The sequence below is a fragment of the Theropithecus gelada genome, chromosome 14 (assembly GCF_003255815.1).
Source record: "Theropithecus gelada isolate Dixy chromosome 14, Tgel_1.0, whole genome shotgun sequence".
In the NCBI taxonomy this organism is placed as follows: Eukaryota; Metazoa; Chordata; class Mammalia; order Primates; family Cercopithecidae; genus Theropithecus; species Theropithecus gelada.
Window position 1 is genome coordinate 122,381,628 of NC_037682.1, and position 72,089 is coordinate 122,453,716.

The window sequence follows — 72,089 nt, forward strand, 5'->3', positions numbered from 1 at the left end:
GCTTCTAGAGTCCCTTCCCCGAAGGTTGTTTCTTTCATACAAACCATCCCATGTCATCGTCTCCATCTTGCTTGGAAGACAAAATTCTGTCTTCACCTCTCTCCCTGTTCCCACCATTTTGCAGGACCTCCTACTAACGGGTCAGGCCCCCAGAGCAAGGGCCGTGCAGGGCATGATCTGTATTCCATGGTGGCTGCAGTTCTGAGAATTCTTTCACATGGGTATTGTCTTTTCTCTTGCAGTGAGCAGAGGACAGTGGGGAAGCTTGGTAACATGCACCCACTGAACCCCACATGGGCATGATGGGGACAGTTATAAGCTTTTACATACTAATAAGTTGGTATCGTCCTGAAAGTTATTGGAAGTTGCGCGGAAAGGAAGGGAACTCAGGCACCCCAGAAGCCTAGGTAGTCTGACAATGATAGGTGCTCTGGGGATAGAGGACAGGACAAAATGTGGCTTCAGGGCAACTCCCAAAGACAGGGGAGAGGGGAGCCCCTGTTCTCCGAGATGAGTCAGTGACTATTTGGGAATAGTGGCATCTGGAATTGAATTGGATACTGTTTCTCTTAGAGTCATCCCTCGTTTCTCCAAAACAGCTATCCCTGAGAATGGATCTCTGGGGCATGAGGAGATGACTGAGGTGAAGAAATGCAGAGCTAGGATGGCGGAGGGAGGAAGGCAAAGAGAGAGGGAGACTGGGAGCCCAGGGGACTTGGAAATCTAGAGGACTGTGCTGGACTGTCTAACAGGAGAGGGCCACTCGGGAAGACTGGATCACTGGGACATACTTAGATGATGGAAGAAATGATGGTGATGATAACGCACAAGGAGACCATTCACCTCCAGTAACGTCAGAGATGTCTTTTAGGTCCTGAAGTTAGCACGGGCCCTCCTGAGTGGAGGGGCAGCTGTTCATTATCCTTATCTGCCCCGCTTCACCCCAAGGCAGTCCCCTGTCTCACTGGTGTCAATCAACAAGAAAGATCCTGTCCTCTACCTGCAAAAACACTGCTTAAGGTGTCGCCCCCTCTTCATGGGAGTAGACATATTCTTCTTCTCTCTCTTCCTCTCTCCCCACTCTCCATCTTATGATTGATTCATCTGACACCTCTGGGCTGATCTTTCACTCACAAATACAGATGTTCTTTAAACTTCTAATTTTTCCTCTTTGTTTGGATCCCTGCTTAGTTGCTTCAAGAAAATGGCTCTCCCCTTTTGTCTTCCTGGCCTCTCTACTTCTTTTCCTCCCTGCCTCACCCTGTTTCTCTTGCTCTCTTTCTCAATCAGTAAGGGAAAAGCAAAACCCGACTTTAATTATGGGGGATAAGTAGAAGTAGTGCCAGCTACACGCCTGTATCAAGCAAAAGGCGAGGCATAAGCTTTGAAGTGAAATGAGATGCATTCAGCAGCCTGAACCATCAGCCTCAACAGCTCTTGACATAACCCAAAGCCTCCTTCAGGAGCACCGCACCATCTCCATTACCTCCTCATTCCTGTCCAGTTAATCTTACTTTCCTCAAGAATGAACTTCCGTGTTTGCGTGTGTGTGTATGTGAGAGAGAGAGAGAGAGTGTGTGTGTATGTATGTGAAAGAGAGGAAGAGAGAGAGGGGGAGAGGGAGAGAAACATTTTATCTTATTGTTCTACTGTTTGGTTTAATTACGGGTATTGAACTGTTGTTTTCTACAAAGTTTCCTTGCAACTCTATAATACCAGTACCACATTTTGAGCTAGATGTGCATTTGTGGGCTAGGCTAGAGCACTATTTATAACATCGTTTCTATGGGAAAGTTTATTCCAGGTCCCAAGCAACTAACTTAAAAATGAACTTTTTGATTACAACTTGGAATAAAGCATATACATTGGAAAGTGCTTGCTCATGAATATGTAGGTTAAGTTTGTGGGGTAAGCTGGTATGTGGTTCAGTTAGCACAGCAGCATTTTCTCTATGTTCTCCTACCTGTGCCCAGCAAACAAATGGCAATTGATCATGCTCTGGGCAATTTACTGACTGAAATGCAGAACCACTTGTGACAAGGCCGATGGACCCCTACTTTACTTCAGGGGCTCACATTCAGGTGCATAGTCTAGGATCCTCCTCCTGCATGTGAAAGGTGAGTTCCACGGAAATGTTTATTCTTACAGAAATACAATCTACAGAAGGGTTCTGAAGTCAATTTCTTTCCTGGTAGGCCTTAGGAGGAAGTATTTTATAATAGCCAACACCCAAGTGCTGTTTTGCGAGCTTATATGGGTAACCTTGAACTAGTCAATTTAACTTTTCAGACTCTTCACAAGGAGGGTTATCATGAGATAAAAGAAAGCAGAATTTTACTGGGAAAATGTAATAAGCATGATATGCATACACACACACCCCTTTCATTTTACAGTCCCTTGTGATTTATTGGTTATACTAAAGATGGCCAATGGAGGATATTTTCCTGAGCTAACAGGAGTTTGTGCTACATGGATTGGAGACTTTAATCTTCCAAGCATTTACCTCCAGTGATGATCATCTGGGGAAAAAAGGAGTTGCCAGGGCAATGCTGTCCCAGCCCCTAGCTCCTAGAATGCGTCCCCTGTGGAGAGCCATTTACACTTAGGAAGAAATGTGATCACCTCATGCTTACTGTGGTGTTTGGGGTGATTTGAATTGCAATGTGGTGTATCCAATCCATAGAGTAAAGAAACTGAACCAGTATCATTAAAGGTTGGAGTGTTGAAATAAGTGGCCTGGGACTGGCTTCCAGGGCGATAAGAGATTCATCTGGTAGCACCAGAATAAAAGAAGTCTCACTCAACACTGGCCGGGCAGCTGCTGCTCGCTGTGGACATCCCGGGGATGCAGGGGTGGGAGAGGCGTGTATATATATTTTTTCTTTCTGGTCACTGCTTTTTCTGTCTTACATAAATGATTCATTGGAATGCCATTCTCTATTAGGAGAGGATCCAGCTTACTTCCTCTGAGGGTCAGAAATGTTTACAAATTCCTCTAAATTATTTCCCCACTCCCTTAAAAGATAAGGAGTTGATTTGCCTAGGGCTATTGCAAAAGGGTTCTGTCCACAGAGCATTAGCAGCTCTTGATATACGGGGCACATTTGAAGCGGCTGGCGGCACCACCCTTAATAATACTCTTCTTTTACAAAGTGCTCATTGTTAAATATTTATGAAGTCCTGCAGGATGGGCCCTATCACTGCTGGGGCAGATATGAGTTCCCTGCTCTCCCACAGTGCGTGGAGCTGCTCTGCAGAAGCTGGGCGCAGAGTCTTTCCACTCCACCCCTCTGTGGTGCTGCTAAAACTGCGTGTCTCTGAGCTGCTGAAATCACAGACCCAGAGGAGGGCGGCCTGCAGAGGTGCTGGCGACAGAGCCAAAGCGGGAGGGGTGGGGGGTGGAGGGATGCGATTTGTTCCCAAGTAAGAGCCAAGGCAGGCTCCCACCATCACAATCTTTTAAATATTAATAGGATCCAAAAATATATTCATAAAAAATGAACAAAACTAAAATAAAAGGAAGAGCAATAGACTGGGGAAACGTTTGCTGTAAAGAGGAAAAATGAAAGGTTAGTCTTTCTCCCTTGCCCCCCGCCTCGCAGCTCACTCAGGTCCACAGCTCTCCACAGCAACAGCAGATGCGCAGGACGCGTTGGGAAGAGAGGAGAGTCGCTGAGCCTGGATGTGCTGGCGCAGCACCTGGGGTCTTGTTGCCTGAAGTTTCCAGAGCAGGAAGCCTGGGAGAGGCCTGAGGTTCTGATCCCAGCACAGGCTCCCAGGCGAAGCAGGAGCTGCCGCTGCAGCCCGTGCTGGCCCACCTGGAGAAGCAAGGGCTGAAGCCCCGTTCCACAGCATGTCCTGAGACAGTGGCTTGTTCTGCATCTGCATCTGACACACTGGCCACGGCCGAGGCCTGGACAGCTAGCTAGTGTGACTGAGTGTCACTGAGGGACCAGGGTTTTAACTTTTGTTCATTCACTTAGTTTACATGTAAATAGCCTTTTCTTTCTTTCCTTTTTTTTTTTTTTTTTTTTTGTTTGAGACAGAGTCTCTGCCTGTTGCCCAGACTGGAGCATAGTGGCGCAATCTCAGCTCACTGCAACCTCCGCCTCCCAGGTTCAAGTGAGTCTCCTGCCTCAGCCTCCCAAGTAGCTGGGACTACAGGCGCCCACTACCAAGCCCAGCTGATTTTTGTATTTTTAGTAGAGACAAGGCTTCATCAGATTGGCCAGGCTGGTCTCGAACTCCTGACCTCAGGTGATTCGCCCCACTCGGCCTCCCAAAGTGCTGGGATTATAGGCGTGAGCCACCGCACTTGGCTGTAAATAGCCATAGACAGCCATATGTAACTAAGGGCTGCCTGTGGGATTGCTGAGGAAGAGGCCCTGACAGTCGGCCTGGGAGCCAGTTCTTGCCAATGGAAGGCAATGTCTGCAACTGGGTCCTGAGTCTAAGCCCCTTGGGAACTCTCAGTGCCCAGCAGGCTCCTCCCCGCCCTGCTCGTGTCCTTCTGTGCCAAGCCCGTGACTGAGCTGCCACCTTGCTCTCTGGTTTGTCCTCCTGCTCCCCAGTGAATGGTGCCAGCCCCAAAACGGCACCTGACAATAAAGGGCTATGACAACCTGCCCCTCTCATGCACGTGCCTGCCTTTGAGAACTCCACTCTGTCCAAAACCCCAGATGCTGCCAGGGCCCTGCCTCTGGTCAGATGTCCTTAGTATTTGAACAACATCTCCTTGAGTGCCTCTGCAGACGTCTTGCCCACAGAGTGGATGGGTCCACATCAGTCCCCACTGACCCAAGAGGGCGGTCCTCCCCACCCTGTGCTTCGGGTTGTCAGCCACGTGTTCTTGTGAGTGCTGGCAAGGCAGCTTGAAGCAGTGAGAAGGAACTCAGGCTCCAAGTGCGGAAAAACATAGATGCAAAACCTGACTTGCTTCTTCCTACCTGTGAGGTCTTGGGCAATTGTAACTTTTCTGAGCCTCAATACCTTCTCCCCATCATGGAGTTACCATTGTATCTACCTTTCAGTAATACAAGGACTAGATATAGTATTTACAAAATGTATTCAGTAAATGATAACTGTTGATGAGGAAGAGGAAGATGATAATAATATAATTCTATGCTTTACTTCTTCAGCTAGACCCGCCACCTCCACTTCCACCTATTCCTAGTTTGTTCTCTTTTCTCAATGACCCCACAACAGCCCCAAATATTTAAAAAACAAAATATATAGGGACAATTCCTAAGCGAAATTGTCAGATTTACTTTACTAAGTAGAGCACAAGTGAGAACACAAACACTAAAAGAGAAAAATTTTGGAAATATGCTTAAACCTGCTAATCATTAAATTAGTGAAGAGAAAACCACTGCTCAAACTATTAAAGAGCCTGTTAGAGCAATATAATTCTGTACTGACAGCATTGTAAATTAGTATAAGATTTCCAGAAAGCAATCTGCTAAGAGTCATTCATTCAATAGAAAAGTATTGAATGCCTACCAACCAGATATTTTGTTAGGTTCTGGGGATACAGAATGAATAAGGCCAGATCCTTACCCACAAAAGCTTATGAAATGGTTGGCATATGTAACGTGTCGTCACAAAACTCCATCTTACTTCTTGACTCAGTAAGCACAAATAAATACTATTTAAAAAGTATTTCCATATATTGATGTGCGTTGCTGAACCATCTATAATAGTGAAAGACTAGCTGCCTACTACCCAAATACCCAAGCAAGCAATGTTTAAAATTACAATAATTTATTAATAGAATAAAAGTTGACAGTGAAATCCAAATTACAAATATGAGAACTATAGAGACACGACAAATAATGTCAAATGGAAAGAATACAAAATCGCATGTATACAATAATTACATATGAAAAGTGCATGAACAACCTAAAGAATCAGATATCAGTGAATTTTATCAATGGGAATTTAGTTTCGAATGGAGGAAGAGGATTGTGGCAGTCACGAGAGCTCTTGATGTTGACTGTCTTCACATCCTACCCTTCCTACTTCCCAGATCACAGTATCATGGTAGGATGGCAGGTTCCTGACCTTTTTGAAGTCAGGCAAAGTCATGAGATTTGCTTAGGCCAAAACCATGTAAGTGTAAGAGCCACACGGTTTTTCTCAGGGGGGTCTTTCCCTTAAATTGAAGCCAGTTCTCTTCACATGGACAATTTACCATATTCCTTTCTCCCTACCATTGCAACTGACAGCACTTTGTATGTTAGATGTTCTGTCAACCTGAATTCTGGAGTGAAAGGATGTGAAACATAGGCCCAGATGACCTGAAATGTACACTTAGCAAGTGTGAAAAATAAAATTTTGTTACTTTGAGCCCTGAAATGGTTTTTCTAACCAATATCCCGATCAGTGCAGATATGTGTATTTTTTTTTAAAAACTTTGTAGACAGCTTATTATTTCTGAAGTGATCCTGACATGGCCTTGCAGATCCTAACAGATCACAGGATGCCATGGGCTTTGTGTCCTCAGACCCACCACCTAGGAGAACTCCTTGCACGTCTGCAAGCATGAAAGGGTCTGAACACCACCTGGTATGTTCTAAGCCAGTAGTTCTAAAACTTTTTGGTCTCTGGAACCCTTTATGTCATTCAAAAACATGAAGTTCTTGGTGTACAGCAGGGTTACCAATTTGTGTACGTTAATTTTGTATCCTGAAATTTTGCTGAATTCATTTATCAGTAGCAGTGCTATACACAAACAGTGACCAAGCTGAGAATCAAATCAACAACTCAACCCCTTTTACAATAGCTACAAATAAATAAAACACTTAGGAATATATCTAACAAGGAGGTGAAAGACCTCTACAAGGAAAACCACAAAACACTGCTGAAAGAAATCATAGATGACACACACAAATGGAAACACATCCCATGCTCATGGATGGGTAGAATCAATATTGTGAAAATGACCATCCTGCCAAAAGCAATCTATAAATTCAATGCAATTCCCATAAAAATACCACCATCATGGCCAGGCGCAGTGGCTCACACCTGTAATCCCAGCACTTTAGGAGACCAAGGCAGGTGGATTACGAGGTCAGGAGATCAAGACCATCTTGGCTAACATGGTAAAACCCCGTCTCTACTAAAAATACAAAAAAATTAGCTGGACGTAGTGGCAGCACCTGTAGTCCCAGCTACTTGGGAGGCTGAGGCAGGATAATAGCGAGAACCCAGGAGGTGGAGCTTGCAGTGAGCTGAGATGGCACCACTGCACTTCAGCCTGGGTGACAAAGCAAGACTCCATCTCAAAAAAAAAAAAAAAAAAAAAAAAAAAACCACCATCATTCTTCACAGAATAAGAAAAGAAAATCCTAAAATTCATGTGGAACCAAAAAAGAGCCCACATAGCCAAAGCAAGACTAAGCAAAAGGAACAAATCTGGAGGCATCATGTTACCTGACTTCAAACTATACTATAAGGCCATAGTCATCAAAACAGCATGGTACTGGTATAAAACTAGGCACATAGACCAATGGAACTGAACAGAGAACCCAGAAATAATGCCAAGTACTTACAGCCAACTGATCTTCAACAAAGCAAACAAAAACGTATTGTGGGGAAAGGACACCCTATTCAACAAATGGTGCTGGGATAATTGGCAAGCCACATGCAGATGAATGAAACTAGATCCTCATCTCTCACCTTATACAAAAATCAACTCAATATGGATCAAGGACTTAAATCTATCACCTGAAACCCTAAAAATTCTAGAAGACAACATTGGAAAAACCCTTCCAGACATTAACTTAGGCAAAGACTTTATAACCAAGAACCCAAAAGCAAATGCAACAAAAACGATGATAAATAGGTAGGACTTCATTAAACTAAAAAGTTTCTGCACAGCAAAAGAAACCATCAGCAGAATAAACAGACAACCCACAGACAATCTATGGAGATTTTGCAGACAATCTTCACAATTTATACATCTGATGAAGGACTAATACCCAGAATCTACAGTGAACTCAAACAAATTAGCAAGAAAAAACAAACAATCCCATCAAAAAGTGGGCTAATGACATGAATAGAAAATTCTCAAAAGAAGATATACAAATTAACAAACATTTGAAAAAATGCTCAACTTCACTGAAGATCAGGGTAATGCAAATCAAAACAATAGTGCAATACCACCTTACTCCTGCAAGAATGGACATAATTTTAAAAAATAATAGATGTTGGCAGGGATGCAGTGAAAAGGGAACACTTTGACACTGCTGGTGGGAATGTAAACTAGTACAACTACTATGGAAAACAGTGTGGAAATTCCTTAAAGAACTAAGAGTAGAACTACCATTTGATTTAGATAATCCTCTGGGTATTTACCCAGAGGAAAAGAAGTCATTATACAAAAAGATACTTGCACACACATGTTTATAGCAGTGCAGTTCCACAGTTGCAAAAATATGAAACCAGCCCAAATGCTCATCAATCAATGAGGAGATAAAGAAATTATTATGTATATACCATAGAACACTATTCAGCCATAAAAAGGAACAAAATAATGGCACTTGCAGCAACTTGGATGGAATTGAAGACCATTATTCTAAGTGAAGTAACTCAGGAATGGAAAATCAAACATCGTATATTCTCACTCATAAGTGGGAGCTAAGCTATGAGGCTGCAAAGGCATAAGAATGATACAATGGACCCTGGGGACTCATGGGGAAAGGGTGCAAGGTGGGTGAGGGATAAAAGACTACACACTGGGTACAGCATACACTGCTCAGGTGATGGGTGCACCAAAATCTCACAGATCACCACTAAAGAACCTACTCATGTAAGCAAACACAACCTGTTTCCCAAAAACCTAGAAATAAATTTTTTTATTGAATAAAATAAAACAACACAAACACAACCTGTTTCCCAAAAACCTATAAATTTTGTTATTGAATGAAATAAATGTATTTTATTGAATATTTATTGAATAATATTGAATATTGAAAATTTTTATCAAGATAGAGATTCTTAAAAGGAATTAATATTACATGTGGGTTATTGCGGTGAATATTGCCATATTAGCAATAAAAACTGAAAAAAACGAAGAGTATCAGTTAATGTAAAAGCACAATAATTCCTTTACATAGTAACAAAAACAAGAACAAGCATATTTTCAGAAATAAAAAAAGTAAAAGAATGTGTCATTATTTTACATTTTGCCAGTATCATTAATGTCTGATTTAATAGAATTTAGCTAGACACTCATATCTGCTTTTGTATTCAATCTGTTGGAATAAGTTGTTTTGATCAAAGTATCTAAAAATCTGGCCTCATACAGATATGTACTGGGAAAGGGAGAAATACTCTAATAGACTTTTCAGGTATCTGTGGCTATTCTTCTTTGACACTGATCCGTAAATTGACAGGTAGTAGTAGTTTTTTAAAGGCCAATCAGATATGGAGTCTGACACAATAACAGGAAACTTTTCATACTCTGTTATATAAACATTATTGGCTTATTTTATACTATTTAAATTATAGTTTAAGTTCTGGGATACATGTGCAGAACGTGCAGGTTTGTTACATAGCTATAAATGTGCCATGGTGGTTTGCTGCACCCGTCAACCAGTCATCTACATTAGATATTTATCCTAATGCTATCCCTCCCCTTGACCCCACACCATGACAGGCCCTGGTGTGCGATGTTCCCCTTCCTGTGTCCATGTGTTCTCATTGTTCAACTCCCACTTATGAGTAAGAACATGTAGTGTTTGGTTTTCTGTTCCATGTTAGTTTGCTGAGAATAATGGTTTCCAGCTTCATCCATGTCCCTGCAAAGGACATGAACTCATTCTTTTTTATGGCTGCATAGTATTCCATGGCATATATGTGCCACATTTTTTGATCCATTCTATCATTGATGGGCATTTGGGTTGGTTCCAAGGCTTTGCTATTGTGAGTAGTGCTGCATTAGACATACATGTGCATATATCTTTATAGTAGAATGATTTATAATCTTTTGGGTATATACCCAGTAATGGTATTGCTGGGTCAAATTCTAGATCCTTGAGGAATCACCACATTGCCTTCCACAGTGGCAGAATTAATTTACACTCCCACCAACAGTGTAAAAGTGTTCCCATTTCTCCATATCCTCTCCAGCATCTGTTGTTTCCTGACTTTTTAATGATCACCCTTCTTACTGGCATGAGACGGTATCTCATTGTTGTTTTGATTTGCATTTCTCTAATGACAAGTGAGGATGAGCTTTTTTTTTCATGATTATTGGCTGCATAAATGCCTTCTTTTGAGAAGTGTCTGTTCATATCCTTAGCCCACTTTTTGATTTTTTTTCTTGTAACTTTGTTTAAGTTCCTTGTAGATTCTGGATGTTAGCCCTTTGTCAGATGGATAGATTGCAAAAATTTTCTCCTATTCTGTAGGTTGCCTGTTCACTCTGATGGTAGTTTCTTTTGTTGTGTAGAAGCTAGTTAGTTTAATTAGATCCCATTTGTCAATTTTGGCTTTTGTTGCCGTTGCTTTTGGTGTTTTAGTCATGAAGCCTTTGCCCATGCTTATGTCCTGAATGATATTGCCTAGGTTTTCTTCTGGGGGTTTGATGGTTTTAGGTCTTACATTTAAGTCTTTAATCCCTCTTGAGTTAATTTTTGTATAAAGAAGGGGTCCAGTTTCAGTTTTCTGCATATGGTTAGCCTGTTTTCCCAGCACTATTTATTAAATAGGAAATCCTTTCCCCATTGCTTGTTTTTTGTCAGGTTTGTCAAAGATCAGATGGTTGTAGATGTGTGGTGTTATTTCTGAGGCCTCTCTTCTGTTCCATTGGTATATATATCTGTTTTGGTACCAAGTACCATGCTGTTTTGGTTACTGTAGCCTTGTAGTATAGTTTGAAGTCAGGTAGGGTGATACCTTCAGCTTTGTTCTTTTTGCTTAAGATTGTCTTGGCTATTCAGGCTGTTTTTTTTGGTTCCATATGAAATTTAAAGTAGTTTTTTCTAGTTCTGTGAAGAAAGTCAATGGCACCTTGATGGGGATAACATTGAATCTATAAATTACTTTGGACAGTATGGCCGTTTTCATGATATTGATTCTTCCTATCCCTAAGCATGGAATGTTTTTCCATTTGTTCTCTCTTATTTCGTTGAGCAGTGGTTTGTAGCTCTCCTTGAAGAGGTCCTTCACATCTCTTGTAAGTTGGATTCCTAGGTATTTTATTCTCTTTGTAGCACATGTGAATGGGAGTTCACTCATGATTTTGCTCTCTATTTGTCTATTATTGGTGTATAGAAATGCTAGTGATTTTTGCACATTGATTTTGTATCCTGAGACTTTGCTGAAGTTGCTTATCACCTTAAGAAGATTTTGGGCTGAGACAATGGGGTTTTCTAAATATACAATCATGTCATCTGCAAACAGAGACAATTTGACTTCCTCTCTTCCTATGTGAATATTTTCTCTTGCCTGATTGCCCTGGCCAGAGCTTCCAATACTATGTTGAATAGGAGTGGTGAGAGAGGACATCCTTGTTGTGTGCTGGTTTTCAAAGGAAGCACTTCCAGCTTTTGCCCATTCATTATGATATTGACTGTGGGTTTGTCGTGAATAGCTCTTATTATTTTGAGATATGTTCCATCAATGCCTAGTTTATTGAGTGTTTTTTAGCATGAAGGGTGTTGAATTTTATCAAAGGCGTTTTCTGCATCTATTAAGATAATCATGTGGTTTTTGTCTTTGCTTCTGTATATGTAATGGAGTACATTTATTGATTTGCATATACTGAACCAGCCGTGCATCCCAGAGATGAAGCCAACTTGATTGTGGTGGATAAGCTTTTTAATATGCTGCTGGATTCAGTTTGCCAGTATTTTATTGAAGATTTTTAGATCAATGTTCATCAGGGATATTGGCCTGAAATTTTCTTTTATTGTTGTGTCTATACCAGGTTTTGGTATCAGGATGATGATGGCCTCATAAAATGAGTTAGGGAGGAGTCCCTCTTTTTCTATTGTTTGGAATAGTTTTAGAAGGAATGGTATCAGCTCTTCTTAGTACCTCTTGTAGAATTTGGCTGTGAATCCATCCAGTCCTGGACTTGTTTTGGATGGTAGGCTATTAATTACTGACTCAATTTCAGAACTTGTTGTTGGTCTATTCAGGGGTTCAACTTCTTCCTGGTTTAGTCTTGGGATGGTGTATGTCTCCAGGATTTTATCCATTTCTTCTAGATTTTCTAGTTTATTTGCGTAGCGGTGTTTATAGTATTCTCTGATGGTAGTTTGTATTTCTGTGGGATCAGAGGTGGTATCTCTTTATCATTTTTTACTGTGTCTATTTCATTCTTCTCTCTTTTCTTCATTATTTCTCTGGCTAGCGATCTATTTTGTTAACCTTTTCAAAAAAACAGCTCCTGGATTCATTGATTTTTTTGAAGGGTTTTTTCATGTCTCTCTCTCCTTCAGTTCTGCTCTGATCTTAGCTATTTCTTGTTTTCTGCTAGCTTTTGAAGTTGTTTGCTCTTCCTTCTCTCGATCTTTCAATTGTGATGTTAGGGTGTCAATTTTAGATCCTTCCTGCTTTCTACTGTGGGCATTTAGTGCTATAAATTTCCCTCTAAACACTGCTTTAGCTGTGTCCTAGAGATTCTGGTATGTTGTGTCTTTATTCTCATTGGTTTCAAAGAACTTATTTATATATGTATTAATTTCATTATTTACCCTGTAGTTATTCCGGAGTAAGTTGTTCAGTTCCCTTGTCATTGTGTGGTTTTAAGTGGGTTTCTTAATCCCAAGTTTTAATTTGATTGCACTGTGGTCTGAGAGACTGTTTGTTATGATTTCCATTCTTTTGCATTTGCCGAGGAGTATTTTATTTCCAATTACGTGGTCAATTTTAGAATAAGTGCTTTGTGGTGCTGAGAATAATGTATATTTGTTGATTTGTGGTGGAGAGTTCTGTAGATGTCTATTAGGTCCACTTGGTCCAGAACTGAGTTCAAGTCCTGAATATTCGTGTTAATTTTCTGTCTCATTGACCTGTCTAATATTGACAGTGAGGTGTTAAAATTTCTCACTATTATTGTGTGGGAGTCTAAGTCTCTTTGTAGGTCTCTAAGAACATGCTTTATGAGTCTGGGTGCTCCTGTATTGGGTTCATATATATTTAGGACAGTTAGCTCTTCTTGTTGCATTGACTTCTTTACCATTATGTAATGCCCTTCTTTGTTGTTTTTTATCTTTGTTGGTTTAAAGTCTGTTTTATCAGAGACTAGGATTGCAATCCCTACTTTGTTTGTTTGCTTTCCATTTGCTTGGTGAATATTCCTCCATCCCTATGTGTGTCTTTGCACGTGAGATGGGTCTCCTGAATACAGCACACCAATGGGTCTTGACTCTATCCAATTTGCCAGTGTGTGTCTTTTAATTGGGGGCATTTAGCCCATTTACATTTAAGTTTTATATTGTTATGTGTGAATTAGATCCTGTCATTATGATACCAGCTGGTTATTTTGGCCATTAGTTGATGCAGTTTTTTCATAGTGTTGATGGTCTTTACATTTTGGTATGTTTTTGCAGTGGCTGATACTGGTTTTTCCTTTCCATATTAAGTGCTTCCTTCAGGAGCCCTTCTAAGGCAGGCCTGGTGATGCCTCAACATTTGCTTGTCTATAAAGGATTTTATTTCTCCTTCACTTATGAAGCTTAGTTTGGCTGGATATGAAATTATGGTTGAAGATTATTTTCTTTAAGAATGTTGAATCTTGGCCCCTGCTCTCTTCTGGCTTGCAGGGTTTCTGCAAAGAGATCGGCTGTTAGTCTGATGGGCTTCCTGACTAACCTGTGGGTAGCCTGACCTTTCTCTCTGGCTGCCCTTAACATTTTTTCCTTTGTTTCAACCTTGGTGACTCTGATGATTGTGTGTCTTTGGGTTGCTCTTTCCGAGGAGTATATTTGTGGTATTCTCTGTATTTCCTGAATTTGAATGTTGGCCTGTCTTGCTGGGTTGGTGAAGTTCTCCTGGATAATATCCTGAAGTGTGTTTTCTAACTTGGTTCCATTCTCCCCATCACTTTCAGGTACACCAATCAAACATAGGTTTGGTCTTTTCGCATAGTCCCGTATTTCTTGGAGGCTTTCTTCGCTCCTTTTTATTCTTTTTTCTCTAATCTTGTGTTCATGCTTTATTTCATTAAATTGATCTTCAATCTCTGATATCCTTTCTTCCACTTGATTGATTCAGCTATTGATAACTTGTGTATGCTTCACAAAGTTCTCATGCTGTGTTTTTCAGCTCCATCAGGTCCTTTATGTTCTCCTCTAAACTGGTTATTCTAGTTAGCAATTCCTCTAACCTTTTTTCAAGGTTCTTAGCTTCCTTGCATTGGGTTAGAATACGCTCCTTTAGCTCAGAGGAGTTTGTTATTATTCACCATATGAAGCCTACCTCTGCCAATTCATCAAACTCATTCTCCATCCAATTTTGTTCCCTTGCTGGTGAGGAGTTGTGATCCTTTGGAGGAGAAGAGGCATTCTGGCTTCTGGAATTTTCAGCCTTTTTGCACTGGTTTTTCCTCATCTTTGTGGATTTACCTACCTTTGGTCTTTGATGTTGGTGACCTTCAGATAGGGTTTTTGCATGGTCGTTCTTTTTGTTGATGTTGATGCTACTGCTTTCTGTTTGTTAGTTTTCCTTCTCATGGTTAGGCCCCTGTTCCACAGGTCTGCTGGAGTTTGCTGGAGGTCCACTTCAGACCCTGTTTGCCTGGGTATCACCAGCAGAGGCTGTAGAACAGCAAAGATTGCTGTCTGTTCCTTCCTCTGGAGGCTTCGTCCCAAAGGGGCCCCTGCCAGATGCCAGCCAGACCTCTCCTGTATTAGGTGTCTGTCGACCCCTGCTGGGAGATATCTCCCTGTCGGGAGGCACAAGGATCAGGGACTCACTTGAGGCGGTCTGTCCCTTAGCAGCACTCCGGTGCTGTGCTGGGAGATGTGCTGCTCTCATCAGAGCCAGCAGTCAAGAACATTTAAGTCTGCTGAAGCTGCACCCAGTGCCTCCCCTTCTGCCAGGTGCTCTGTCCCAGGGAGATGGGAGTTTTATCTAAAGCCCCCGACTGGGGCTGCTGCCTTTCTTTCAGAGATGACCTGCCCAGTGGGGAGAAATCTAGAGAGGCAGTCTGGCTCTATTTTATACTCTTAACAGATATTTTACCCATGCCTAATTTCATAACATCAGGCACTGGACACTAAAAAATACTAGTGCGCTGAGTTATTCAGCTCTTCCAAAAGCTGACACATTTCATTACACAATATCAAAAAAATCACTCTTATTAATATAATTCCTGATTACATCAGAAAAGTCTGAGTATCGGAAAGCTGTCAAGCTCACAGTGGTAGACACATGTTTTTTTATTCTGATTTTTGCTCAGAAGTTCAACTTTTATCATTGGCAACCAATACTCTCAGTTGTTTTCCTTTAAGTGACAGGCTCACTTTGCTCATTTCTGAGAAAATGCCTGCCAAATGCCCAAGTCTGAATAACCACAGTTTGTCTGGAATTTGTCATTTCAAGCAAAGATTGTGTTACAAGGAAGAAAGTGGCTAGTTCAGTGCACAACTCAGTGGCACAAGTGCTGTTCCTCAAAATAGCCATCGTACTTCATTTAGCAGCATATGTGCTTTATTGGTTTGCCACACAAAATATGAAAAGGGTTTGTATTTAAGGACTGAGATTTAATAAAATTAATCACTTTTCCTGTTTCATCAAAGAGCATGCTTAAGTGAGGCGGCTTCTCTTGCCCTCGCTGTGAGTGTGTGGCAATACAGAAGAACCCCATGGCTGCTGATAAAGTTGGGGGCCTCTGGCTTGATTTGTGCTAAGAGGCCAGAGTTTTACCCACAATTACTTTAGCTCATCGGTGCGAATGTCAACAGAGGTAAAATATGAAATAACTTTCTTCGTATGATTATTAAAATAATTTTGACTCCAAAGACTCCTGAAAGCATGTCCAAGACTCCCAGGGATCTGCAAACAGATGACTGTTCTAGCCTATTGCAAAAGTGGCATGTCACAACAGTGCCAGCACTCCTCTTCTTCACATCCTGCTTTTGAGAATCTATGTGGCCTTGGGGAGGGCACTTTATCTATTGAGTTTCAGTTTCCTTGTTTGCAAAACAATAGCATTCATTGACTTATGTATTCATTCATTCAACAAATATTTACTGTCTGGTGTTATATGCGCTGCTCGTGCATAAGGCCCTGAGAATAAAGCCATGAAAAGACAGACTAAATTCTTGCACTCACTTTATACCCTAGAGGAGACCAAAACAATACGTGTGTGTGTGTGTGTATGAGTATTTATTTAGACAAAAACAATATATAAATATTTAACAAAGAAATAAATGAATGAAGCCACTACTCCGTTGTACGCACTAGAGATTTCATTTGGTAAATTAAATGAACGAAAGGGCTCTGATAAGAATTAGGGGAGTGGGTGGCACAGTGGACACAGGATGGCCAAGGCAACTTCTGTTCTGAGAAAGTGACATTCAAGCTAAGACCTAAAAGGTTGAAGCTACCAGGCAGGTATCTTTTCTTCTGATTTTGACAGTGCCCAATGGGGCACCTGAGAAACATCTTTGGATTCTAAAAGGGGTGGTGAATAAGTGTTGGAAAGGGATAAATAATACCAGTATTAATTAACATATTAACATATATTGTCTTCTGGGCAATGTTTTAAATAATTTATTTTTATGAACTAATTTAATCTTTACAATAATTTACTGAAGTAAGGTTCTATTACTCCTATTTTGTGAAAGATAAAAATTGAGACCCAGAGGTCCTGCAGCTAGGAAACAGCAGAGACACGATTCAGACGCAGAAAGTCTGATTCAACAGGTATTCACCATTTCCTGAAGTAGGTAGGAAGTATTTACTATTTCTAAAGCACGTAGAAATCCCAAGATATGAGTACCTATTATCATTATTATTGATATAAATATGTTTTTAAAATACATAAAACTAATACAAATTGAGTTGATTTTTAAAATTATTTCACAAATTATAGGACATGTTATCTATAGAGCTGGACAAAATTGTAAGGGTAACAACGGGAATAAAGTTGGAGCTCTATTGAAGGGTTAAGGCAAAGAAAAGTATGAACTGCCTGCTTTTGGCCTTGTTTTAAACATGAAAGGGAAAGGTTAGTGATCTGAGTGTGTAAGGTGTTGGCTCTCTAAACTGCTCTCGCCTGAAGGGCTATTCTAAGAGCGAAGTGTGGAGGACTCTATGATTGTGCGTAACTGGGGCATGCCTCAGGACGGCTCTTTCAATCCATTTGTTCCAGCTGCCTCTGCGCTCTGGAAGATGCTTCCACTTGCCCTTCCCAGAAATCTTTCCCTACATTATTAAAGAGGCTTCCCTGTTCCCTGCTCATTCATGCGTACTAATCTTGGCCCAAGGAGAGTTTGGGAGCAAGGTCTGGCTGTATTTTCTCTGAGAGGCAGCACTGAGAGAGCTGCTTTTGAAATTCTCTACTTGACAGTTTTGCAGCTGAGCACCAGGCATGGTCTGTGAAGGCCAAGTTTTTATTAGCAGTGGCTTTTCATCTGGCTCTTAGGCTAAGGTGATCCTGGAACACAGGCATGCTTGGTCTTGAGTTTCTCTTGTGAGAAACAATGGGTTTTGTTCCTTCTCTGTTTCTTAAGCAGCATGCTCTAAATTGGGTTCATTTTCTCAGGACGAAGTTTTTTAAAACCAGAAATCAAGGTTTTGGAGAACCTAAGGAAATCCATTAGCTGAACAAGAGGGCTGTGAATAAATAATTTTAAATAATTTTCAGAATTTCAAAGGCAGTAGATGATAATGTAGACAACATCGGGTTGGAGATGAAGGTTAACGTAGAGTCGGCACGGTTAGGGGATTCCGAACTGAAGACCTGCCCCATTTTGACAAGCTACCAACAGACCCAATAAGCATTCTGATTTGTCATAGATTTATGTCATGTTTTTTTTAGCAAGTGCATTTTTATTGGTGTGGACAGTACATGAATCTGGATATTTTACTGCTGCTCTGCTTGGAGCAGCATCTGAACCATCAGGAAAGAGAATAGGAGTCAGTCAGTCACTCAACCAGTGGTAACAGAGCTGGGCACAGACAGTGTGCAGCAAATCAGACAGAGCCTGCCCTTGCCCCAAGGAGCTGCCTACACCTGTGTAGATGCTGTGCATGGCATTTCCTCCTGCTGACATGCACATGCAGTGAAGTTACTACTTTTAAGTAAATATGAACACTTCATCCTTACAAAAGAGTTAAATAAATGCCTTATTATTACTATTGCAACTGATCATGGGTGATATGGTTTGGCTATGTCCCCACCCAAATCTCATCTTGAATTGTAATTTCCATAATTCTCATGTGTTGTGGGAGGTAATTGAATCATTGGGACAGTTTTCCCCCTATTGTGCTCCTGGTAGTGAATAAATCTCCCGAAATCTGATTGTTTTGTAAGGGGAAACCCCTTTCACTTGGTTCTCATTCTTTCTGTTGCCTGCCACCGTGTAAGATGTGCCTCTCACCTTCCACCATGATTGTGAGGCCTCCCCAGCCATGTGGAGCTGTTAGTCCATTAAACCTCTTTCCTTTATACGCAGGGGGCCTTTATACATTACCCAGTCTTGAGTTTATCTTCATTAGCACCGTGAGAACAAACAAATATAGTGGGTAATGGTAGTAAATAATTAAGCACCCATATGTATACCAAGGGTTATTTATGCTGAAGGAAAAGGAGTGCAGGTTTTTCATAAGAATGTAGTAAATACAATTTTTAGGTATAAACTCTTTCTTCTTCCCCCCACCCCAGAAGATCCGGTTTTCATGTGCCTATGACCCTTCTTGCCAAGATTTAGGCAATAGCTTTCTGTATGCACTGTCCTTGTGGGAGTTTAGATAAATACTAAAACATATAAATTTCTTGTGTTATTAAATATGTAATTTAATGTGCAGCAGAAACAATAGTCTTGAAAATGAAAGCTTTTGATTTGCAAGTCCTGGGCTTCAGAGAGAAGAAAAGGCTCAGGGCATAAAATATGTGCCACACCAGCAGCTGGGTAGAAAACGCATGAGAGAGAAAAAGTTAGGCTCCACACAACCAGAAGAGGTGACCCTTTCCAGTTGCAATGGTTTCCAGAGAGTTGTAGAAGTGGATATGAAGACAGTGTCAAAGCTACGACATCAGTAAATAGGACCCCTGCCCTCCATCCCATCCTAGGGTCAGGGATGGGTGGAGTATCCAAGAAGATAAGCTTAATATGAGGATGACAGAGAGGCTTCTACCTTCCTTCCCAGCTGCAGGCATACTTGGGCAGGGGCTGCCTTAGCTGCAGGGTAGTCTGGGTTGAATAAGGTCCTAGACAGGTGGTCCCAGGTGCAGCTTCACAGCATACGTGCAGCATGGTCCAGTACCAAAAGAGCAACTGGGAGGTCCTGAGACTGCCGCAAGGCACTAAGGGATGAGAGAGTAGATAGAACTGGAGTAGCCTGTGCTTAAAAAAGAGACGATGCATGGTGTTTGCTCCTGGATCTCACAGAACATTCTGGAATGGTGGATATCAACAAAAGACACCAGGGGAAAATGACAAAAACCAGAGGAGGCAAGTACATCCCAAAAGTAACTGACAAAGGCGGAGGGCAGGAGGGGGCCAGGTAGCAACCCCTGCAATAGTCCTGGATGGTAAAAAGCTCCCCTTCTTCCCCCTCCTGTTTTGTTCTGACCACTGTCAGGATTGAGGGGGGGGGTTGCATCTGAATGTGTGCTAGATGACAGCTCTAAGGTGATGTGTTAACAACAATAGCTATAATCACTTAATTTATAGGGAAACTGTAGGGGGAAATTGGCAAACTGGACTATGGACAGGACTTCTAAATAGTTAACGTGAAGACAGACTATACACACACACACACATATATCACTCACACATATTCAGTCACTGAGGCAATTTCTGCTTATAGTGGAGAAACCAATCACAACAGTGACCAGGCTAAACCTATGCATTTTGTGGGTGAATTTAAATTTCAAGTGAGTGCAGAGTTGTTTTGGATCATCTCTGCCAAGTTGCTGCCTAGCATGGCATGCCATTCATGTGCCTAGATCAATATAAATATGGATACCCCTGTATGAATTAGGCAGGGAAAGTGGGACAATTTGACAGCCCCTTGCTGAGACACAGCGGCTTCCATCCCTGGGAAGGGCCTGAATAGCCCAGTGCAGCCCTGATGGACTACAAGCAAGAAAACAGCAGCCCGGAAAATGCAGATGCTTTGGAGATGCCGGCTTGACAGACTGAAGCCTGTTTGTCAAACAGGCTGTCACCTATCAGAGTTTTAAATAGGAGCCATCTATGGGATGTTACGTAACTTGCTGGCTCACAACAGCCCCAGTGGAATGGAACGGGGCAGCACCGATGAGCAGCGGCTGCAGGATGGAGGACAAGGCCCCGCTATTCTTTTCCTTAATGGATTCCCTGCCTCCTGCATTGCCATGCTTGAATACACAACATGGGAATGGAGATGCCTTCTCTTTAAGGGCTGTGTCAATCAAGCAAGGGATGTTACTTGTGGCAAAGTTGGAAAGAGAGCAGAGTAGAAAGATGTAGGTTCTCTATGGTGGCTGGTCCCTTGGGCTAGTGCCCTGGGTGATGCAGCGGGCTCACCGCAGCGCTGCCCCTGGTCTACGAGGCTGGCCTCGCCCTCCCACACACCACGTGCCAACTGAAGGCTGATGGTTGAGCTCAGTTCTCCCCCTTTGGGAAGGGATGTAGGTTCAGTTCCACAGAGGATATGAGATGAGATTTTCACATGTTTGAAATCATATAATGGTGTGGGGTTTTTTTTTATGTTCTCTGGACGTAATATTGCTGCTTTGATTTGTCTTCTCTTCCAAGTAGGACCTAGTTCTTTACTGCTCCTTCAGTCAAGTTGAATCCAGTGACAGAATAATGAGTCACAACTTGCCCTATGTAGTGGTGTCGTCCTGAGACTCTATTAGTAAAGTGAGTTTGGAGATGAGTTTTATTTTAGAGGCCCTAAGGGAGCTGGCTATTTTAAAGACTCCTGATGTAAGAGCGAATAATTCTATTGTGATGGGATGAATCACTCTCTACTTTCTAACTTATCTGTTTTGTAAGTTTAGAATTTTGCATATTAAGTTGTTCTTCCCTTATGTGTATTAGCCACATATTGCTGAGTCATCAAAGGGCCTGAAGCAGAAAGGAAGACTTGGGATGTAAGTTTTCACATAATCAAATTTTATGTAACCAAAAAGAAGAGCCCTGTTAATAGGTAAAGGGGCTGTACTGAAGTGACTGGAATGTTCATACATTTGTAGCAGTCACCCTGTGTTGGGGTGACAGCATTCTCTGACATGGAAAGTTGAAGACGGTGTACATAAGCTGTTGTTGAAAATTCCCATGGATTGGTTATTGAGGCTGTCATAATTGAGTTGCAGTGTGGTGGTAGCTATGCCAGTGGAATAGCAGCAGTGGCTGGCAACACCCAGTTGTAGTGTATTATTTACAAAAACACAGGGATAACTTTCCTTGGTTAATCCCCTCCCGCACTGACTCTGGGTCTGCCCATGTAATTTCTGATGGCCAATAAGACAATAGCAAATGGGGCATACTCAGCAGCTTGAACTTTTGTGGCTTGCCCTTTTTGGCTGCTCTGGTGGATCCTGTGAACACCACCATGAGAAGGAGCCCAGGCTAACCTGTGGATGTTGTGAGACATAGGAACAAGTCACCTTTATTGCCCCAGCTGACTTCCCCAACCACCAAGTGAGGGAAGGCCTCATTTGAGCCACCAGCCGATCACAATGATCAACCCAACCCTTCCAGACAAACTGCCCAAAACTGTCCAGGCACCCTACCAGCATTCATGAAAAATAAGAAAGCTTTGTGGTTCAAAACCACAGTTCTGGGGCAATTTGTTAGGCAGCAAAAGCTATCTATTACACAAATTAAGATCAGTAAGTTGTAGTATTTTGTTGCAGAGAGGAGCATTGTTGGGATGACTTAGTAAAGGTTGATCCTACTTGGGTACCAAAGCCACGTAACCTGCAATAACTTCATTATATCATGGGGAATTTAAACACTAAAGGATTAATTTAGAAAAACTTACAGGGACTATGGTTAAATTAGATAGAGGTTTATTAAATAGTTAACCTAGTCACATATATAAATGATTGAAATATTTATAATACAGGTGTGATGCTATCTCACAAATGGATTAGCAGATTCCTGCAGCTAGGGACAACTACAGGCAAAGTCTCAGAATTGGTCCTATCCTGTATAGGTTTCTCCTGGGCCTTCAAATTTGTCCCTATAACCTGGTCATCATCTTATATGATAATAATGTCTCTAGAGAATGTTGGCTACCAGTGCTCTGCAATATCCCTCTTAACTAAAGTCAGATTTATGTTGTTTCAGCCATTTTATTTTAAAAGCTGCCACTGTACTGTTACGCTGTTATTATTAGTAGTGTTTGTTATATCTTTCAGCTATTCCTGTATTTTTGCATTTGCATATCCACACATTGCAGGGCACTGTGGGTGTGAGACATTTGCTTCAGTCGTGTTAGGAGAAGCAACTTTACTTTAATCTGCTGTGCTATGTACTTGAAGCATAGCATTGATCCATGCTGGTGACAGCTTTCCTCGACCTCCACTAACAGTGAGCTGTATGACCTTTCTGTGGGCCGTTTGCACCCACTTCTCAATGCTGCAATCTCCCTTTAGTCATCTGTCTCCTAAACTTAGGTTTTGAACTTCCTGGAATGTTAAGGGACTCTGCTCTGGCTGTGCAATTGTCCACCTCCCTAGCCACATGTTCTGCTTGTGCTGACCAAATTAAGCACACTGGTTAACTTGACCCACCCCTGGTTAACTTGACCCCTTCAAGAACAGCAGGAGCTCCTGACAGATACCCTTCTTCCCTCTCTTCTCATCCTCAGATTCAAGGATTCCCTCCATTATTATGACCCTGTGGTCAATTAATTTTGCATTCTCCTCATAACCTACTGGGGTGGCTATGTCTCTTGCCTTATTCATTTTAAATGATAAGGTCCATAATAGTCCCAATAATCCTCTTTTGATGGCTAATTTTGTCTGTCAACCTGACCGGTGTGCCCACACATCTGGTCACACATTCTAGTTGTGCCCGTGAGGGTGTTCTGTGTGGTATTAACATTTAAACTGATGGACGGAGTGAAGCAAATGGCTCTCCCTATGGTGGGTGGGTGCCTTTGTCAATTTTTGTGTTGCTATGAAAGAATACCTGGGGCTGGGTCATTTATAAAGAAAAGGGTCTGACTTGGTTCATGGTTCTGTAGGCTGTACAGGAAGCATGACACCAGCATCTGCTTCTGGTGAGGGCCTCAGGGAGCTTCCATTTATGGCAGAAGGTGAATGGAAGCTGACATGGAGAGATTATACGACTTTAAGTGTAAGAAAGGGGTGGGAGGTGCCAGGTGCTTTTTAACAACTAGAATTTTTTTGCAAACTAATATAGTGAGAAGAGAACTCAGCCATCACTAGGAGGACTGCACTAAGCCTTCATGAGAGATCCTCTCCCGTGACCCAAACACCCCCTACCAGCCCCACCTCCAGCACTGGGGATCACATTTCAACATGAGATGGTGGCATATCCAAACCATAGAAGTAGGCCTCATCCAAGCCACTGGATCCAGAACAAGGCTGCTGAGTAAGAAGGAACTCCTCCTGCCTGACGACTTGAGCTGGGCCATTGTTTTTACTCCAGCTTTCAGATTCAGACAGAAACACTAGTCCCCTTGGATCTTGAGCCTCCTGGCTTTTGGACTGGAGTTCCACATTAGTTCTCCTGGGTCTCCAGCCTGCTGGCTGAAGATTTTGGGACTTCTTAGCTTGTAGAATCATGTGAGCCAATTTCTGTCTACACACACACACACACACACACACACACACACACACACACACACCCCATATTAGTTCTGCTTCTTTGGGGAACTCTGATATATATTAATTTGTAAATTATTTGTCCCTGGAGAAAATAACAAACCTTTCTCTCATTTTTTTCTTTTTACTATTTGAAAAATGTCCCCCTTCTCTTATAGTTGTTGAACAAAGCATAAATGGTCATGCTTAACATACATCATCCAAATCATAAATTCAATTTATTCTAGAAGAAACTGTCAACGAACATTCTAAAATTCTTTAATCCTTTTTCGATCCATGATAAGTGAATTTTATTGAAATTTGACTTGAGAAGACATTAACTTGGAAGTGAGTACTCCTCTCATGAACTATTTGATAGAATTGTAAAGAAAACAAAACTGCTTTGAGAGAAAGCCGGGAGAGGCTGAGCAGAGATGTGCACGGGGTTGTGGTGAGAATGAGCCCTGTGTAGAGGAAACTTAATTTGACCTCTTCTTCTAGGCTGCGATCTAGAGGAAAATGAATTTAATTCAGGCTAGTTCTGTAGCAAAAACTTAGTAATGCCACTGAATTAGGCCTTGAGTGATTTAAAAAATAGAAAAACAACTTAACCTGAGAATAACAAAGAGTGGCCTATGCCATAGTCAAAATGGGCTGACCTTCTCAGTGCCAAAGGGGCCAAGAGAAAGAGCTCCAGGCTACTGGGGGCTGAGGTGAGAGAGAAATAGATGGGAGGTTCCCAGGAGCTGTCCAGGCTCCATGCAAGAAGAAAACCATGCCAAATGGATTTGAACAACACGAGGCTGCGTCCTTTTGATTTCCTCATTTATATGCAATTCCACTCCAAGATTCTCTGCCACTCTGCCACAATAGCAGATGCTCCATTGATGGCCTATGTTGTGCTGGAAAGGACACAGTGTGGGGAGTCAACCCCAGAGTCCAGCTAGAGGTAGCGAGGGGGACACATATTTGGAGGGAAGACTGGTCACCCAGGGCCTGGCAAACAGGTCATAGAGCTGTGTTCAAATGCCTGTGGAGCATCGTTCTGTATCAGATTTGCCAAGAGGTGCATATCACTTCGGGTCTGTGAAGAGAGGGACATTCCAGCAAAGAGACTTGCTCTTTTGAACATTGGTGGATTTCCTGGTCACAGGGCAGGACAGCGAGGAGAACAATGCTTTTTTGGAACTGGACTCTCTATGTTGCATCCTTCTTCTATTTTCTGCTCACATCTGCCAGTTCCTCAGCTGTCTCATGTTTGGGTTTGATGTGGAAGTCCTGGGACATCCCAGTACTAATAGATGCCAGATTGGGAGCTTCCTGCAGCCAGGAGCCTGGTTTCAAGCCTGCTCATTAATGGGTTCCATCTCCAGCAGCATCTCTGTGTCTGTGTTGCAGAGAGGGCAGCCACGTGGGAAGCAAAGAGCTTTACCTTGGTGCCTCCTGGGAGTGCTTCAGGAACAGTAGACAGGAGGGAGGCTCCAAGCTGGGGAGGCAGGTGGAGCTTCCAGATCCACAGCAGGGTGAGTTGGGAGGCAGGCAGAACTTCCAGACCCACAGCAGGGTGAACAGTGACAGGCATGAGTGCCCTCAGGCTGATGCTCACTCGCTGACATGCTCATCATACCTCTGACCCAGCAAAGGGGTTTGCCTTGCCCTGTTTAGTGAGCCCAGTGAGGGAGTTTCTCTTGTTGCAGTCTGGTGTATAAATATATAAGGGAAAAGTATTCTGAAAGTAGAAGAGAAAAGGGGCAAAAAATCACACTTCCCAGAGCTCTTCTGTAAGCAGGGAGAATTTTCCAGCAGGTATCAATGGTGAAATAAGTTAAAGGAGCTCAGATACTTAGCTAGTACGAGAAAACTAGAATTGTTCTTGTCAAGATTAGCAATACCTCCACTGAAAAAAAAAAAAGATCATATACATTGACTGTCTTCAGTTTATTTAATTCTTTAATATTTTGGGCATTGTCATTCACTTTCTTCTTTTTGAAACTGGTCTTCAAGTAAGTTTTTGACTCAAGTATAATATGTACATATAGATACAGGAAAATGCACAAATTAGAAGTGTACACATAAATTAGTTTTCATAAAGTCAGAATACCCATGGAACCACCACCAAGGAAATAAGACACTGCCAACACCACAGGAGTCCTCTCATATCATTTCCTATTCACCTGCCACATCTCCAAAGGTAACCGCTAGCCTGATCTCTAACACCATCAATTTGCTTGGCCGGTTTGAGTGCTCTTCAAAAATGGGATCCTATATTGTGTATTCTTTTGTTTCTGGATTGCAGTGCTAAATAGTATGTCTGTAGGATTCATCCATGTTTTGCATATAGCTGTAGTTTGTTTATTCTTGTGTAGTGTTTCAGTCCATAGATAAAATTTAATGGAGCATTGCAGTGTTAACAGACATTTGGGTTATTTCCAATTTGTGTCTACTATGAATCCTACTTTTATGAAAACCATCATACATATTTTTTGGTGCCTATATGCACACATTTCTTTTGGTCATCTACCTTGAAGAGAAATTTCTGGGTCATACATCTACCTTCAGTACATTTTGTACATACTGCAAAATCGTGTTCCAGAGTGGTTGTAACAACTTATACTCCCGCAATTAGTGTGTGACAGTTCCAGTTGCTCTGTCTCTTCAATGACACTTGTTATTGGTCTTTTTGATGTAAGATGTAGTCATGTTTCATTATTTTAAGTCATAGTTCTGTGATTGCTAATGAAACTAAGCACTTTATGATTATTTGGCATTTAGAGCTGTTATTTTGTAAAAGTCCTATTCAAATCTTTTTAGATAGAATTTTCAGAAAGTTAGAATTAGATTACCTGATATCACCCAATGTTATCTAACATTTGCTTACTTTTTAAAATTAAAATTTTGCTCACTTTTTAAATCAAAATTATGCCTTTTTCTTATTGATGTAAAGGCATAATGAATATATCCTGGATATGAGTTCTTTATCAATTACATATATTGCAAATATTTCCTTCCACTCTATGGCTTTGATTTTTACTTTTGTAAGTGTGAAAACATACATTTTTAATTTTAACATAGTCCATTTTTCTCTAGGATAGTGTTGTTTATATCCTTTCAAAAATTTACATAAATCAAGGTAATGTAGTGTTCTTTCTATCTCCTAGAAAATTTATTTTGTTTTCCTTTTACATTAGAAACTAAAATCCATCTGAAATTTACTTTTGTATATGACATGAGGTAGAAAGTAAAATTTTATTCTTTCCAGCGCTTAAGTTAAATTCATTCAGCACCATTTCTTGGAAAGATTATCCTTCCTTTACTCTGCCACAGTACCAACTTTTTCATAAACCAAGTGACTGTATTTATGTGGACTTATTTCTGGGCTCTCTATCCAGTCACTGCACACACTGCACTTTCTTAATTAGTGTACCTTTATAGCTACAGTGAATGAGTCATGGTATTTAGCAAGTTAAGTCCCCTAACATTGTTCTTCTTTCTCCAGATAGCTTTGGTTATTTTTAGCCCTTTGTATTCTGATAATTTAAATATCAACTGGTCAATTTACACCAAAACCTACTGCAGAGATATTGATTCATACTGTATGGAATCTATGCATTAATTAAAGAAAAATTGGCAGCTTTAAAATATTAAATCACTAATAAATAACATGTTCCATTTCTCCATATATTCAGATTTTCTTTAATTTCTCTTTGTAACAATTTATAATTTTCTTGCATGAATATTGTACATCTTTTTGTTAAGTTTATTCCCAGCGTTTGATGGTATATAAACAATATAGTATTGTAAAAATCTCATTTTTGGTGGTATGCAGAAATATAATGATTTTTGTGTAATTAATCTGGTATTTATTGACTTACTATACCTGTGTATTAATTATAATACTTGCTTTTTGTAGATCATTTTACGTTTTCTAGGCTCCCCATCATGCTACCTGTGAATAATGATGGCTTTATTTTTTTCATTCCAATTATGATGCCCTTTTCTTCCCTGCCTACTTCATAGTCTGTAATTTCCAGTACAGTCTTGAATAAAGACGGTGATAAGGGGTATCTTTGTCTTGTTCTTAGACTCAAAGGAAAGTGTTCAAAATTCCATTAAATGTTAGTGCCATAGTTTTTTTTTTTTTAATAGATAATTGTCATCAAATTAAGAAAGCTCTCATATTTCTATTTTGATAAGAGTTTTGTGTCATTTTAGATCATAAATGGTGTTAAATGCCATCAAGTCTTTTGCATCTAAGGAAATGATATCTTTTATTTAGTCTACAATTTGCTCAATTATATTATTTTGTTTTAGATTTGTGAAACTGTGATTTTGAGAAAGAAGGCGTGTACTTTTATCTCTTTTATAATATTTGGGTCATGTTTTGATAAGAAAGTTATGTTGGCCTCATAAAACTAGTTAAATTTAATCTACTGTGTAACACATTTGTAGGGTTTATAATTTCAGAGTTTATTTTCCAGTTCAAGAATTTCTGTTAGAGATAGGTATAGAGATTGCATTCTCCTGTGAAATTCTTCATCCTGTCATTCATCTTACTGAACATATTAATTACAACTATTTTAAACTCATTTTTGAAAAGCCCAATCTGTATCCTATGTGACTGTTTTCTGTTACTATTTTTATTTTGATTTTGTCAATTAATATGTTTGGTATTTTTTTTAAAAAATACCAGACATTTTATATAAAGAATTAAACGGCTCTGGTTGATGTTGTCTTTCTATAGAGCAGTTTACCTTACTCTCTGACAGCCATTGGAATAGAAACAAATCACAGCAATCCAATCACAGAGGGAGCTAACAAAGGCAGGGTTCCCCACTGCAAAGCCACTTCTGGGTCTCTCTTACTCCTAGAATCTAGCGCTTCAAAGGTACTGACTGAGATCCAGAATATAGCAAATGCCCCCAACACATTATTAAATGAATGAATAAGTGAATGAATGTTGGTAATAAGGAGGAGAGTAAATTTGAAAAGAATAATGAGAAGATAAACATTTCCAAGTGATAAATTAGGTTCAAGAATAAAGGGGAAGAGGGATCACCAATGGTAAAAACTTTCCAGCCTGTGAGTGCTGGTTCTACTGATAGCAGAGTCAGTCCCTGGGAGCAGAATGGAGGTATTTGGAATGAAGACAGTTAGAGGGAGGAAATAAGGCAGAATACGAGTTCCATTTTCAGCTAGTTAACATTGGGTGATATCAGGTAATCTAACTGCAGACTTATGGTGGATGGCTAAATATATGGGGTATGAATGAGTGGTCTGAACTGAAGAAGAGAAAGATGTCACGTTACCTCCGGCCTGAAAGTTACAGAATGGGCCAATTTTATAAGTTTATATAGATACGCCAGCTGTTTAGAATGACATTCGTGGATATAGCAAGAGGAAATTTGTACCAAATGAAAACAAGAACTAAAACTTGGAAATTCTGCCTTTTGAAAAGTCCAACTATGACTTGAGTTGTCTTCTAAGTTCAAAGAGACTTTGAATGAATAAGCAGAAGATATTTGTTCATTATTCTGAGAGGAAACCCTCAAGGGGCTGTCTTTTCTGCTCATTCTCCTGGACCCCTTAGTCCCAGGACCACTAAGCATGGTAAGAGGAAACATTTTTTAAATAAAAGAAATCACCTTTATCGGTTCCTCAGTACTCCCTACATAAGCTCTTGAGTATTTTTTTTAAGGTCTTGATTAGTCCACATTCCTGATCACCTTAATTGTTCTTATATTTGCCTTACTGCACATCTACAGGTTAATCAAATACATAATTCAGTACCAGAAAATGCAGTTTGGCTACAAAACTCACCTTTGTGGCATGGTAAACATTGTGTTAAAAGTTACTGAACCATTTAAATGTATTTAAATTCATGATTTATAATTGTGAGCCTTTATATTTTCTGTGGAAAATATTCTAGGCAGTCTCATCGTAGCCCAGAACCACATTTCTCTCTTTCTGAGAGTTGATAGAGCAGGGCTCCAAGTAATTGTGGTTTCCGCTAAGACTCCAACATGAATTACAGCCCTATGTTCCAGGAGCCCTTTAGTATCCTAGGGTTTGTAATAGATGTTTCTAATTCTCATGAAAATATTGAACAAACATCAAGGAAAGATGTTTTACAATGTAAAGCTAATGCAAAGGGTCGTTAACATTGTTATTATAGACAATCAGCATGATTTAGCCAAGACCTTTGACAAGGGTATACACCTGTCTGTGAATAATAGGCCTCTGTTTATTACCCAAGCTATTAATTAGACTAAGACTAAAGATGGGGTGGGGTGCATACTCCAGAGTGTCTAAATGGCCAGAGCATGAGCTAAGAGGTTGCAGTGACTCCTTCATGGATGGGACATCAGCTGCTCCTGTTCTGCTGTGGGCACAGACACAAGAGACTGACCTTACATCGCCTGAATGCCCTGCTCCCTAAACTTAAATTGCATCTTCTCCCAGAATTCCATATAAAGTGAAATATAAAAGCAGCCTGTATCATTTCTACTACTGTGACGTATTCTTACCACTATTTTGGGTATTTGGATCTCCTGAAATGTATGCCTTTCTCTAACAGACTTCACTGAGTTATTTCTTCTTCATTGTTGGGACAGTATATCTAATACAGGAATAANTTTTGAGACGGAGTCTCGCTCTGTCACCCAGGCTGGAGTGCAGTGGCTGGATCTCAGCTCACTGCAAGCTCCGCCTCCCGGATTCCCGCCATTCTCCTGCCTCAGCCTCCAGAGTAGCTGGGACTACAGGCGCCCGCCACCTCGCCCGGCTAGTTTTTTTGTATTTTTAGTAGAGACGGGGTTTCACCGTGTTAGCCAGGATGGTCTCGATCTTCTGACCTCGTGATCCGCTCGCCTCGGCCTCCCAAAGTGCTGGGATTACAGGCGTGAGCCACCGCGCCTGGACTTTTTTTTTTTCTTTTTTCTATTTTTAGCAGAGATGGGGTTTCACCATGTTAACCAGGAAGGTCTTGATCTGACCTTGTGAGCCACCTGCCTCAGCCTCCCAAAGTGCTGGGATTACAGGCGTGAGCCACCGTGCCTGGTCCACCTTGCAGTATTTTTTTTAACTAAAAAGTAAAATAATACTTCTTTAGAAGCATATAAAATAAACAATGTACCTTAATTAACTACCACAAGAACAAATCAAACAATACCAAAATGTTTGATAAATGGCCAAGGAAAACGCACATGAGCTATGCATTGTCTTTCTTAATTAACTTGTAACCTGTTTACCTGTCACTCAAGCCTGCTCACAGCTGGGCTTTCTGTAAAGCCATCTATATACTCTGGAGCTGGGTAGCAAGCTTCCATTGTCCCCTGCTTCGTCTCTTACACATGTCATTCACAGGTTGGTAGGTTCAGAGTCAATGTCCTTGTCCCTTTTTCTTACTGCTTGTACTGTTTCTCTGTTCTCCATTATGGCTCATTATCTTTCTTTCCATTTCTTGTTGGCTGGGTCATTATCCATATCAGTCATTGCAACCTACACTAATGCCTTTAAATTCTTGTTATGTGTCAGATATTCATAGATTTCCAAATGCTTTAAATGAATTATCTAATTTGATACTCACAGGAATTTGATTCCTTGTTTTTGGATGAAGATATGGAGGCTTTGGAGGTACTACACTGACTGTCCCCACAGGAGGTTAATGGCACAGCTGTGAGGGAAGCACACCCAGTCTTTTCTCTACCTTCCTGATTGCAGAGACTGTAGTAAATCCCTCAACTTTGATGTGCCTGTGAGTTTTATTACAATGCAGATTCTGATTCTGGGATCTGGGATGGGCTGAGAGTCTCCATTTTTAACACACTCTGTCAGGAGGGTGGTGTCACTGGTCCTGGATCACCTCTGAGTGCCCAAGGCCAAGAGGGAATTCTTTCTTCCTTCAGGAATGGGGTGGGGGGAATGGAGGGTAGGAAAATTTCCCTCACATCAACTAAAATCTGAAAGTTTCTTTCTATTGCATTTTCTAAATCCCAAAAGGAAAATAAATTCAGTCTTTTTTTTTTCCCCTCCCTGCCTCCATCTCAACAGACTGCCCCTGTGGACAGCATGGGGGAGGGCTCTGTGTATTCCAGAGGGTCTAGTACAGCTTTGCCCCTCTGTTTTTCAGCAAACACCCCTGGAGGATGAGCTGCAATTGGGCAAGTGCAGAACGTTTGATCTTCTTAGGAAGGCTCTCTATTGTTTGCTTCAAAAATGCCCCGAGGCTGCCAGTTTCCCCAGTTGAGGCTTTAAACATATGATGGCCATTTATCTATTTTCAGTCCTTTCAAATTCCTTCTCATTCTTGTGATTTGGGACAGGGGAGAGGGCAGCACCTGAATGGCCGCTCCTCGCCATTCATTATCCAATAGATCTCTATTAAGCCAAAGAATTTTTCTGCAATTGTTTCTTTCCTTCTCTGGATAAAGACCTCCTTTCACCCATTATGTCTCTGATCATTTCGCTGCCCTTTTCTGAAACTTCACTTTGTTGGCTCTGCTTTCTTTGAGGCAAAGATGATCAAAGCAGCTCTAAGCATGCCGGCAATTTTTACAATAAATAGCATTTTCTGGGTTATTTTTCATTTCCATTTTAATGCAGCTCACTCACCTTGCTGGTGCTTTAAACTGTCCCTGTGCATTCTCTATGGCTTTATATCAAACAGAAAAGTCATTTCAGATTACATCAGAGTACTTGTCCCTATCCCAAATTCACCTTAATTTTGTGATTGAAAAGATGCAGTAAATTGTAGCTCCATAATGGTTTCCTTTTCTTTTTCCTTTTCACCTCTTTTTTGTTGTGGTGGTTGTTGAGTTTGTTGGAAGCACAGTGATCTGCTGCCATAGCCCGGAGTAAATTTGAGTAGAATCAGGCATTTACGAGTTTTTCAAGCTTCATCAAATCGTAGACATTTCCCTTGACAAAATAGTGCTTCTGGAGCTTGTGACACTTCTCACTTTCTGGGTCTTCCAAACGGGTAATAAATCACCTACCAGTTGCATCTGTTTCTGCTTTTTCAACTCCAGCTTACTCTTACTACTACTACAACTATTTGCCAGGTAAGAGCAGTTCCTGTTAATGGCTAAAATTCATTGAGCACTTACTATGTGCCAGGCATATTTTAAGAACGTTACATGTGTTAACTCATTTAGTCCTCTTTATGACTCTGATAAGTTCAATTATTATTCCATTTTACAGATAAGAAAATTAAGGTGCACAGAGCACTTGACTATGGCCATATAGTTAGTAAGTGGAAGAGGCAGAATTCAACCCAGTCACTCTGGTTCCAGAGCCTGAACTTTTGAAAACCAATCACCTTCTTACTATGTCATAAGCAGGCATGAAGTGCTTCCTATGCCTTATCTAAATTTCAGTGGTAGTACGCCCTATTTGAAGAACTTCATGTTTCTATCTCTCATCCAAATGAAGCTTTATCTCAGTCTGTTACAAAGACCTTACTGATTAAAATAAAGGAGTAAGCAAAGCTCAGAGCCTCCAGCTACAAATAATGAAGGCAATGCCATGATTGTCACATCGGATATTAAAGGGTTTGCCCATAGTAGACACTGAGCACTTTGAGGACAGGAGCCATGCTTTCTTCATCTATATATGAAATCTGTGCTAGTCTCTGAGGAAGACTTAAACACACTTCTTTCCATGGTCCAGGGATTGATTCAAAGGCACATAGAATCTGAGAGGAGTGAGTGTGGAAGGGTGGGTGGGGAGCTCCTAATTGAACTACTTCCTTTATTGCAAGGGTTCTGGAAGGTTGTTCCACATTCATCTTGTTTTTTCTAAATTCTTTTTCTTCTCCCTGCATTTTGAACAATCCTTTCCCTGCTCATGCCTGGCAAATTTTGTAGCTTCCTCTGATCAAACGTTGTTGTCTTTAGAGGAGAGAAAGGGAGATTCTGGTTTTGATGTAACTGTTGACTGTACAGAACTGAGGTGCTGAGCTCATTTTCCCCCAAAGCTCCTCTTATGTCTGTAATTCAATACACTATCACCGTAAGGATTCGAAGACCCCCGTTTGTTCCATCCAGGAAATCAATTCCATTGACTTTGCTTTTTGTGAGCTAGCACCCTGGCCTCGGAGAGGTCCTCCTCACACTGCTTTATATTCTGCAGCTCTTGCGGGTGGCAGGGAAAGGTGGAGGACCCAAATAACACATCTCGAATCCTTGGTGGGCATGGGATTCATCAAGACATCTCAGTTTCCCCATGATGGCCCAGGCATGTCCCTCAGTGTTCAGAGAGGGCAATGCTTTCCTTGCAAAGCTGTTGGTTAGTGATCCTGCTCCTGTACAATGCCAAAGGCAATGCCCAAGCATAATAATTAATTTTGGAAGGGTTGAAATCCTTTCTTGCCGTTCCCTTAGTTTTCTCTCCCATCTCTATTTCCTGTTGACTCTATACTCCGAGCAGAGAGAATGGAAGTTGTTATGCTAGTGTACAGAAAGCAAAACTGAGGCAGAGAAAGACTGGCCTTTGGTTTGATTTCGTAACAGTTCAAAGCACAGGCCCAGCACTTGGCTCGGTGACAATTGATCAGAGCAGCCTTTACTCTCAGTCAAGGACATTCACTCTCCATTGTGGGGAGTTGAGTTCCAGAATCCAAATGCAAATAGGAAATCATATCAAAGAGTGTTTAATATAACATAGTGACAATAATAATGACACTTGCATTCATGTAGGGCTTTCACTGACTGACCATGCTGTACAAAGTATATCTGTAGATCACCTTCCAGACTCACGTCAACAGAGTGCTATTTCACTGGTGCAGTACAAAGTTAAATCAGTAGGAAATCTTTCAGTTATGGGTAACAGAGATTCATTTTATGTTTTATTATAACAAAGATGTGCTAGTTGGTAGTGGCTTATGTAGATTTAGCAGCTTAATAATGTCAGGGCTCAAGGTCGTATGTCTGCAATGCTATTAACCTCTTCATGGTCATAAAATGGCTGCAGCAGTGCCAGAAATCATGTCCTACATTCCAGTTAGGAAGCATGGCACAGAGTATTCTTCTATCAGGGAGGAAAACCCTCCTTGTTTCCATGTTATTGCCTAAAATAGGATTAATGGGCTGAGCTATGTTTCCTAAGATCAAAAGATCCCCTCTGATTCCTAAATAAATATGGGGCAAAATTCTGCCTGTTATCAAGAAGAACCAGCTTTTGGGGAGGCAATTAGCAGTACCTGACACAAAAGGACATTGGCCTAGAAGTAAAATGAACAAAGAAGTCAGGTCTTTTTCTTCCATTTGCTAACTGAGGCACATTGTAAAACTCTCTATGCCTCTGTGCTCTTACCTATAAATTAGGGATAATAATAGCCTATTCCTCTCACAGGGATGGAGTGAGAAAATATACATATGCAGAAATGTTTTGAAGATTGTAACGTACTGTGGAAAAGCAAATTATTACATCTAGGGCATTTTTTTCACTTGAGGGGATATTTAAAAAGCATAAAACTGTCTCTTCCTAATGTAACTCATAACTAGATAGAAAACCCAAGCTATTCATATGCAAAATTTGGAGTAATCTAAGGTTTAGTTATCAACTCAAGACAACAATAGTAAAGTTATTAAAAGCAGTAAAAAGGGACAATAAAATATAATGGTTAAGAGATTCATAGTTACACACACCCGAGTTGAAGTCCCAATTTCAGCACATCTGAGTTGTGTGATCTTGGGCAATTCACTTACTGAGTCTTACTTTCCTCATCTGTAAAACAGAAATAATTCCTCTGTCACAATGCTTTTGAGGTATTAAATCACTTCAACTATATACAAAAGAACACTTAGCACAGTGGCTGGCATTGGAGATGAACTTAGTAGATGTTAATTAACGAATAGCAGTCGTTATGCAATTTACTAGAAATTTTTCCTCCCTTCAACACTTCCTCCACCCCTTCCACAGCCAGGTGTTCTGTGTCTCAGGGCAGTGACGGCCTTTTAACATATTGAACATGTCCTGAATTATCTGAACCCTCACATGAGTTACCCCAAGCTCCAGATTAACCTCTTCCCAGGATGGTTATTGACAATTTACTCTCGATCTTTGCCTCCTGTCTCTTGACTTGTTTTGGATTTACAAGGAGACTCTGTTTTCAGCCCTGAGGTTGCAAATGAACTCATTCCTCTCTTTGCCTGAATCTTGGCCCCTTGTTACTGACTGAGTGAAAATGGCCCTAGCTTTGTTTTCAACTGGCTTGGAGGACAGCAGGGAACAAGACATGGCAAAATGTCAAGAGGCCTGTCAGGAGAAGGGAGACTCTCAGATATGGGTCCCTCTATCCTGTGTCAGTCCCTATTATACCTGCATGAAGATGCTTCAGAACTTTGGGAGAAAAGGAAGAAGGTTGCCAATAACCTTAGGATTTTTGGCATAATTCTTTTCATCTTAAAAAAATGTTTTACATGTGAAGGCTGTTGTTTAAAGACTTGTCTGAAGCTAGTTTCTTTCATTAGAAATATAAACAGTAAATGAATTACAACAGGAGCACACTGTAATTTAAGTTAGATTTGCAGGAAGGTTGGACCATGGAACAGGGGTTTTAACCCTGGATGAGTTAAAAAAGAGGCTGCCCATACCCCGCCTCTGCTATAAAGTGGGAGAGTTATTATTATTATTAATTTTGAGACAGAGTCTCACTCTGTCACCCAGGCTGGAGTGCAATGGTGCGATCCCGGCTCACTGCAACCTCTGCCTCCCGGGTTCAAGTGATTCTCCTGCCTCAGCCTTCTGAGTAGCTGGGACTACAGGCACCCACCACCATGCCCGCTAATTTTTATATTTTTAGTAGAAACGGGCTTTCACCATGTTGGCCAGGCTAGTCTTGAACTCCTGACCTCAGATGATCTGCCTGCCTCAGCCTCCCAAAGTGCTGGGATTACAGGCATGAGCTACTGTGCCTGGCCTAAAACAGGAGAGTTACTATGTAATGTCAATCGTCTTTCTAAGCATCCCTCAGCTATAGCCACTCTTGCTTCCTAATCTGAGTGTATTCCTCCCTACCTACCTCTTGGCCAGAACCGGCAGTGGAATGGCAAGCTTAGGCCCATTGGGTGGTGGGGAAGAAACTTCAATGATGAGCTTGATATAGACTAGCAACCCCAGATACCCACCAAATTGTAGCCTCCTCTCTCTTTTCCCAACAATTCTTACACGGTGTTCAATCTGGAGGGTGGATTTCCCAGTTTTTACATTCAGAGCTAGCGTTCATTTTAGAACCGGGATCTGTTTACCTGGGCTTTGCACCTGGTCTTTCTTACCAACCTCCTCCAGCAAGGGCTGAAACAGGCTTCATTCTTCAGCCCTGAGCTAGGTCCCACTGCGAGTGGATGATCCCTGTGCCCAAAAAGCCCAGTTACTGTTGTCATCCTGAGCACTTGCCACCAGTGCCTACATTGAGCCCACGGACAGGAGAGCTGAGCTGCCAGCTACCAGAATCACAATTTCTTCCTCTCAGACTCTGTCATCCTCTTTCTACAGAGCTCCCAAAACTAAAAGCCTGAGCTTGCTCTGTAGCTCGTCTGCCGGAACCACAAGAAATCACATATTCGTGCATGAACTTTCCGATACATTTAGAGTCAAGTGTTCTGTAATATCCTGGGCTACCATACCTGAGGAATAGGGCTACATGCACAGGTGCTGGGACAGATACAACTGGGTTCGAGTCCTGAGTCTGTACATGCTAGCTGTGTGTCCTTAGGCAAGTCACTTCCTTGTCTGAACCCTCAGTTCCTCATCTGCAAATGACATAGTGAAACTCACCTTCACAGTGAGGCAATGCATCTAACACAGCAAGACTAGGGCCTGGAACACAGTAAGCGACGAGACAAAGTCCTCATTATATTACCATGCAAGATTCGGGAAGGTAAACCTTTTGTTTAATCCTGTGATACCTCACTGCAATTTAAAACATAGTTTTAAACATTGAAATAAGCAGAGTTGCATAGTGAAGCAGAGTACAACATTCATATAAATCTTTCAGATTAAACAGGCAGCTTCCCAAAACTTTCTTTCTGTTGTGTGTTGCTTTGGGCTCCCCCTCTGACAGCCTGAGGGGAGAAGCTTTTTTCTCTGCTCTTCAAGGTATTTCAAAGACTTCGGTAATAAACAAGAAAGCTTAAGTCACAAAGGGAAGAATACAGGAAATATATTTGCAGGGAGAAGATCAATGTGTTAGCTATGGATGGTTAAGAAGGAGGTTTAGATTATTCTTGGCTCTTTTTACACAGACATTTACCCCTATTTCCTTGGTCATCTCTGTCCAGCTCCTCCCACCAAACAAATACTCTCTTCACGGATGTAGGGAAGATATTGTAGGAATTGTTATCTGGAGGGAAGCTGGTTTGGAAGCTTTGTGAGTAGGAATAAGTTTCTCAAATTCTTTGGACCTCAGTTTTCTCATCTGGTAAATGGGGTTTCTAATACTTACCTCACAGCATTGTGGGATTAGATCTACATCTCTAAGCTACCACCCACATTTCCCAGCCCTACCCAGAATCAGAGCTGTTACCAGCCTGGCCACAGTCACCTCCACCATGACCTGGGCTCCTGCAACATCCTTCAAGCCAGCATCCCTGTTTCTGTTCTTTCCCACCCTGCCTCCAGTAACCAGAGTCCAGCCAGCACATCTTTGAGGAACTGCACTAGCTTCACACCTTTTATCTCCTGCAGCTCTCTGTTGGCTTTGCATTATGCTTGGAATAAAATCCAGGCTCCTTACCAGCATTAACCCAGGCTGCCTCTCCTCCTCATGCTCCAACCTTCTCCCCAGGACCACACTTCACTTCTTTGTGTTCCTGAGCACATTCCCGTCCCAGAAACTCAGCCTGCCAGCCCCTCTCCCAGTTGCCCTTTGTTCCGGTCACCTCGAGACTGATCCATTCACATCCTTCAAGTCCCAGATGAAATGCCACTTCCTGTGTGAGAGAGAAGGCAATGGAACCCCAGCGAGAGACGGTGAGCCCTAAACTAGAGCTTCTAGCTGATTTCCCTCCTCCTGGCCTCACTCTTTTCAAACCCAACCTCCGCATGGCTCAGAGAAAGAGAGCTAAAGCGTGAACGGATCACTCTTCTTCTTAAATCTCCTAATTCCTCCCCGCGATTTGGAGGATAATGTCCAAGCTCATGAATTTGGCCCATAAGACCCACCGCAGTGCTTCTGCAGACCTATCTCCCTTGTGACTGTCTGGTCACAGCCCATGCTCCCGGTACCCCAATCTGCTTTGCTCTCCTGCTATCATTTCTCAATCCTGTATCTTTTGTTCATCTTGCCCTGTGTACCTGCAGTACCCTCTTGGCACCTACCTCCTCCAGGAAGCCAAGCACCCAGTTTGCCTCTGATGCCCCTCCTCATATCCCCATCAATCTCTGGGCCTAACCTGAAGCTGCCTCTCTGCTTGGTGTCATTTCTTGATGTCTTTATGACCCTAGGGTCTCACTAGACTGCTGCTTCTCAGCGTCTCTGCACTGCCCAAGGTGCATGGTGCACCCCCAGGGTGTTACTCGGTGTACGCTGAATGAGTGAATAAATAAATGAACCTGTGATTCAATAACCATCTGTTTCTTGGTGCATTTGCTTCTTTGATTCATTTTGGGCATTATGAACTCCCTTCTGCTACACTAATATAACACAATGTACATACTCATCTGACTATATTTTGGTCAGCTAATCGATTCTGTTTGCTACTCCCTTGTCTTTTATGTGCTTCTATGTAGCTGTGTGAAATGATACCCATAGCTATCGTTTATTCAGCACTCACTCTGTGCCAGACACTGTTTAAAGGCTTCTTTCCATGTGTTAAGTCTTGTGATTTTTTTAAAGAACCTTCTCAAGAAAGCATTATTATTATCATCATTCCTTTTTGCAGATGATAAATCGTAGGCAGAGGGCATAGTTTCCCCCTCATACAAAACTGGTACATGGCAATCCCAGTCTCGGGGCCTATGCATTGCTGCTCCAGGGTCTGGTACTAACCATTGGACGATACTTTCCTCCTTCTGCCAGAACCAACCTCTTCTCTCAGTGAGGCAGCCCAGAACATCACTCGTCCTCATTCTGGTGTTCATAGGACCAGTCCGAGGCACATTTTGTGTTTTCCATGTTCACACTTGTCCTTTCCACATCCTTGTTTTTCCTTTTTCTTACCTGATGCTGTCATGTGACTCCTTTATGCTTAGGATAGTGGACCAGAATCATCTGGAAGGCCTCTTAAAGCACAGACCATGTATCCCACTCCAGACTCTCTGATTCAGGAGGTCTGTAATGGGGCCCACGATCTGGGGCTTCTGGCAAGTTCCCAGGCGGGGCTGCTGCTGCTGGTTCAGAGGCTGTGCACTGAAACCTGTAGTCTAAGGCCACTTGCAGCTCTGCCCTGCCTCACCTCCCCAGCACATGGCCTTCCAAGTTCTTTTCTGATTTTCTCACTCCCGATCTCCAGTTGTACTTGTTCTAGTGCTTATTGCCCCAGGGATTTACTCTGGCCCCTGCACACTTGACATATGTAAGAGTGTTGTGTATAGTTGGGTATTTTGTTACCCCACCTAAGTAGCTGATTTGCTTCCATCTGGAAGGGTGGGTGGAAGGAAGAGGTGGGCAAATGGGTGATACTCAAGCTCTCACCTGCAGGTATCACACCATGTTGGTAAATCCTTCCCACCTCTGTGCAGGTCTGGTCTTGCCAGGGATCCATCAAAGTAACCGACAACCCTCCTTTTCACCCACAATTCTGCAGAGAAGCCCAGCCTTATCTATGCCTTGTTCTTACTGCACACCACTCAGGGAATCACATTAAAGCAAAGAATGAGATTTGCATACAGGCATTCAGCAAAGAATAGACTCCCTAAGCAGGAAACCACACAGCCCATAATTGCTGTAGGTATCTAAGGTGTCAGGTCTCTGCTACCCAGTGAGGCTGCAAACCAGCTTTTTCATCATAAAGGAATGAGCTGCCAATGATTTTCATAGCTTGATTAACGCTCTTCAAACCGATCTCCATTGGGTGCAGAAGTGAAGCCCGAGGAAGATGGATGTTTCCTATTACTTGACGTAATGACTGTGAGGCAGGCTAATGAAACCTTTACAGCCCGAGTTTACAGGAAAAAAACCAACAAACACAGATCAATACCTGAGTTACAGTTCCAATGCATTGATAAATGGATGACAGGCTGTGGGCCTGGCCCCAGCATAAAAGGGAGCAGGAAGAAATGTTGGGGGATGTTGAGAGGGAACTGGAGGCAGAAAGAAGAAGGGTTAAACCACAGTGTGGACTGATGGGCCCAAGGGCACCAAGAGGAGGTTGTGAATCTGAGCACGTGTCAAGGGAAAGAGAAGGACCAGACAGCCAGGAAGTGAGAGGAAGTAAAAACGGGGGAGGCTGCACCGCCAGACTTCCTTCACTGAAGGAATCGGATCCACAAGTGACACTGGGACACACACCCTGGCCAGGCTGCTCTCATCATGAAATGGCAAGCCCTTCTGATCTTCCCCTGCACTAATTAAAACCTCAGCCCCACTGCTTGCATTCCCAGTTCTCATTATGATTTTCTTCTGGTGACACAGGCATCCCTTTGTTTCCTGAGTCCTAGAATCAGGTCCCCGACGAGGAACAACGATGCCTGGACTCAGCTTCAGCCTCTGTTCTTCTGCTGTTCAGAAGCCACCCTCCGGCAAGGTGACCCCAGCTGCTGGCTGGGGCAAGCCCAGGAATTCTCGGCTTCTGACACATCGCCCATTCATCTTCTCCGACAGTGTTCCCATGCACAACTTGTGGCTCGGGTTGGAAATGCAAAATGGAAAAACGCATAGCTGTAACACCTCCTCCAAGACCTCAGTCTCTCTGCTCATATTCACTGAGGCTAGTGACACCCCACTTCCCACTCGCTGGCCCCTCCTCCTCCCCTTCCAACATAATATGCTGTTTACTTATTTATTGTGTTCATTGTCCTTCTCACCCAAATCTATTCTAGAAAAGGTTTTTTTTGTTTTGTTATTTTTTAGCGTTTTGCCCATTGTTGTACCCCCAGTACTTAGCATCCCACTTGCTACACAGCAGACACTCAGTACATATTGGTTGAGTGAAGAAATTATTGAAGACCAGTCATCATGCTTTTGTCCTAGCCTCACTGGGAACCAGCTATACAGCTATTGCCTGTGTCTCAGTCTCCTTATTGGGAAATGGGGATAATAATCTCTAAAGAAACAGATGGCTGCATATAGGCAAACTATTTATATGTTTATATATTCCTATCTGTAAAGTATTTGTATATTCACATATGTAAAGTAAAAATGTAAAGTGTTGGATAAATGTAATGGATCCACACTATTTACAGTGCATGGACACCTGTCATGATAAACAAACTGGAGAAGCAATCACTAGCAAATACATCATATTAATATGTGTGTGCCCCCAGGAAAACCTCCACATTGTTGAAACTGCTACCTGCTCTAATCTCCTGTTTGTGAAGATTAGCCCTATTTCTTTATCCAAAAAGAAGTTCTTTTGGGGGCCCAGCACCCCAAAACATTAGATCCTAGACCATTGCACTATGTCTAAGGGGTATGTTGTGTAAGATGTGCACCTAGTGGAAATTGGACAAAAGGCACTATATATAGAATGTGAAAGTGGAGTTTTCAGGACTTGTGCTTTAAATATCAGGTATGACATCGTCACCAGCACCTCCAGGAGCAGAGCCGGAGGCAGGATTCTCTGGGGAGTGCATTTCCTCCAGTTCTGCTGATGCAGGAGAGATGGGTGAATCAGCAGTAGGCGGCTGAAAGTTTTGATAATCACAGTTTGCTCTGGGTGATAAAGTGGGGCCTGGACTGAGGGAAACAACTGGGTATCTAACTAGGCTAAGCAAGAGGGCTCAGGGGACTGGCAGGAGAAGGACACAGTGCTTTTACCTCCTGATCAAGCCTTTCCCATCTGGTCATTTTATTTGTCAGTTTTCCCCATTTCATTTTCCAGGCTGTTCCCTGACTGTTGGCTCTTCTGGCAAATAGCTCAGCTAATCATTCTGCCTTGGGAAGGTTGCCTGGCTAAAGTGCCCAACGTGGCCCCGCCTAGGCCTTTTCCTATGAGTGGCCCAAGCTCTTCTCCAGTTCCCCAGCAATATTAGGTGTGGGATCCACAGCATGCCTGTAGCAGGGAAACCCAGCCACTCTCATCCTGCCCTTTTCTTTCCTCATGAAACAGGGTTGTGGGTTGAGTGGAAAAGGGCCTGAGGGGGTGAGTTTAGAGAAAGGAGACTGGAAATGAGATTCCCAGCTCCATCATCATTAGCAATGTGACTTTGGGGATATTGCTACACCTCTCTGAGCCTCATCTTCCTTCATACCAAGATGATAATCCCTCTCTCATAGTCTCTAGATCCAGAGACCAGGAGATGCAAGTGCTGACACATAGTAGGTGAGGAGTACATGACTGTTGAGTATACACAATGGTCTCTCAAGAGCTGTCTCTACTCTTGTATTTTTGAATTCCTAAAACCAGAAGGGAAGAAAAACCAACATTGAATAAAAGTGCTAGACTACAGTAGGTGCCTGGTGTATGTCATCATACCACTCCCCTCAACAGACTTATAAACTGAAGAGTAGTAGTCCACTGCTCTGGTTTGCATATGTCCCCCAAAAAGCATGTGTTGGAAAGTTAACCCTCAATGCAACAATGTCAAGAAGTGGAGCCTGATGAGAAGTGATTAGACCACAAGGGCTCTATGGTTGTGAATGAATTAATACCATTATTACGGATGTAGGATCTTTAAAAAATAATGAGTTTGCCCCCTTTTGCCTCTCTCTCACTCTCTCTTGCCATTCTACTTTCTGCCATGATGATACAGCAAGAAGGTCCTTGCCGGATATCACCTCTTGATCTTGGACTTCTCAACCTCCAGAAGTTTGAGCCAATAACTTTCTGTTGATTATAAATCACCCAGTCTGTGGTACTCTATTAAAGCAGCACACAATAGATGAGGAAACTGAAAAACTTAATAGATGAGGAAACTGAATTACAGAGAGAATTACTAATTTGTGCAAGGTTAGGCTGCTGATAAATCACAGAGCTGGAGCTCCATACTGGTTTTGATTTTAAAGTCCATCCCTTTCCCCATCACTAGACTGAATCCTAGGAGACTGAAGGTTAACCAGAGAAAAATCCAGACTGCATGACTAGTAGAGTTTGCCCACAATGCCTAGGCATGAGACACGTGGTTTGTAAATCACATTGCACATGCCAGTATGTCTGCTGCCACCACCTCACTGCACAATAATGAGAACCACCTGCTGCAAAACAAAGCAAGGAAAAGAAAAGAAAGCTTCACTGTGGTCTGGAAATAGCTGCAATTAACAGTAGCACTCTAGCCCAGCACACAGGCAGATCATGAGGCAGCCACAAGGCATAGCCCTCTGCAGCCAGGGCCTGGGCAGAAAAATCTGGTGGAGAGTGGTACCCATGGACCTCCAGCCTTGGATTTGATAAAGAGAAAAATATGAGCTGATATTCATTAAACTTCTAATATGTGTCCCTCATGGTACTCCCACTACTATACTTTCTTTGCTTCTGAAAATAATCTTGTGTGGTGTATCTTACTCCCATTCTACAAATAAGAAAACTGAGGCTCAAGAACGTCACCCATCTGGAGAGCAGAGTCAGTAGCTAAGTAAAGGAATTCAGCAGAAATACTGAGAACTGACCAAAGGCAGAGTCCAGAGAAACAAAGGGAGGGAGAGAAGTTCCTATGCATATACTAGTTCTATTTGCTGTAAAGTACTTCCTGTCTACCCAACCCCATCCTAACCTAAAGAACTACTATTCAACCTTTGAGAGTCAGGTAAGTCATCACCTCTCTGAAGCCTTCCCCAACATCCCCAGTTAGGTCTTGTAATCTAAGGACCTGACATAGTGCTTAGAACAGCAGCGCCTACCTAATAAGTGTTCAATATTTGTTGACAGATAAATAAGTGACTAAGCAAAAGTCTAGAGCTGTTTTGTGCAACAGAATTCTTGCAATAATAGGGATGTACTTTCATCTGTGCTGTCCAGAGCAGCAGCCAGCAGCAACATGTGGCTTTCGCTGTTGTATAGGACAACACATGTCTGGATACCTGGTGCTTTCTGTGTTCCCGCCATTGCTGCCGTCAGAAAACTCATTAACCATGAAGGCCATGGGGGCCAATCAGGCCCAGCTGATTCTGTACTTGGGTAAATTCAGCCATGCTCCTTGGAACATGTCTAGCTCATCCTGAAATGCCTTTTGAGAACTTCTACTTTCATTAGCTATTTGTCCAAGATAGCAATTTATAAGGAAATATGAGAATTTGATTCTCTGTGAGCTCCAAATCCTTCCATGACAGTAAGATAGACATCTTCATCTCTTCATAGGGTCATTTTGGGTCCATTTTACTTCTCAGCTCAGCACTGTGGGAAGCTGACCATAGATGGACAAAGCTCAAGCATTTGCAGTCTCGAAGGAGGGATTTAGGGTAGAGATTAGGGCACAGAGAGGGCAACACCAAGGTTGAAGGCATCTCCTTAGGAACACTTTATTGTCTTCCAGGGTTCAAACATCAGGGCACTTCCATAGGTATTCCAGGGGTTAGTACTTTAGGAACGTATTGATACTCATTTAGATTGATCTCTTCCTTCTTTCAGAGTACCTGCGACGTATCTTAAAATTCAGTAAAGAGTAAGGAATGACAGGAAATGAGGCAGAAGCTTTCACACGGAGCTGTTAGGCCAACTCTGAAGGAATAGCAATCTACTTCCTGCCCTCCAGTGTGGCTGAAAAAGGAAATCAGAGAGGGCTAGTGGCCCCTGGGTGATGTGAGGCCCCTGGGTTTTAAGTAATGGAATCACTACTCTTCCCAATTGGACTGGGCTACCATAGCAGGCACCAGCTGGAGGCACCTTGTGTCTCAGCTCTGTTCTGACCTGAGAGCTCGCTCTTGGAATAGCCTGTTGAGGCTCTCTTCAGGATATGAAGAAGGTGTAATCGTGGCTTTCACCAACCTTGGTGGCCCTGCTTCTAGATGTTTGTGGTTTGCTTGGATATTAGGTGTAAGGGAGATAGAGTGTGGGAGGCTGAGACAGTCCTGTGGGTGATTCTGGGATGCCAGGCAGAGCTGGGTCTCACTCTGTCTCTAAATTCTACCCCTCACTCCCCACAGTGGGACCACATACATTTTCCATCATGGAGCACTCCTGTTCTCCCCACTTTCCTCTTCCAGGCCCCCTTTCCTCTTGAGATGCCAATACACTTTTCCTTTCCAGTCTAAGCGGTATAAGATTCTCTAAATTAGGGTGCTGACTCTGGGAAGAAATGCTTAGTGAATGATGGCTCATGGTTGCTAAGCAAATCTGAGCTGCCTGACTTCTGCATGGAGTTCTCGGGATTCTCCATGGAGTGACTAAGAATGGAACAAATCATTTGGCCCAGAGTAATGGGTTTCTGTGCTATTAGTTGAGGCAGCTTAGTGTAACAGAAAAAGCTTTTTTTTTTTTTTTTTTTTTTTTTAACTGGTTGTCAGGAGTTCTCTAGATCTGCCTCTGTCACTGCCTAACTCGAGAGCTATGACCTCTCAGAGCCTCAGTTTCCTAATCGGTCGAAAGAGGGCATGGAATCAGATTTTATGCTTGTTGAGCTGTATTCTTCAGAGAACATGGTGGAATGGTGGTAGGTGGGACACTGGAATCCCCGCTTCTGCTTCCAGTGGATTACTTATGTGTTTATCTCTTACTGATTTACATCTCTGCATAAGATTTGGTTTGAAAAAAATATCTGATGGCTAAAAATAATCTGAAGTCCCTGGACTAGATGATCTCTAAGGTGCCCTTGTAGCTCTATAATTTTAACGTAGCACCTGCTAATTGGATCTGACCATAAACCCAGGTCAGAGACTAACAGCTTGAGGTAAGAAGTCTTGAGGCTGTGTTTCAACTCATTTTAGCAATTTGCTCACTTCTATACATCTGGCCCTTGGGGTTAAATCTGTAACTGTTTTTCTGTGTGCGCTTTTGTGTTTGTGAGTCCTCTGAGCACTGAGAGAGTGTGCTGAAGAGGTCTCTCTCATTTCATTTCCCCTCTGAGGGGCCTGTAGGATGGCACACAGGTCTGCAAGGGAGGCTGAGCTTTCTACCTTTGCCTGGAGACTTCTGATGCCTCTGCCTCAGGAGGGCTCACCACAAGGGGAGTCAGGGCAACCTTCACTCGCGGGTTATGGGAGACGTTGTACATTCTCCCCCTCTAAAAAAATAATAATGACTCATGAAGCACTGGCCAGGGTCAACCATGAAGATAGGTAGATCTAATGACTTTTTCACAAATACCCATCCTATCCTCTAACGCTTCAATTCACCTCTTCGTGTCCCTCTACAATTTGGGTTTGTGCTCTAGGAATTACAATAGGGAATCCACTTTAGCTCTTGGAGTGAGAGCTAAAGAACTTCTCTACCTCAAAGTGTTTTTTTTTTTTCTTTTAAGATCAACTTTACTGAGGCACAATTTACGTATGATAAAGGGGCAGTTATAGAACTACAGTGCACAGTCTACAAATTTTGAGAAATGTGTTTTCATATGAATACCCCCCAATCAAGATAGTAGAGTATTTCCATCACCCTCTCCACCATGTCCACCACGATGGCATGCTGTTGGTAGGCTAGGATAGCATGGTGGTGAGGAGTGAGTGGTTGGCTGATGGAAATGATCTGTGTTTTGATTAGGTTTGGGTTACATGGAATTTACATGCATCAAAATTCATGCAACTGAGCACTTAAAATGTGTGCAATTTACAGTTGAAATGGAGAAAGATTAAGTAAATGCCTTAATGCCACACATTTATTAAGTGACAGACCCCAAACCTGACCCAAGGACCATTGAATTTCAATGCCATCCTCATCACTACCATGTTACCCTGCCTTCCCTCATGACTGTATTCATAGATGGAGGTAGTGCAGGTTGGGGACTAGCACTCTGGCTTAACCTTCTCATTGTATAAAAAAGAAAACAAACTGTTAGAGGTGGGGAAATTTATGTAGCAAATTGGTGGTGAAGCCCAGACCAGATCTCATATTCAGGGTTTCTCTGTCTAGTGATGGTGCTAAGAATGGCAGTGTCCGTATCATTAGATCAGTTATGAGTTACCATATCAGAGAACTTGCTCAAACATGAAGAGCCCTCAGTGCCTTATGTGATTACGGTGATTATTCCTATGAATATGGAGTGCTTTACAGCCATACTTCTCTCACAGAAGATACATGTGAATCAGGTGGACATCTTGTTAAAGTACAGATTCTGATGCAGAAAGTCTTGGGAATCTCAAAAACATTTTGAGGAATTCAAAACCAAAATTAAGTACATTATATAAAAAAATTCCCATAAGATTCCATCTCTTCCTGTGGGACACACACACACACACACACACACACACACACACACCAGCCTTGACCCCAGATATCAGTGAGCTTCTGATATCAGCCTTAACTTGATCACCAAAGTCTTGACTATAAGAAAATTCCTGGACATGGATTGATTGGTCACACCCACAAACCACAACTGAATGTTTTATTGGCTTACATTTTCCAGCTGAAATTAGATACCACAGGATTGAGTATTTTGATTGACTTTGCATCTGGGTCAGTGAAAATTGCGGGTCCTAGGGAAGGGCTATGTTGCACTAAGAGATTTTCATTTTGTGCCGCCAGAACCACTTTTGGCGAGTGATTGATTGATAGATCCCAATCCAAATCTAATTGCTCATGCTTTCTGCCCAGAAGGATTCGGGATGTATTGATCTCTGTCCAAGCTCATCTGGGGAGAACAATGCTTCTATAATGGAGAGAGCGCCACTTGGGGTCCTGCATTGTGCTGCTTTTGTTTCTCCTGCCAACTCAGACCAAGGCTTTATCTGCAGAACTTTCGGCAGCTGGCAGGCATGATTCTCTGCCGGAGACAAATTTGACTCCCCATTCCACTGCCTGTCCTTTGATGGCAAATTCATTTAGGCACATTACAGTCATACAGATGCAGACTGACCCAGTTAGCTCTACATGCGTTGTGAATCCAGTTAATTGTATATCAACTAATTGCATAATTCATTTATTAATGGACTGAATTAAAATCCAAGTGTTGCAGCTCATCTTCAGAGCGTCAGGATTAGTGAGAAGCAAAGCCTTGGGAGAATTTCATTTTTCAGATCCATGATCCTCCCCTCTCCAAAATATATTCTCTCTCTCTTTTTCATTTGGGAAAAGAACTATTCCAAGAAACAATTAAGGATGAGATAAAAAATAAAACATAGCTACATTACTAAAACTGCCATTTTTTTTTCTTTGAGACAGTCTCACTCTGTTGCCCAGGCTGGTGTGCAATGGCACAACCTCGGCTCACTGCAACCTCCGCCTCCCGGGTTCAAGTGATTCTCCTTCCTCTGCTTCCCCAGTAGCTGGGATTACAGGCACGTGCCACCATGCCCCGCTAATTTTGGTATTTTTAGTAGAAATGAGTTTTCACCATGTTGGCCAGGCTGGTCTGAAACTCCTGACCTCAAGTGATTTGCCCACCTTGGCCTCCCAAAGTGCTGGGATTACAGGTGTGAGCCACCATGCCGGGCCCTAAAAATGTTAATCCTTTATATCCAGCTGCATAACATTAGGATACAAACATTAGCAGATTACATTGGTGCCCCCCAAAACAATAGTTTTGAGAACACATATTTTGAGTTTAGAAGGTGGTCCAGATTTTCCTGTGTCCCTCCGGGTGACTCCTCATGGGATGACTGTGCTTGCTAAATGGTTGGGGTCACATGAGCTCTCCGTTTCCTAGAAGAGATGTGCCCTTACCTCCCGGCATCTCCAGAGCCCTCGCCTTGGATACTGGTTTCCTTGGAAGGAGGTTACCTCTTGTCAGCTACCAGCAGCAAGAAGCAAAGGCCCAGTGTTGCACCTTGCGAACAGCCTGCCACAGGCCTTCCCCTTTCATCACCAAAGTCCTCCTTTCTGCTGGTTCTGGAAAGCACATCATCATGCTTCTTGTGAAGCAGCAGAAAGACATAGAGTAACTCTCATTCTACATCTTATGTTGGGCTTCTCCAGAAGGAGACCTGAGATAAGAATTTGGATGTAAATGTTTTATGTGGACAGGGACTTCAGGAAGCACTGGAATAGGAATGGGGAAGAGAGGAACAAGAAAAGCCTAATGAGGGGCATGTTATTAATGAGATTATCCCTGGGGCAACTGGGCGCTATCTGTTTGAGGACCTCTTGGAGACCACTTAGAGCATCCTTGGTGGTCTCACTGCAGGGGTGAAGAAGAGTTGGGTTTGTCCTCCAGTTCTCAGATGTCACTGACTGAGGGCTTCTCCTGCAGCACTCGCTCCGTGTCTTCTGTGCTAAGGCACTGTCCAATGGCAGGAGAAAGACTGTAGGGTGGAGAATCTCAGGTGCTTACCCTGGGGTGCTGTGGATGTGCATGGGAACATCGAGGGCCAAGGGGATACCACATGGGCACCAAGAGCCTAGAGTAGCAACCCAATGGCTTTCACCAGATGATCAGCTTTCTTCTTTGACTCTGGCCCCCTTAAAACCTGATAAAGCTCATTCCAACCCAATTTCATTGTTTCCATTCTGTCTTCACTGTGGGTCCAGAAAAAAAATGACCTCTGGTTCTAGAGAGAAAATACTCCCTCTCCATTCCTTGTTTCACACCCTTCTCTAACTCCCAGTGTCCTAATTTTCTGCCTTAGGATAAAGTCTCTTCCCTAACAGACTCTCAGTGTGCCACACAAATTCCTTTTAGGGGAAGCACAGCCATGCCTCCAGGAGTGTATTCTGTCCCTATATGCTGATGAACAGTTAGAAGGTGATCTCTCAGTGGAATGTTTTCCAGTATATGGATTGGTAAGTCCTGTATATTATCTTGTATATTAATAATAATAATAATGCCTTACCTTTCCATTGTTTTTATAATTTCCAATGCACTTGTATTTTCTGAGCCAATTCTACCAACCTCCTGGGAGAGAGACATTATTAGATATTACCAAGAAGAAGATCAAATACCTAAGAGGGTAATTCTGTCCCTAAGGAGTGAAACTAGCTATTAAGAACTGAGGCTTCTCAATCAGTTGACCTGAGTCCAATTCTTGGCTCCTTTGTTCACTCACTGTGTACCTGAGATAATTTTCTGCACTTTCCTAAGATTGTTTTCTCAAATATGAAGTCAAATTTGTAATAGTCCCACTCCACTGGAGTGTCTCGAAGCTTAAATGGAATAATGGAAGGAAAGACTACTCGCTGGCTCATAGCAAGTGCTGATAGACCCTGGTGTTACTATTAACTGACTCAGTCAAAATTGCCCGAAATAGACAGAGCTTGAAGCCAGATCTTGTGACTGTTAAGTCTTATGTTCTTTCCATCATTACATATTTTTGGTTAAATTCTGCAGTTGACCCAAATCATGCATTTTGGTGTTAGATTTGTGTTAAACTTTCTCTCAATTCCTATAAAATATTATTCAATCAGAGTGCATGACTTGGGAGCAGGAAGTCTTCAATGGTTGAAAAATAGAAATAAAAACATTCATAAAGCCATATAGCTGCAGCCTCCATGAGTTTAGTAGAACAAATGCCATGTACCCAGGACAAAACTATCTCAAGCAGAATAAATTTGCCTTTTTATGCTGAGAGGAAGCTGAAATGAAGCTTTCAGGGTCTTGGTGTCATTGGCATCATCTTTATGTTCTTAAATGAAAACAGAGAAAGGATTTGCTTTATTGCAGGAGAAAGGGCCAAATGTGTTTGCTTTCAAGTACAGAATAAAATGAAATGCATATTCTCAGGGAGGAACTTCATTTTGATTACCCGTCTGGAAAAGGAGAGCAAGAAACGGCCGCCCACACCCATCCTGGCCCCCGTCTTCCTCTTTTTATTTGTTATTGAAGCAAATGAGGCCAATTGTTGGAAATTTCTGTGCAGCCCTGAATGCCTCAATTGTGCCTCTCACAGAGATTAATGCATTTAATTTACCTCTTTGGTATCTTCGAGACACTATTCAGCAGCCAATTGGGAGTTCCTTGCCCTGTAAGCTGCTCCATGATGAGATACACTCTGGCTGTCTCTACCGCTCATGCTGCAGAGGACTTCAGTTCAGCCCAGGGAGGAGAAGGGCGGCCCTGCCTTTCCAGGCTCCCTTCCCCTCCTCCACAGGTGGCCATTAGTGAAGAAAATTGGAAAGAGCCGAATGACAGGGACAGATGAGCACAAAAGACCTGCATTTACCATCTTTCTGGGCATTGTGGACTGTCTTCTCCCACAGTGTTCTCATCAGTAAAGAAGTCACTACTATCTAAGTAAAAGGTCCCTATCTATGGGGCAAATCAAGGGGGCTAAGTAGTTTTCCTATGGATCAAGTAGTTTTTAACTTTTTGATATTAGCTATTGACTTTGGCATTATTTCCAAGAGAGACAACACTTCCTGTCCTTGTTTCTTTATTCCCAAATGTTTAATGAGTACCTCCCTTAAGCCAGGCACAGCGCTAGGTCTGAGGATAGAGTAGGGACAAGAGACGCACGGTTCCTGTCCTGCATGCCCTAGCCTGTTGGATGGTACACAAACAACCACACAAAATCTACCTCATTACGGTTTTGATAAATGTCACGAGAGAAACACACAGGTGACCTAATCTAGACTGGAGGATTCCAGGGAAATTCTCTTTGAGGAAATATGTTTTAAATTATATTTTCACGGATGATTAAGAGCCAAGAGATAAGGAGCATTTCATCGTTAAGGGGAGAGTAGGATACAGGTGTCATTGCTTTCAGCCCTCAGCTTTCTCCATGACAGGTGTCTCGTCAGGCTGGGGTTGGTCCTTTTGCTGCATCTTTAAAATCTAGGCACATTAGGGCTAGCACCCATGAATTGCCACAGGGAAGCTATCCTGGGAGGCCCTCTTTGATCTTATGGTTTCCAGTCTTAAGTGCATTGCATTGTCTTAAGAGTTCGTGGGAAGAGAGACATTTTCCTATTTATTTTCAACATTTCCTGGGTGTCTACCCTTGGCATATGACTATAAATTGCTTGGTCTACTCTCTCAAAAGGATAGGAGAATATTGTAGCTACTCTTCACTCTCTTCTTCCAACCCCACTAGGAGTATTTTTGGAAGGAAGTAACACCCAAGGATTTACCTTTAGAAATTGAGAAATGAAGCTTTAGCCCAAGACTTCCTCAGATAACTTTATGCAAGGTCAAAATAGGGATAAAGTACCTATACAGTTCCCTACTCATACATACATTTCCCCTGATAACTCAGAAAATATCCTGATGAGGCCACTTCAAAAGATGAAACTCAGCACGAACATAGTAGGTGATCCCCGCAGAAGGTGAGCAGATTTTCTAGACTAAAGCAAGGTCTCAAATCCAATTTCTCACACACATTATAATATGGTGAGGATTTCTCCCATGGCTAGAAGCAAACACAGCTTTAAAAATTCAAATCATGGATAATTCATGCAGAATGGGAAACTAACGTTTTTAAAAATGTTAAATGCATGTTTCAAAGCCAACTTCAAGTATAAATTGAGTTCCTAACTTGCCGCATGCTATTGGGAGCTCGTTTCTATTGGGGCCTTACTCCTTGAAGTTTCCAGTATGGGACTACTGCCATCAAGATACTCTTTTCCCAATTGTAACACAGATGAAGGACTTCAGAAACACCAGAGAAGGGTACTGTCTGAAACAGTTTATTCCTTATTTGCATCCCTTGTTAGGGAGAGTGGACCGAGGGTTGGGACACCTTGGCCTCCCTCAAAGCCCTTTAACAGCCTGATTGTGGGAACTGGAGGAAAACGTGGCCCCTCCCCTGCCTCTGTGACTTTGTCGTCCAGCAGGAATTCTAATCACTCTCTCTCCCTCCCTGCTTGCCCTAACCTGACTGCAGGGACTGCGAGCTCTAAGGAGGAGAAACATCATGGGGAGTGATATGTGAGCCTCAGAAGGCTTCATCATTCACTCTGAAATGCTGGCAGCGAGTCAAGTTAGTTCTTATGTGACATTAAAAACCTCACTTCAGTGAGGAAAACAAACAGATAAAGAACACCAGCTAATGACTTTGGAAGGCCAGAGAGCAGCTGAAGTATTGTTTTTTTAAATGCAATAGATTTTAAAAGGCATTTCCAATAATGAATATGTCACCCAATTACTGCACTCTTCTCATTCTGAACACCTGTCCCAGTGATTCTCAATCCCCAGAGTGACTTTTATTTTTAACAATATTTATTATCATGAGTGTTATCACATTAGATGAAATCAGCTGGAGATAGAGGCTGCATTCACTGACGGCATGGAGGCACCATGCCCAGGGGAGGCTGTTTTTCATCCTCCTTTGGATACTGCAGCTGCTCTGCACTGCTGTCTTTGACAGTCCCCAGTGGACACGGAGGACCATCTCATAAACACCCTTCAGGGTAAGATCGCCCTAGGGTGCCCCATGACTGTCATCTCAAAGGATCCCTAGTATTGTACAAAGCACTTGCTTGGAGAAAAATCTAAGAACAACCTCACTTAACATCCAAAGACCAGGGCTTTGGGGAATGGGACTAAGTAGCTATGTCACCACCATGTAGCAGTTCCCATTTGCTTCTGAGGAACTGCTAGAGAATTGTCAAGAAAGCACATAGGCAACATGGGCAATGACTCAAAAATGCCTTCAGTGCATCCTTGTTGTTCTTCAGATAGGGCCCAGAAATCAGGCAAATACTATTTATACAGTTCCTACAATGTCCCTAGCATCAGACCTGTCACCCGTTCTTACAAAGGATCTAATTGGGAGGAGAAAGCTAGCCCTTATTAAACAGCATCTCATAAAAGAAAATTCATCTAGTTATTTATTCAACATTTACTGAAGGCCTACTATGCATTTTACATGTGAGACTTGATATACCAAGTAAGACAAAATTCCTGTATTTAAGAAAGTTCTGAGTAGAAAGGGTTGAGTAAGTAAACAAAGCAGCTGTGAAGCTCAAACTGGGTAGAGCCTACTGCAGCTCTATGAGGCCTGCCTGCCTTTGTAGACTCCATGTCTGGGGGCAGGGCATAGCTGAACAAAAGGCAGCAGAAACTTCTGCAGACTTAAACGACCCTGTCTGAAAGCTCTGAAGAGAGCAGTGGTTCTCCCAGCACGGTGTTTAAGTCCTGAGAAAGGACAGACTGCCTCCTCAAGTGGGCCCCTGACCCCTGTGTAGCCTAACTGGGAGACACCTCCCAGTAGGGGCTGACTGACACCTCATACAGCCGGGTGCTCCTCTGAGATGAAGCTTCCAAAGGAAGGATCAGGCAACAATATTTGCTGTTCTGCAGCCTCTGCTGGTGATACCCAGGCAAACAGTGTCTGGAGTGGAACTCCACCAAACACCAACAGACCTGCAGCTGAGGGACCTGACTGTGAGAAGGAAAACTAACAAACCGAAAGGAATAGCATCAACATCAACAAAAAGGACATCTGCACCAAAACCCCATCTGTAGGTCTCCATCATCAAAGACCAAAGATAGATAAAACCACAAAGATGGGGAGAAACCAGAGCAGAAAAGCTGAAAATCCTAAAAACCAGAGCACCTCTTTTCCTCCAAAGGATTGCCACTCCTCGCCAGCAATGGAACAAAGCTGGGCGGAGAATGACATTGATGAGCTGTCAGAAGTAGGCTTCAGAAGGTCGGTAATAACAAACTTCTCCCAGCTAAAGGACAATGTTTGAACCCATTGCAAGGAAGCTAAAAACCTTGAAAACAGGTTAGACAAATGGCTAACTAGAATAAACAGTGTAGAGAAGACCTTAAATGACCTGATGGAGCTGAAAACCATGGCACGAGAACTATGTGACACATACATAAACTTCAATAGTGAAGCCAATCAAGTGGAAGGAAAGGTATCAGTGATTGAAGATCAAATGAATGAAATGAAGCAAGCAGAGAAGTTGTGAGAAAAAGGAGTAAAAAGACATGAACAAATCCTCCAAGAAATACAGGACTATGTGAAAAGATCAAATCTACGTTTGATCGGTATACCTAAAAGTAATGGGGAGAATGGAACCAAGCTGGAAAACACTCTTCAGGACATTATCCTGGAGAACTTCCCCAACCTAGCAATGCAGGCCAACATTCAAATTCAGGAAATCCAGAGACCACCACAAAGATACTCCTTGAGAAGAGCAACCCCAGACACATAATTTTCAGATTCACCGAGGTTGAAATGAAGGAAAAAATTTTAAGGGCAGCCAGAGAGAAAGGTCAGGTTACCTATGAAGGGAAGCCTATCAGACTAACAGCAGAAACTTTACAAGTCAGAAGAGAGTGGGCCGGGCGCGGTGGCTCAAGCCTGTAATCCCAGCACTTTGGGAGGCCGAGACGGGTGGATCACGAGGTCAGGAGATCGAGACCATCCTGGCTAACACGGTGAAACCCCGTCTCTACTAAAAATACAAAAAACTAGATGGGCGAGGTGGCGGGCGCCTGTAGTCCCAGCTACTCGGGAGGCTGAGGCAGGAGAATGGCGTGAACCTGGGAGGCGGAGCTTGCAGTGAGCTGAGATCCGGCCACTGCACTCCAGCCCGGATGACAGAGCGAGACTCCGTCTCAAAAAAAAAAAAAGAAGAGAGTGGCGGCCAATATTCAACATTCTTAAAGAAAAGAATTTTCAACCCAGAATTTCATATCCAGCCAAACTAAGCTTTATAAATGAAGGAGAAATAAAATCCTTTACAGACAGGAAAATGCTGAGAGATTTTGTCATCACCAAGCATCCCTTACAAGAGCTCCTGAAGGAAGCACTAAACATGGAAAGGAAGAAGCAGTACATGCCACTGCAAAAACATGCCAAACTGTAAAGATCTTCGATGCTAGGAAGAAACTGCATCAACTAATGGGCAAAATAACCAGCTAGCATCATAATGAGAGGATAAAATTCACACATAACAACATTAACCTTACACGTAAATGGGTTAAATGCCCCAATTAAAAGACACAGACTGGCAAATTGGATAGAGTCAAGACCCATCAGTGTGCTGTATTCAGGAGACCCATCTCATGTGCAGAGACACATACAGGCTCAAAATAAAGGGATGGAAGAAGATCTACCAAGGAAATGGAAAGCAAAAAAAAGCAGGGATTGCAAATCCTAGTCTCTGATAAAACAGACTTTAAACCAACAAAGATCAAAAGAGACAAAGAAGGGCATTACAATAATGGTAAAGGGATCAATTCAACAAGAAGAGCTAACTATCCTAAATATATATGCACCCAATACAGGAGCACCCAGATTCATAAAGCAAATCCTTAGAGACCTACAAAGAGACTTAGACTCCCACACAATAATAATGGGAGACTTTAACACCCCATTGTTAATATTAGACAGATCAATGAGACAGAAGGTTAACAAGTATATCCAGGACTTGAACTCAGCTCTGCACCAAGCAGACCTAATAGACATCTAAAGAACTCCCCATCCCAAATCAATAGAATATACTTTCTTCTCAGCACCACATCGCACTTATTCCAAAATTGACCACATAGTTGGAAGCAAAGCACTCCTCAGCAAATGTAAAAGAACAGAAATCACAACAAATTTTCTCTCAGACCACAGTGCAATCAAATTAGAACTCGGGATTAAGAAACTCACTAAAAACCGCACCTACATGGAAAGTCATTCAACCTGCTCCTGAATGACTACTGGGTAAATAATGAAATGAAGGCAGAAATAAAGATGTCATTTTTAAAACACTGAGAACAGAGATACAATGTACAAGAATCTCTGGGACACATTTAAAGCTGTATGCAGAGGGAAATTTATAGCACTAAATGCCCACAAGAGAAAGCAAGAAAAATCTAAAATCGACATCCTAGCATCACAATTAACAGAACTAGAGAAGCAAGAGCAAACAAATTCAAAAGCTAGCCGAAGGCAAGAAGTAACTAAGATCAGAGGAGAACTGAAGGAGATAGAGATGCAAAAAAACCTTCAAAAAATCAATGAATCCAGGAGCTGTTTCTTTTCTTTTTTCTTTTCTTTTTTGGAAAGATGAACCAAATAGATAGTCCACTAGCAAGACTAATAAAGAAGAAAAGAGAGAAGAATCAAATAGATGCAATAAAAAATGATACAGGAGATATTACCACTGATCCCACAGAAATACAAGCTACCATCAGAGAATACTATAAACACCTCTACACAAATAAACGAGAAAATCTAGAAGAAATAGATAAATTCCTGGACACATACGCCCTCCCAAAACTAACCAGGAAGACGTTGAATCCTTGAATAGACCAATAACAGGCTCTGAAATTGAGGCAATAATTAGTAGCCTACCAACCAAAAAAAGTCCAGGACCAGATGGATTCACAGCCGAATTCTACCAGAGGTACAAACAGGAGCTGGTACCATTCCTTCTGAAACTATTCCAATCAATGGAAAAAAAAGGGAGTCCTCCCTAATTCATTTTATAAGCCACCATCATCCTGATACCAAAGCCTGGTAGAAACACACACACAAAAAAGGGAATTTTAGACCAATATCCTTAATAAACATCGATGAGAAATTCCTCAATAAAATAGTGGCAAACCGAATCCAGCAGCACATCAAAAAGTTTATCCACCACAACCAAGTTGGCTTCATCCCTGGGATGCAAGGCTGGTTCAACATATGCAAATCAATAAACATGATCCATCACATAAAGAGAACCAAAGACAAAAACCACATGATTATCTCAATAGATGCAGAAAAGGCCTTTGACAAAATTCAACAGCCCTTCATGCTAAAAAGTCTCAATAAACTAGATAATGATGGAATGTATCTCAAAATAATAAGAGCTATTTGTGACAGACCCACAGCTAATATCAAACTGAATGGGCAAAAACTGGAAGCATTCCCTCTGAAAACTGGCACAAGACAGGGATGCCCTCTCTCACCACTCCTATTCAACATAGTGTTGGAAGTTCTGGCTAGGGCAATCAGGCAAGAGAAAGAAATAAAGCGTATTCAATTAGGAAAAGAGGAAGGCAAATTGTCCCTCTTTGCAGATGATATGATTGTATATTTAGAAAACCCCATCGTCTCAGCCCAGAATCTCCTTAAGTTGATAAGCAACTTCAGCACAATCTCAGGATACAAAATCAATGTGCAAACGTCACAAGCATTCCTATACACCAATAACAAACAGAGAGACAAATCATGAGTGAACTCCCATTCACAATTGCTACAAAGAGAATAAAATACCTAGGAATCCAACTTATGAGGGATGTGAAGGACCTCTTCAAGGAGAACTACAAAGCACTGCTCAATGAAATAAAAGAGGACACAGACAAATGGAAGAACGTTCCATGCTCATGGATAGGAAGAATCAATATTGTGAAAATAGCCATACTGCCAAAGGTAATGTATAGATTCAATGGTATCCCCATCAAGCTACCAATGACTTTCTTCACAGAATTGGAAAAACTACTTTAAAGTCATACAGAACTAAAAAAGAGACTGCATTGCCAAGACAATCCTAAGCAAAAAGAACAAAGCTGGAGCCATCGCGCTACCTGACTTCAAACTGTACTATAAGGCTGCAGTAACCAAAACAGTATGGTACGGGTACCAAAACAGATGTATAGGTGAATGGAACAGAACAGAGGCCTCGGAAATAACACCACACATCTACAACCATCTGATCTTTGACAAACCTGACAAAAACAAGAAATGGAGAAAGGATTCCCTATTTAATAAATGGTGCTGGGAAAACTGACTAGCCATATGTAGAAAGCTGAAACTGGATCCCTTCCTTACACCTTATACAAAAATTAATCCAAGATGTATTAAAGACTTAAATGTTAGACCTAAAACCATAAAAACCCTAGAAGAAAACCTAGGCAAATACCATTCAGGTCATAGGCGTGGGCAAGGATTTCATGACTAAAATACCAAAAGCAATGGCAGCAAAAACCAAAATAGACAAATGGGATCTAATTAAACTAAAGAACTTCTGTACAGCAAAAGAAACTGCCATCAGAGTGAACAGGCAACCTACAGAATGGGAGAAAATTTTTGCAATCTACCCATCTGACATAGGCTAATATCCAGAATCTACAAAGAACTCAAATAAATTTACAAGAAAACAATCAAACAACCCCATCAAAAAGTTGGCAAAGGATATGAACAGATACTTCTCCAAAGAAGACATTTATGCAGCCAACAGACATGAAAAAATGTTCATCATCACTAGTGTCATCAGAGAAATGCAAATCAAAATCACAATGAGATACCATCTCACAACAGTTAGAATGGTGATCATTAAAAAGTCAGGGAACTGGCCAGGCACAGTGGCCCACGCCTGTAATCCCAGCACTTTGGGAGTCCAAGGCAGGTGGGTCACAAGGTCAGGAGATCAAGACCATCCTGGCTAACACAGTAAAACCCCGTCTCTACTAAAAATACAAAAAATTAGCCGAGCGTGGTGTTGTGCGCCTGTAGTCCCAGCTACTCGGGAGGCTGAGGCAGGAGAATGGCGTGAACCTGGGAGGTGGAGCTTGCAGTGGGCCGAGATCACGCCACTGCACTCCAGCCCAGGTGGTGGAGCGGGACTCCATCTCAAAAAAAAAAAAAAAAAAGTCAGGGAACAACAGGTGCTGGAAAGAATGTGGAGAAATAGGAATGCTTTTACAATGTTGGTGGGAGTGTAAACTAGTTCAACCACTGTGGAAGACAGTGTGGTGATTCCTCAAGGATCTAGAACTAGAAATACCATTTGACCCAGTAATCCCATTACTGGGTATATACCCAAAGGATTATAAATCATGCTACTATAAAGACACATGCACAAGTATATTTATTGTGGCACTGTTCACAATAGAAAATACTTGGAACCAACCCAAATGTCCATCAATGATAGACTGGATTAAGAAAATGTGGCACATATACACCATGGAATACTATGCAGCCATACAAAAGGATGAGTTCATATTCTTTGCAGGGGCATGGATGAAACTGGAAACCATCGTTCTGATACGCCGTGTCTGGTTTTCTGTCCTTGAGATAGTTTGCTCAGAACGATCTATGTCTTTACTGAGAATTTTCTTAGAGCTGAGGGAGAAACCTCTTACCCTGATGGTAAAGACATAAATGTATCAGCCATGGGCTCCTTTATTTGTCTCTTACATGTGAAACAGAAGTTTGTATGTAGTAGATAAGAGTGAGGCGGTGAAGGTGCAATGGAAAGTGGAGAAAAATGACATGGAGATAATGATGAAGAAAGAAGAAGAAGGAGGAGGAGGAGGAGGAGGAGAGGAGGACGAGGGGAGGAGGACGAGGGGAGGAGGAGGAGGGGAGGAGGACGAGAGGAGGAGGGGGAGGAGGGGAGGAGGAGGGGCAAAGGGAGGAAGGGAGGAGGAGGGGGAGGGGGAGGAAGGGAGGAGGGGGAGGGGGGGAGGAGGAGAGGGGAGGGGGGGAGGAAGGGAGGAGGAGAAAGAAGAGAAAGAGGTGAGAATGGATAAAAGATGAGAGAGAGAGAGAAGCAGAAAGAGAGAATAGAGAGAGAGAATGGAGAATAAGAGAGAGAACAAGAATGAGAAAAAAGGAGATTCCCAACAGTGTTCATATCTCTAGTTCCAGTCACTATGGCTGGAGGATCTGCCCTACATTCTTTCATCTTATGATCTACTTGTGCTAATTCTTCTTTTTACTTAAGCTATTTCTTACAATCAAGATTCATGAGTACCTCACTGGGTAGTTCTAAGCACTAAATTCTATGATGACATGTTAAATGGTTAGCGTGTTGGCAGCCTATAGTTCAAGCATTCAAAAAGGGTGGTTATTTTATCCTTGTCACTCATCTTTGTGGGAAGCTGTACAGCATGGTGTTTAAATGCCTGTATTCTGGATACCAACTTCTTAGGTTCCAATCCCAAATCTACTCATTAGTATCTGTGTGATCTTGGGCAAGTTATTTCTCTGTGCTTTATGGCCTTGTCTATAAAATGTCTACAGATTGAATAGCTCAATATTTTCCAGGTACTTAAAATATTATTGTTATCATTCCTATCTAAACTATGAAATTAGATTAGTTTACAATCTAATCTAAACATAATTTAGATCCTAGTATCCCCTAGATACTAAAGGATACTAGAATCAGAACTTTCTTTTTTTTTATTATTATTGTACTTTAAGTTCTAGGGTACACGTGCACAATGTGCAGGCTTGTTACATATGTATACATGTGCCATGTTGGTGAGCTGCACCCATTAACTCATCATTTGCATTAGGTATTTCTCCCAATGCCATCCCTCCCCCATCCCCCAACCCCATAAGAGGTGATGTGATGTTCCCTGCCCTGTGTCCAAGTCTCATGGTTCAATTCCCATTCAGGCCCCACATTAGACTGAAGGATATGGGAAGTGAGTATTTTCCCCTAAAAAGTGGGTAAGTAGGGGTGCCCACAGAGAGAATCATTAGGAACTGAATAACCAGCCTAGTATGTGGCTATAAAGTATAGGTTTATTGATAACCTTTATTGCAGATGATAAGTTGGGAATGAGAGGAGTTAAGAAATTTGCTCAAAGCATCATCTATTGTTCATAAGAGATCTGAATAAGGTGGAATATATGGTGTGGCCTGGATTCTAAGCCATACTGGCATGTTGTCAGGAGTTGAACTATTTAATAATCATCCAGGAAGAGACACTGCTCACTGTGCTTATTGAAAAAAGAGCAGAATTCAGAGTGGCAGAGAGAAAATTATTCCAGGAAAAACCGCAGGAGGCAGAAGAAAGAGTTAAGCTGGCATGAAGGAGGCTCAGGAAGAGGCCAGTCTCAAGGAAGTGGGGTGTTTTTTGCTGTTGTCAGAATAATGGGACTGCCATTTGAGTTCCTTCATGGAGGCCAGTGGGATAATGGGTTCTTTGTACCCAGTGCACAAATGCTGCCTCATGGTTGGCACCAAGGCGATTTGCAGAGCCTTCTCTGTGGAGATCACACCTGTGGCTGAAAGATCAGAGTTCCCTCAAAAGAGCAGTGCATGATCTTGAGGCTAATCATCTGTCATCACCCTCCTGGGGAATAAGCGGGTGTTTTTTTTTTTTTCTTTTTTCTTTTTTCTTTTTTTTGTCGGAGTCTTGCTCTGTTGACCAGCTGGAGTGCAGTGGCACAATCTCGGCTCACTGCAAACTGCCTCCTGGGTTCAAACGATTCTCCTGCCTCAGCCTATAGAGTAGCTGAGATTACAGGTGCACGCCACCATGACTGGCTAATTTTTGTATTTTTAGTAGAGATGAGGTGTCACCATGTTGACCAGGCTGGTCTCGAACTCCTGACCTCAAGTGATCCACCCACTTCTGCCTCCCAAAGTGCTGGAATTATAGGTGCGAGCCACCGTGCCTGGTCAGGTATTCATATTTTTATCCAAACTTGGAGATCACAGCCTTGACCTCCATTTTCTTCCATGCCTCAGATCCTCACAGTTTTGGAATTAGAAAAACAAGGATGCCCGGGTGACCTATGCCTAGCAGAGTCTATGACTAAGCCACGTATCTGTAGTTCAGACACAAACCTGCTTTGAAAATGGAGCTTCCCCTTAACCCTGGGTTACCAATCCTCATCTCTGGATTCTGTGGTCATGCCCACTTCAAATCATTCTTCCTAGGCCCTGCCCGAGTCACTTTCTCTGAGAAACTTTTAGCCTCAACTGATTCTCTTTTTTTCTCCTTTTCTAGGCTTCTGACAGTCTTTATTAAGTGCTGCTTCTGAATTTTGTCCATTTCATCCTTTCTTCTCTTTCTTAATCAGGACCTTCTCTTCCCGCCTCTGTCCTCTCCCTCTGGTCACATCTCCTGTGCTTCCTGGCTTTTGCTTTTCTGGTTGGCAACTAGTGCATCTTCTATTGTCGGAAACCATCTTCTAGCTCTTTCTGCCAAGTGGGCTGGAGCCTCCAGGAAAGTGCCCAGTCTGTTGTAAATTTAACCCCAATGACAAAACCACCAGGGCCTCTAAAAAAGAAGGCCCCAGAATTCACCATGGGTGGCTTTGCTGCCTCCACCCAGGGAACAATTGCCACTTGCTCATTGAGAAGTTTCTGGATTTGTATCTCTGCTTTGACATCAGTAGAGGTCCCTTTACTTAACCATCACTACTGGGGACTTTTTAAATGATCCTATAGAATCTGTTTTATTCCCACAATCTTGTTGTAGAACAAAGACAGGGGCTGTCTTCTGAGAATGAAGGAGAGAAATCAGAAACGAGCAAACAAATTAAAAAAAAAAAACTGCCGCAAATCTTTAAGAATACAAATTGTGAACCTTGTATCTGTACTTCCTATGCCCTCTCACCTCTAGAGCAGAAACGGAATATATTCCCAGGGTCCATGTGGGTCAGCCTCAGAGCTCTACTGCTTTTCAAGACTAAGTCCAACATCTAAAAAGTAATTGAAGTTTCTAAAGTCTATATTCATCTCTCAAAGGGGATAGTGCTTCTTTATGATCCTCCATGACTTCTCTCTCTGTCTCATTGCCTTCTTCTTCTTCTTTATTTTTTGAGTCAGAGTCTTGCTCTGTTGCCTGGACTGGGCAACAGAGCAAGACTCTTGCCACCACACTGGGCTAAATTTTTAACATTTTTGTACAGATGGGATCTCACTCTGTTAGTGGTGCTCTCATAGATCACTGCAGCCTCGAACTCCTGATTTCAAGGTATTCTCCTGCCTTGGCCTCCCAAAGCATTGAGATTACAGATGTGAGCCACTGTGCCCAGCCTACACTGGTTTTTGTTAAGTCTTCAGCTTGACCCTTTGACCTTTTTTTTTTTTTTTTTTTTTTTTGCTTTTTCCATTGCTAAGATTTGTGTTACAAACTATAGCGGAGAATATTGACCCAGCAAGAAGGATTATTAGAAAACATGGGTATCCGTGTGTGTGTGTGTGTCCCAATACTTTATTGAATACTTTTTCTTTTTTATAAGTTTACCTGTATGTGTGTGTGTGTGTGTGTGTGTATATATATATGTATATATAAAGTCAGCAATTGAGTTGCCATAGGACTTTGGCCCAGCGAGACACTTACAGGCTGCAATTTGGTTTTGAGAGACTACTCTCCTGTGTTGGAAGCATATTTGCACATTTTGACACAATGTGCATACAATTCTTAAAGAAATTCCCAGCTTGATCTCCCAGCAAGATAGATTTTGGTACTTCTGAGCTCTAGAGGTAGAGGTGGACTGGCTTTCATCTAAGTTGTTTCAAGTCACTTGGCAAATATTTCACTAAAATCTCCTGCCAGTGAGAAAGACATTTCTCTAGTAATTCATAATGTTTGTTGGAAGTTTCCTCTCTGTAGATCGACAAGTTTTCCAGTGTAGGATAATTGTAGCTGACAAAATCCCCTGCCCTCAAGAAGCTTGGAATTGAGGAGAGATCTCTTTCCTTCTCTTTCTCTCATGCACACATATACACATTCATACAATACAGAAACACTTACCAATCTACATGTAAGCAGCTGTGAAATAGAGTTCAAACTTAGTATACATTTTAAAATATATTAGGAGACTTGTTGAGACTTCCTGGATGAGAAGCTAAGTGAAGTTATATTTTCAAGAGCTGCACTTCATAAATATTTGTTTTTGAAACTTAAATTATTTATTTATTGTATCATTACAGAATGCAAAATTACTAAAATCAAATATGTAACTTTCCTCTCAAAATAGTAGTCCAGCCAATCATTTTGATTCACTCATTTCTCAATTATGTATCAATCCCTGACTTTGTACTGGGCTGGGAACTCAGGATAAAGAGATGACTAAGCCATGACCCTTACCCTCAAGCCCAGCTTCCATGGAAGCAACCACTGTGGAAATAGCATCTCTGCAAGCATGTGGCCAGCCTAACCATGGAGGCTGCATGGTGATTATGGCAGCATGGAGTATGGACACACACATTGGGTAAGGGGGCAATTACAGAGGATTCTTGAAGAAAGTGAAGCCTCAGATGTCTTGTCAAGGGCCTGTAGGAGTTAGCCAGGCAAACAACAGGTAGGAAGAGCCTTGCAGCGGAAGCCACAGAGAAGCAACAACAGAGATGAGACACGGCACAGGCAGTTATGTGTGTGTTTGTGTTGGGGTGGGGTGGTCGACCTCAAGTTGTTGAAGCGCAAATTCCGAAGAAGGGTGTACTGATAGTCAAGAGTGAGCAGATAGGTAGACGCCAGATAAGGGAAGTCTTATGAGCCATGTGAAGGATCTTGAATTTTCCCTGTAGGCAGAGCGGATGATGGGGGTGGATGGTGATTTTAGTCTGGGAATAATTTCACCAGATGTTTATTTGGCGTAGCTCACTCTGTGACGAGGCCGCATTAGGGAACAATTAGCAGACGGGAAGTCAGTCAGAGATCTGCTGCACTAATCCTGGTGAGAAACAATGGGTGGATAAATTAGGGAAATTGTCTTAGGGATGAAAGAAAAAGAGTCTAGAAATCCCTAAGAGATAAAATCAGCAGGGCTTGGAAAGTGATTTTTAATCACAAATCATCTTAGCAAATGCCAACTCTGTTCTTCCACTTGATCAGTTCAAAGGCCCTTGGAGTCACCTTTGGCTCCGTTTCTCTCCAATACAGAGGCCTGTCCTTTAGAATTCGGCCCCTCCACTGCCAGGACTGTGGACCTCACTGCTAGTGTTTCTCAGTGAGAGTGCTGCAGTGGCCTCCTGGTGGGTCTTGTGACTTCTCCTCTCCCCCTCCTTCAGGTTATTCTCTGACCAGAGATCCTATTAACACATGCCCGGTCAAAATCCCTCATAGCTCCCCATCTCACTCAGTAGAAACCGAAGTCCTCAAAATTCCCTCCAAGTCTGCATGACCGACAGCTCCCCTCCTCCGTACCCCTCCTGCCTTGTCTTGTCTTCCACCATTCCTTCCACTCTGGACACCTGCACCTCCTCTGTCCTCCTATTGGCCAGGTGTGCTCCTGGGTCCTTGCCATCTGCTGGTACCAGAGGCTCTTCCTTTGCTGAACGCGTGGCTCATTCGCTCATTTCTTGCAGGTCTGTCTTCACCTGACAGCTCGGCAAGGCCTTTCCAGACACCCATGTAGCACTGCCATGCCTCCGATGCATTCTATCCCCTTCTGCTTCATGCCTCTCCTTGACCCTCTCACAAGCTGACACATTTCGGTTATCTTCCTTACTGTCTGCCTCCTCACAAGTGTTGTCTGCTCTGTCCTCAGCTGCATCCGTAGTGCTAGAACGGTGCCTTTCGTATACTGGGTATTCAGTAAACTTCTGTTGTTGAATGAATAAGTAAACAAAAGAAATTGATTTGATAGAGAGGGAAGAGAAGGGGAAAGTGTGAGTGTCTGTGTGGAGGGTGGTGTGACCTAGTGTGAGAAAGGGCACAGAGATTGGAGGGGATGTGAGGGGTGTCGATGAGCTCTGCAGTGTGATGTGCTTTGTAGATGTTATCATTTAAGACAATAGTCACAGGAGTGTTCATGGAGGATTCCACAGGACCACATGCCTATGAAAGCAGGAGTCCACTGAATATTATGATGAACAGAGAAACAAATGTAGAGACACCCCCACCCCATGCCATATCAGCAGGCAGTGCATCCCAGGTGGATGAGCGAAGAGGTTTTCAGCAACATTCTGAGGGAATGGAAGAGTTTACATTGATGGGGTGGTCTGTCCAGGCATGAGAAACACCAGGGAGAAGGGACAAGAGCAGTGAACCATTTGTTTACCTTTTTAAAACAAAACCTCCACCCTTGGGTGCTCTATCCAACAGCCAGCTTGTTTTCCTGTCATGGATGAGGCAAAGACATCTAGTCCAGCTCAGATGAAAATACTCAAAGCCCAGGTCCGCTGCCTGGCAGGCACAGAGTGGGATGTTTCTGTTCCCACAGCCTCTGTCCTTCTGCTCACCTCCAGGACAGACACGCTTAGGCTCCTGGTACTTATCTGTGTGCAAACACCACACAGACACTCGGAGAGACAGCCAGTGGTCTGCATTTTCTAATGTGAGCTTACACTGTGCAAACAGCTTTATTGTCAGCCCACATGTACAGAAAGTCCCACAGCAAACAGATGCTCAGCCCTGCCCCCTCTTGCTAGGGTCCTTGGGAGACACTTGGAGCTCGAGGTATTAACGTTCCCCACCCACAATAACTACATTTCATGCCTCATATTCACCTTCTATACCCTGCTCCATGCAACATTGCCCAGTGTATAGCACTCTTAATTCTTTCTAACCATTCCTATAGCCGAACATACTCTGTGTGTGTGCGTGCGTGCATGTGCACACATGCAAACACGTGTGTGTAAGCATTAATATGATTAAGGACACGCTATTCCAAAACATAGCACCTTGGCATTTGAGAAAACAGCAGAAGCAGGAAGATTGCTCTCACTTCCCCCACATCATTTTCCCCTGAAGCAGGTCATGAGACCCTCGTTCCAGATGCCCTTACTCTACCTGGAGGGAAGGAGCACCGTTATCTCTGAAGACACCTGAACACCGAGCAGAATCTGAACAAACAGGGCCTTGTTAACTCCATCCCCAGTTCATTGCCATTAGAGCCAACCCTTATGTCCAATCACACTTCCCCACGGCTGTCCACTCTTCATCAGACCTCAGTAGAGAAATGCATGCATTCCCTTGTGTTGGGAGGTGTTTATTTCTGAAGGCTCTCACGTTTTACAAAATTTGTGTTAAATACATACGTGTGCTTTTCTCTTGTCAATCTGTTTTGTAACATGTGGTAACATGAAAAAGTATTTGTTTTTCCTACAGTATGCATGCATATTATTTGTATTAATGTGTATAGATGTGCATTTATACACATTTTCAGATTTTCAATAGCTGACACAGGAAAGTTAATACCACACTGAAAGTGTGTGCTGCAGAGTCTTCAGATCTGGGTCAAACTTCAGCTCTGCCAGTTACTAACTTTTGATTTTAAGTGGGGTATGTAACATGTATAAGCCTGCCTTCTTATCTGGAAAATGGGGATGATAATATACGCCTTTCAGAGTTTGAAAATAATCCATTAGGCAAAGGAAGATAGTGTTGGGCTGAATGTTACTGTTATCGTTAAAAGTACAATAAAATACTGTTGGACCCTTAACGGAATAAGAAATACATATAAGATTGGAAAGGAAAGAAATCTATGGAGAGAGAAATGTAAGGTGGTGTGTTGTGTGTTTGTTTCTGTGATAAAGCACTCAAGGGCCTCATCCGGCCCGGGAGCCCTGGGGAGTCCCCCTGCGAAGGCAACTTCTTGGGCTGTGCTGCGGAGAACATTTGGGATGGGATGGTCCAGCCAGCAGTGCCCTGGCATTCAGCCCTTGTGTGTTTCCAGAAGCTGGTGGCAGGGCCAACTGTGACCATCTGCCAGGTACCCTCAGCTGAGCATGTGGGGTTAGCTGAGGTTCTAGGGGGGTCTGGTCTTGACAGACTCACATTTCCTGGAGCCGTGTTCCAATAGACAAGGCAGGGCTGTCCTCATCTCTTGTTTAAAAACATTTTCTCTTTGTCCATCCTCTTGATGCATCTCCTCACAGGAGGCAAGGATAGAAGACGAGGCACAGGCCACATGGGGCTCAGAGAGCCTCTGCCCCGATGCAGAGCCTGGGTGGCCGGGAGGTGTGGAACATGCAGGTCCACTGGCTCTTGCATTCGTTAGGGCCTCTAGTGGAAGGTAAATAAAAGATTCTGCTCTCTGGGGCCATCCTCCCTGGAAACCAGTTCTACTCAAAAATGTTTAATTAACATGCTCCCACCTTCCTAAAAATAGGAAAGAAAAATCAATATGCACTAAATGACTACAATCCTTGGATCAAAGTGGTTTTAAGTAAGGTTGTCTTCAGCTTTAGACCCTCTCTCACACTCTCCATCTGCAAGCGGAAGATGCAAACTTGGTCTTCAAACCTGCACGGGTGCTCATGGAAGGAATGGGTTGTATTAACTTGCAGAGGTTACCAGCTGGATTTGTAAGCAAGAAGGGACATTTCAAAGTCTACTTCCAAACCCTTGTGCCTTCCACTCTGGTGCTGAGATGTTTGCTAAGCTCAGATATTTGAGATGAGGAGGGTGTGTGGATCCAATCAATGTAATTAATTCCGACAACCTAGGTCCCGGGGTCTTTGCATGGGCTGCCTCTGCCTGGGATGCTGTTACCCTCGGCTGCAGGGCTAGCTCTCTCACTTCCTTAGGTCCTGACACACACACCACTTCCTCAGCGAGGCTTTTCCTGATCCGAATTTCCAAAGTTTCTGCAGGTTGAAACAACATCTCATTGCCCTCTCCTGCTCCGTTCGTATTCCTTAGCGCTGACCACTTTCTAACTCGGTAGATATTTTACTGATTTGACTTGTTTATTGTCTGTCTCCCTCTCGAGGAGGCGAAGAAGAGATTTTTGTCTGTGTGGAGCTCTAATGTATTCCAAGCCCTCGGAATAGTGCCTGGCATTTAGAAGGAACTCAGTCAATATTGATTGGAGGACATCCAGTAGTTAAGAACCGGCCTTTACGGGAACCTCGGAGGCTCAGATTCCAGGTCCACCTCTTACTAGCTCTTCACCTTGGGCAATCCTTTACTTAGCCTCTCTGCACCTTGGTCTCTTCATCTGTAAAATGGGGATGATGGTGTACTACCTGCTTCACAGAGCTGTTACAAAGATTAAGTGTGTCAATATGTAAAGTATTTAGAACAGAGCTTTGATATGTGAGGTGTGCTTTAAAAGTGTTTTTATGACTGTCATTATTTAAAAAAGACATTCAGCAATTATTGAATACTTACTATATTCTGGGAACCACATCATGAACATATAAAGCAGTTAGTATGTGGCACATATTAAGTACATAATAAATATTAAGTATTATTTTATCTCTTTTAATACTCAAAACCACACAGATACTATTATTAATAGATACTGTTATTATTGTTATTGTTATTATTATTGTGACATTTGGTGAGGTTACTTCACTCCCTCAAATCCAGCCTGCTGGTAAGGCTCAGATCCACAGAGCCACCCTCAAGCACCCCACAGCCAGACCTTTGTTATGGGACTACCTGCCTGCCTCCATCCTGTTTCCAAGGCACAGGTGCTGTTGCTTACATACAGGCTGGTCCTTTTTTGCCTAGTTGTTGGTTTTAATGGCTATGAGAGAACACTCTGAGGCTCCTTGGATGACCCTCCACCCCTAAAAGGTCAAATTCAATCCAAGCCTATTCTCTCTCTTACAGGATGAGTTATATGCAATTTATCATATGGGTCCTGTTGATTGAAATTGTTTAAATTGGCTCAGTACAGACACTATAAATCCAGAGCACAAAGCTTCTGAACCGACCTGGTTTGGGAACTGAGGCTGTGACTTTTCCCCAAGGGCTTGCTGTGTATTTGCTGCCCTATAAAACCAAATTTTATCCCGTTCCTTACTGCAGCACCTGCTACCTGGCAGAGCCACACTGTCTTCCCTTACAACCAAGGCTGATGGGGCTGGGAAAGAACCACCACAGAGCCATGACTGGGATCATGGAACAGGCAGAGGCAAGCACTCACACCTTCCCACTGTCTCAGGGTCGAGATGAGTTTTCAGAGCTAAGGGTGGGTAGGCAGGCAGTCAGCAGTGAGTGAGGCAATCAGTGTTGAGAGGCAGCACTGCCTCTAGGGATATTTCCAAGCAGCACCCATGACTAGGTTTCAGTTTCTTTTTGCATCATGGCCTGAAATCCCCTCTTGCCCCAGTAAGGGCAGGCCAGCATGGCCAAGAGGCCTTGCTGCCATTTAGGAAACAGTGTCCTGAATTTGTAGCTACTGGGTCCAGAGCTTATCCCAGGAGGAAATCTGCGAATGAGTTGCAGGAGAGCCTTTTGTGTGGAGGCAGGCTAGTGATGAAGACTTGAACAGCCCCTACATCAAACTCAACAAGATAGGCACTGTCTAAGTGCGACAACTGGAGAGATTGCCATAGAGAGGATTGGGGAAGAGGAGATACAGAGGAATGACTGCATCCATGCAGCGCTGCAAGAAACAGACAAACCCGTATGCTGATGGGCTCTATCCGTGGGAAGAACAAGCAGGGGAGCACAGTCCACCAAAACCACTGGTGCAGGACGAGAGGAAGGCAGAGTTGAAGGGA